This window comes from Juglans regia, chromosome 13 (genome assembly GCF_001411555.2).
Source record: "Juglans regia cultivar Chandler chromosome 13, Walnut 2.0, whole genome shotgun sequence".
NCBI classification, from domain to species: Eukaryota; Viridiplantae; Streptophyta; class Magnoliopsida; order Fagales; family Juglandaceae; genus Juglans; species Juglans regia.
The window spans coordinates 34,747,045-34,817,950 of NC_049913.1; the positions used below are offsets into that span (position 1 = coordinate 34,747,045).

General features: G+C 35.5%; 5 protein-coding genes across 8 annotated transcripts in view; 2 read left to right on the forward strand and 3 right to left on the reverse strand.

Annotated features, from left to right (window-relative positions):
- The window catches only part of LOC108988323 (long chain acyl-CoA synthetase 9, chloroplastic), a 12,134-nt gene extending 4,346 nt beyond the window's left edge, over positions 1–7,788 (reverse strand). The window contains exons 1-7 of the mRNA XM_018961558.2: positions 7,575–7,788; positions 5,565–6,053; positions 5,231–5,311; positions 2,395–2,664; positions 1,220–1,351; positions 871–1,044; positions 470–699 (exon numbers count right to left, since the gene is read on the reverse strand). Of these exons, the coding sequence (XP_018817103.1) occupies positions 470–699; positions 871–1,044; positions 1,220–1,351; positions 2,395–2,664; positions 5,231–5,311; positions 5,565–6,011 (1,334 nt within the window). The 5' untranslated portion in view covers positions 6,012–6,053; positions 7,575–7,788. The remainder of the gene's footprint in view (positions 1–469; positions 700–870; positions 1,045–1,219; positions 1,352–2,394; positions 2,665–5,230; positions 5,312–5,564; positions 6,054–7,574) is intronic.
- Positions 7,789–9,389: 1,601 nt separating this feature from the next.
- On the reverse strand, positions 9,390–39,534 carry LOC108988322 (sister chromatid cohesion protein PDS5 homolog A). 4 transcript variants are annotated; one of them, XM_035684681.1, is made up of 28 exons: positions 39,309–39,534; positions 37,194–37,424; positions 36,866–37,047; positions 36,266–36,386; positions 34,276–34,497; positions 33,926–34,142; positions 33,667–33,812; positions 33,432–33,589; positions 33,198–33,347; positions 32,893–32,941; positions 32,050–32,238; positions 26,460–26,639; positions 25,559–25,698; positions 25,227–25,353; positions 24,101–24,241; positions 23,931–23,999; positions 17,365–17,501; positions 16,513–16,630; positions 15,294–15,428; positions 15,021–15,217; positions 14,752–14,899; positions 14,448–14,558; positions 14,257–14,343; positions 13,669–14,133; positions 12,310–12,353; positions 11,271–11,380; positions 10,717–10,784; positions 9,390–9,785 (listed from the first exon to the last, which is right to left on the reverse strand). In XM_035684681.1, the coding sequence occupies exons 1-28, from the start codon at positions 39,402–39,404 to the stop codon at positions 9,756–9,758; spliced, it is 4,068 nt and encodes a 1,355-aa protein (XP_035540574.1). In that variant the 5' UTR covers positions 39,405–39,534; the 3' UTR covers positions 9,390–9,755. The 4 variants fall into 4 exon arrangements, with proteins under 4 accessions (XP_035540574.1, XP_018817099.1, XP_035540575.1 ...); XM_018961554.2 differs by having other exon boundaries at positions 9,391–9,785; positions 14,448–14,561; positions 39,309–39,533; XM_035684682.1 differs by lacking the exon at positions 26,460–26,639 and having other exon boundaries at positions 9,391–9,785; positions 14,448–14,561; positions 39,309–39,533.
- An 8,096-nt stretch (positions 39,535–47,630) lies between these two features.
- On the forward strand, positions 47,631–51,235 carry LOC108988297. The gene is made up of 2 exons (XM_018961527.2): positions 47,631–48,016; positions 50,939–51,235. Exons 1-2 carry the CDS (start codon positions 47,713–47,715, stop codon positions 50,989–50,991), a joined length of 357 nt encoding a protein of 118 aa, XP_018817072.1. The 5' UTR covers positions 47,631–47,712; the 3' UTR covers positions 50,992–51,235.
- An 8,427-nt stretch (positions 51,236–59,662) lies between these two features.
- LOC108988335 (UDP-galactose transporter 1) lies at positions 59,663–64,248 on the forward strand. Its single transcript, XM_018961572.2, has 5 exons — positions 59,663–60,179; positions 61,632–61,881; positions 61,990–62,197; positions 63,291–63,522; positions 63,794–64,248. The coding sequence occupies exons 1-5, from the start codon at positions 60,069–60,071 to the stop codon at positions 64,013–64,015; spliced, it is 1,023 nt and encodes a 340-aa protein (XP_018817117.1). The 5' UTR covers positions 59,663–60,068; the 3' UTR covers positions 64,016–64,248.
- A 501-nt stretch (positions 64,249–64,749) lies between these two features.
- Positions 64,750–66,732, reverse strand: LOC108988336. Its single transcript, XM_018961573.2, has 3 exons — positions 66,013–66,732; positions 65,312–65,433; positions 64,750–65,198 (listed from the first exon to the last, which is right to left on the reverse strand). The coding sequence occupies exons 1-3, from the start codon at positions 66,415–66,417 to the stop codon at positions 65,048–65,050; spliced, it is 678 nt and encodes a 225-aa protein (XP_018817118.2). The 5' UTR covers positions 66,418–66,732; the 3' UTR covers positions 64,750–65,047.
- Positions 66,733–70,906: the final 4,174 nt, after the last annotated feature.

The following is a 70,906-nucleotide window of genomic DNA, read 5'->3' on the forward strand; positions in this document are numbered from 1 at the left end:
TAATGAGAAAGTCTGTAAATACGCATTTATGATGTGTTTATAACCATCAGATAGAACATGTATTATCACATCCTCTTCTTAATCGAACCCAGAAATTAGTCCTGTTCCAAGATTTTCAAGTATTTTGGAGGATCAAATAGAAGCAAATGAGGGGCCCAAGATCTAAGCTGTGTGCAATAATCAACAATGTGGCCAACTAGAAATGAAGGTTTGACCAATTCTATGGTGATTTACTTATGTTTGTGAGATGTGCTCCTCTATGCCTATGTGTAGTGCATGAAAAAGAGAGTGCTTAGCCTGATACACTGGAAGGAAGTAGCAAGTCCTACAACTAAGTTGATATCAAAATTAGTTTTGTGCTTGTTAATTTGTGGCAAGTTTTAATATTAGCAGCATGATATAAAATTTATACAGAAGTTCATGACTTAAATTATATGTAATGATAACTTGACCTTGCCAGGATACTCACCCAAGACAAATGTTGATGAATCTCTGAGTATCACCAGAGAGAGGAGCACCTCCAGACAGCACAAAGCGGATACGACCTCCCAGAATTGCTCGGACCTTTCTGAACACAAGAAAATTCCAAAGAGCCTTTTCCAGGCCCCAAGCCCCAAACCAACTGCCATTAACCGCAGACAACCTACGAGCATATGCCAAGTCAAACAATTTCTTTGATAACCCGCCTTTTGTATTCACCTAAAGTATTGGGAAGATCAGTACTGTCAGAAGTCACCTAAAGTTTGCAAAGGTTTCACCAAATCTAACAAGCAGATATGCAGATGCATACAAACACACACAAGCACAAGTTTATTCTTTGTATATGTATATATTCATCTAGGTACCATACGCACGTCAAAATTGACAAACCTTCTTGAGCACCCCATCACGAACACGATCTAAAATTGCTGGGACAGCTGTCATTAAAGTTGGCAACAGCACCGTGGCATCCCCCTTTGTTCCCTTTTTTATCTTGCTTGATGTATCAGTAAGCGTCAAAGGTGACCCATATCCTATAGCACTTCCAACAGCAGCGATCACATTCTACACCAAAAAAAGCGAAGTAGTTGAAAGACACATTAGAAAAGAAAAGTAAGAATATAATAACCTTTGTTTTTTTGGTAAAGTAGAATGTGATAACCTATTGTAACAATTGGATATAAAATGCCCATTGAGCTACAGTAGTAATTAATAAAACCATTTTATAGAATCACTGAACCTCAGCTGCTAATTCAAGGATATGGGCCATGGGTAGGAATGCCATGTAAACATCCTTGCTTCCCAGGTCAGGAACAATTGTCATGACAGCGGAAACTGTAGCAAGTACATTGGCATGTGTCATCATTACACCCTATATAAAGTGAAAAGGCCAAGGTGAATTAGTACTACATAAAACTCTGATCTGGCTCGATTAACCACACTTAAAGTGTTGAGCTTCTAACCATCATGTAAATAGGAATTTCTGAACATGAGCAAGTTTAAGAAAACTATGCATCTATTGTAGATAGAATTCTTTAAAAGACAAGAATATATGTGACCAAAGCACACAAGAAGTACATGAGGAACACGATTTACAAAGACACAAAAAAAGGGAAACATGAAAGAAGAGAAAATTAGAAATGCAAGGCCTAAATAATATAAGGAGAGAAATCAACCCTACAAAGATGTATAATGGAGAATTCTCCAATCCAAACTAAGTTATATAAGGATCAGCAAAAATGTTCACCAGCAAGTTGTTTAGAACCACCACCACATTAAAAAATTAATAAAGACCACCATTGCCCTCTAATATCTTAAAACACATTTTCTGTGGACCAGCCACTTGAATTGTGAAAACCAGCAAACTGCCTCAGATTAACTGGTTTTACCACCAGTTATGTGGCATGTGTCTTTTACACTCCATTTAATAGAACACCTAAAACACTTTGATCGGTAATAGAACACCTAAAACTTATCAAGAATGTTCATTATTTTCTAGTTACAAACGTTTAATTCATTATCTACGTTCTATCTTAGGTTTTGAACTACTTCTATTCTATATTATACTGCTAGCACTAGCATGGTGGGCCATGCCACATTTATAATCAACCACTCAAACTCGCAAATACAGAACCGGCCCCACTTGTGAGGGGATTCTTATTGTATTGAATTTAACTATAAACCATACTGAGGAAAGTCATAATCCCCCATACGCCTGCAGATAGATGATATATGGAGAGAGAGAGAGGGGGAAAAGTGCAATAGACAGAACAATGTTGATATAAAATGCTACCTACGCCCAATGTCCTGCTGAAAATAAACCATTCAGAAACCGACTGGGATAATTAATGAGGTGTGGAGGTGAACAAACTTTCCAGAAACTACGAGAAGTATGACTCATCAGACACTTCTGACCTTAGGCAATCCAGTACTCCCACTTGTGTACATGATAACTGCAATATCAGCTGAAAGAGGTAAGTCGGCATCAACGGGTTTTTCACTGCCAAGTCTCTCCACATCCGCAAATGAGGTAATTGTCCAGCTTTTGCTATTCTCAACATATGAGGCATTAGAAGGGATCTCATCATCCATACATATTACACGTCGCACCGTGTCAAGTTGTCCACTTATCTCTATGATTTTCTTGAGTTCTTTGTGCCCACATATCACGGTAGTAACCTCTGTCTGGATCAAACGAATAAAAGATAAAATCAAAAACAGTATTGAGCGACAATGAGAGCAAGAGGCAAGAAACTGGAACTTAAACTAGCATATTAACTCCAGATATATTTTTTTCTAGTGAATACAATTTGCTTTAAAAAGCAGAGGGGCACAATCAAAGTATACAAAAGGAAAAGTTTAACAAGCAACAAGAAGAAAAAAAGAAAAAAGCAAAGTTATTCATTGTATCAGGTATGCAATAACCAACCATATAAAATTGGAACATAAACTAATTGATTAATAACTTGTTAATTGCCTAACCCATCTTCTAAGTTGTTGATCACCAATCTCCACTTTTTTTTTATCAGTAAGATAAAATTTTATTCATAGCAAATAAAAAGAAGCAAACACAACATCAGGGTATACAGGGAGTATATACCAACTCCGACATAGGGACACTACCTAGGACACCACTACAAAATAAAGTACTCAAACAATCATGAGACAGATGACCTTAAACCAGAAACAAGAATGCATGTGAAGCCAAAGGTCGCATTGCTTGTTCTGATTCCAATTGATCCTTTTGGAGCTTACATTTTCCTATTGAAGATTCATTTTATCAGGTTAGGTAATTTATCTAAGGCTCAAGGGCAAAAAATGACGCTACCTACTATACTAATGGAGCAAAGCCATTTCCATACACTATCATTTAACTCAGAATGGTTTTGGATTGAGTTCCACACGCACTTAGAACGAGTAATAGTCGACGTTCCTAACGAGAGCGGGAAAAGAGCTCGGAAAACTCCTGAATATTAAAGTTAGAAATGCAAAGGTGGGGCTACCATCCAATGGTAAAGGGTGGTAAAACTAAAGCCTCGAGCTCTTCCACTGTCCTCGAGTTATCTTAAAAGCTGCAATAATTTATTTCCCTGCATACACCAAATCACACAAATTGGGATCATTTTCCATAATGTTTCCTTGTGAGGATTCTCAATCAATCCGTCCTTTCCAGCACGTTAATAGATACACCACCAGTCGCGGCATCACTCACATTAGCCCATGTTGGTTAAGAACTGCTTGCCCCAAAGCAGTGGCTACCTCACAGTGAAGTAAGAGGTGATCCGCCGAATCCGCATCCCTCTTACACATACAGTAACATGTAACCACCATAATATGTCTCTTCCTCATATTGTTCATGGTAGGGATCTTCCCCAATGCAGCTTCCATAAAAAGAAAGCCGCTTTTGGGGGAGCCTTACTTCTCCAGATTGTCTTCCATGTAAAAGTCGTGATCACAGGGGATTTGCACTCTACAAAACGACTAGATATCAAACACCTCTTGTTTGGATAAGCTCCACCATAGTTTATTTGCACCATTCTGTCTCTTCAGGAACCCATATAGCTGAGCATAGAAAGAGGCAAAATTGTGATACCCCATATGATTAAGAGGATATGGTCGGCGGTGTGTGGGATCCCACATTACTTGGGAAGGAGAAGTTCTTCCTCTTTATAATGTTCCAACAATGCTCCAATTGTATTATTGACTAATCCTTTTGGAGTATAGGCCGTGTGGCTTGGGCCTTCCATTAAAGCATTACAACAATCCACCTCTGAATCTTGTGCCGTACGTGTAAACTCTTCTTCCCACTGGGAAGAATCATTTGGCTTTAATTTGCCTCTCAATGATGCTTCCTCCACCCTAGACACTCTTTAAGTAGGTATGCACAAAAGAAAGTACACTTAACAAAGGGATTTGCAGATTTCTACAAAAATGTTTGAAATGCATCTTTGTAATAAATTAGGTTGAAAAAACTTACCTATCTTCTTCATAACAACAGAACAGTACCACCTTCAGATATGTTGTCAGTAAGAAGTTATATGATGGTGTCTTTAGATGGAGAGAAATGGTTGGTGTTTAAAATACCCGGAGCGTTCCTTGGATGAGGTTAAGAGATTTTTTTTCAACACGCTATTATCTTGGGCTTCTGGCATTGATTGTAACAGGACTAGTTTTCATGATTTGCTTGTATCAATTTCTAGTTCCTGTTTACTTGGGCTACACCTACTTTTCTATCAATAAAACTTTATTTTACCTATAAAAATAAAACAAGTTTTATGACAATCGGTGCTCAGACACAGAAAAGAAAGTAATTTTTTTGCTTCTTCTGGGATGATTAATAAAGGAAAATCAAAAGTGAAAACATATAGCATCTCTATTAATCTGGGAGACATACTATGCACAAAGAGAAGTGCATAGGCTGTGAGATTAATTTTCAACTAAAGATCCACTTAGTTTACAATTAAACTCCTGAAATTCCCATAATCTTCTCAAGGAAGATCTACTCTTGTAAAATGCCAAAATATGAGACATAGTATTAGGAATATGAAGAAATCTAACATTTAAAATACATTTCTAATGGTAAAGTTAAAGTATTACACGAGGAATGAGACCACGAACAGGTTAGTCTTTTAAATAAACTAAAATTCTCTGATGGAAATACAAGCAGGGACTTAATGTGCCTAAAAAGGCATTCCACCTAGGTAACACAATATAATATACTAGCAGGATGAGAGAGAGAAAGAGAGAGAACCTCGTTTAATGAGTGACATAAAGCCTCCTCCCCCAAAGATGCATATATAGTCACAACAGTGACATTACGCCTAAAGCAGCCCTGATATAGAGAACTATATCAGTTATATCAAACAACTGCGAAAGCATAGGGACTCTAAAAAGTTAAAACTCAGATAAATTAAAACCCAATCATATGTGCAATAGAACATACTTTTCATTCCTACATCCAGAAAATATAGTCAGGAAGAGATACATAAATCATTGGAGAGAAGGGAAATACATTTTGAATGGTGAAAATAAGGACCATTAAGTTTGATCCGTTTTAAATGTTACCGGACACATAAGAAGAGTACCTGTAATGCAATGAACCATTCTTCTCTTGTGTCTGCAAAGATTGCAGCACGTTCTTCCTTTTTGTGCCCAAGTTGAGCCAATCCAGAAGCAAAGTTGCACACAGCTTCAAATGCTCTCCCATAGGTTAGCCACTCATAGTCTCCCAAATGAAGCTTCTCGAAAGACCTTCCATCTTCAGTCACTTCAATCTCCCTTGAAATCAACTTCCTAGTTCCAAGGAAGTTTCTATCTTGGTGCTGCTTGCATGAATGCTCAAAAAGTTCTGCAATAGTTGAGATGCCATCCCATGCTGTTTGCACTGGCGAAGTGAACCGACGATTCCGAATAGCATACCCTGGTTCCCCACCAACATCAACAAGCAACCCCCGTTTCTTTGAATTCTTGGAATTCCGAAGTAAAAGAGTAACAACAATAGGAACAAGTACACCAACAATATAGGCACTCATCTTCAACCACTATACGCCCCCAACAGACTATCAATTTAAATTCTGCAACACAGTTATATCCACTCAATGATAACTTCAACACAAAAAGCAAAGTCCAGGGCAGAAATAAAACCAAGTCTCACAAGTAGAGTACCTAACTGATCTGTGCAATCAGAAATTATATATGTGGCACACTATACAGCCTTTCATATGAACTAATGAGCATTTCCTTTCAAATATACTAAATCATGTCAAACTGTTTAGTCATAGAAAGAGAATATCTTAATTATGGAATTCGTAATTAAAGCTACTATTAGATTAAATCGAAAGTCATTTGGAGGAACAATGTGCTGTTAGGGGTAGCATTCTTCGTATATATGGCAGCCTTAGGGAAGATATTAATGGTGGATAAATTGAGGAAGAGAAAAGTCGTGGTATTACATTGGTGTTGTATGTGTAAGCACGATGGATGGAAAAGTGTGGATCATCTATTACTTCACTGTGAGATGGCTAAGGAGTTCTGGGCATTGGTATTTCATACCTTTGGGATTAAGTAGGTCATGTGCCAGCAGGTAATGGACTTGATGGTTTTTGGGCAAAATCCACTAGGTAATCATAGCAATTTAGAGGTTTGAATGATGGTTATTTGGTGGGAACATGATGCTCGTACCTTCAAAAGTGGGAGAGGACGGTGTTCAAATTACAAGTCATTATGATAAATTCTCTTCATGTTTGGATGACTACGTACAATACCGTTTCTCTACTTTTCTAGATATTGTGCAATTTTGTTCTTTCCCTTTTTCCCCTTAGTTGGGTTTTTTCTATCGTATACTCCCTATGTACTTGGGTTAAATCCTTCTACACTTTAATTAAGGTTGCCTTATCAAACTAATAATAATTGATAAGTCATGAATCAATGTTGAGAGGGAGACGTATTCAGATGTCACAATTAACTAATGAATGGTAAGTCAACTTTGGAAAATCAATATGCTTTGATGCACTCGTTATAGATATATACAAAGGTCCACATAAGGACAGAGGGACTGACGGAAAAGAAAATCAGTTGGACATTTGGTTAACTTAGACTCCACTTTTCTTTAGTTCAATGGTTTGCTGCTATTGTATTAAAGGGATGGAATGTTCATGAGTTCTTGCTTTCTTTTCAGCTTTCTAGAATGTAATTAGGTGTCTCTTTTGTATACTTTTTGTGTGCATGGGCAGTGCATAGTTTCATTCAATCAATAACGTTTCTTACTTATCAAAAAGAAAAAAAAAAAAACTTAGACTCCACAATATCAGGTGAAAATCACCAAGTACTCCAAGATTCCATTGGGTCCTGAATGAACTTAATAACAAAGAAAACGGATAATCATAGCAAGCAATACCATAGAAAAAAATCACATTTTCACACACTAATCAATTACAACATTAACTTGAAATTAAAAAACGATAATCAACTTCAATTCACGAAAATTAAATGTAACGCATAAAAAACAGCCAAAATTAAAGAAGCGCGAGTTACATGAAACGAAGAAAAAAATGACAAGCCCATTTCAGAAAATGGATTAGCTAACCAGAAAGTACCTTCGGTTTTCGGACTCTGAATTAAGCGGAAGAGTAGAAAACGAAAACGGATTTCAAGTGATCAGCATTGCGAGGATTTAAGCAATGAACCGGAAACCAGGACTTGGTTTAGAATTATAAAGGTCCGGAGAATAGAAAAAGGTGAGGTTCAGCTCTTGGACTTGGACTAGGGCTGGTAACGGGTAGCTGAGGCGGACAGATCAAGAGGAAGAAGGTTTGGAGTAGGGGTGTCAAATCGTGTTAACGGGTCGTGTTCGTGTCGTGTCAAGACATGTATATTATACTATATAGGTCAACCCTAACCCGACCCGTTAAGCTTATCGTGTCAAAATCTCAAACCCTAACACGACCCAATAACATAACGGGTCGTGTCGTGTCAACCCGTTTTGACCTATTTATGTAAATGGATTGAAACAAACCCAAAATTAACCTCCTTAATCTAGTTAAGTTTAGCATAATTTTATATAAATGTTAAAATCACAATATCTATACAAAATATAAAACTAACTACAAGTCCAAAATTACAATCTAAACAATAAAAATATCTAAATTAAAATCTCAACAATTTTATTTTTTAGGTATAAGGGTATAATTGTAATTTTAACTTTCTTAACGGGTCATAACAGGTTATAACGGGTCATAACGGGTTGACCCGTTATCAACCCGTTAAGCTATCGTGTCTTAACGGGTCAACCCGTTTTGACCCGAACCCGTTAAGAGTAAACCCTAACCCGCTTTTATCGTGTCGTGTTCGTGTTGGGTTAATGGGTCGTGTGACATATTGACACCCCTAGTTTGGAGTTTCAGAAGGCGTTTTGTGTTGACAGTTTTCGTTTCCAACATTCAGCACACGCATACGGCACATGCATTTGGATGCATGTAAGCTTGAGAGAAAGTGGCAAAAGTGTAAGAGAAATAATAGTTGGGTATAATTATTTTGAAAAAAAATGGAATAAATACGAAACTTTCAATACCATGGGGAAGAAATTTTCAAAGATGGCTCAGATAAAATAACGAAAGTACTTGAAAGAATGGATTATTTATTACTATAAAATATAAAGAGAAATACTTTAATAATAAAAAAATTACATAAAAAGAAATTCACAAATTGATGCAATACCTTAAATTGTAACGTTATTTTTATTGCAATGTAAATCTAAAGAATTATATAAAATCATGTTATGAATATATTTTTATGGAAAATGCTAGTCTTTTGCTGGGGCTGCTTGGATTTTTTTTTTTTTTTTAACTTTGTGATTAAGAAATTATTTTTTAATGAAGTTATAAATTTTTTTAAAAAAAAATTGAGTGTTAAAAAAACATGTGTGAGAAAAAAAAACACAAAATACACTGACAAGAGCTCCAAGCGCGGTGATTGTAAAGCCACCCTATTTTATATAAGGGTTGTGCTGCACATCAGCCGGAAGCCGCAGCACACCCTTCATAAATTTTTTTTTTTTTTTCACCCCCAGAACGTTAGGTGTGTGAAGAAGATTTATTCTTTATATAATATCTTTATATAAGGAGAACTTTTCAAAATATAAATGAAATAGGTAGTAGGTGGATGGTATGCGTTGAAATAGATAAAGCTGTTGAGCTAACTAACAATTGGCAACGGAGGAACGGAAACTTGAGATTCAAGAAACTTTCACAATATTGATATCTGAATTTCAAAAGTTTTGCAATTAACTATCATTTGGAAGAAAACTATAGAGAACCATTTGTATGAGGAGCTCTGCCATTGGCCAAATTTTATTTTTTTTAATGGTTTCTTGATTTTTCGTCTCTTCAAAGGCCTTTTCGAGCCATTCTGCTTCAAAAGGCTCTCCATTTTTTGCCTCCAAAATATTTCAGACCCCTTTCAACAAGACTGATAATAGTAATAACAATAATGCTGACTCAATCTTTCTTCATTTACCAGTAACTTTGTCATAAAACTCTTCCTATAATTCACAGCATTTTGTTCTCAAGTTGATGACTCAGACAATATACACATCAATATATATACATTTGAAGAGATTTCTTCTTCTTTTTCGCAACCGTTAGATCTTTCTAATCCGACGTACCGCAAGTGAGAGTCCTCGCGAGTAATTTTACTAAACTTGTCATTATCTCAAGTGACAGAATCCATTGTTTTCCAAACACTATCTATTATTTGCCTGAAACAAGTAGGAAAAGTTATCATTTCCGCCTCCTAGCTCCTTTGACAACCTGAAACAAGCAAAACCAACCATTCAAAGAACTAAGATCTACATCTGCAAAGGCACAATTAATGCATTCTTATACCCTTAAGAAAGAGAGGGAAAAAAAAAACAAGTAAATAACCTAAAAAGAAAGATTTCATATCCTTCTTTCATACCCTTAAGTCATTTGTGGCTCTTTCTAGATAATCATCCTTTTCTAACTTCAAATCCTGTATACTTGGAGTTCACCTATTTACTTGATTCAATAAATATTTATTTTACCTATCAAAAAATATTTATTCACAAATCGAAACCCACAGATGTACAAAACGCGATGTAGTAAAACATTAATGATTGAAAAATATAATGAATACAGTTCTTTCTAGCTTTGTTTTCTTGCAAAATAAAAGCAATACTTTTTTGTAAGTAATCAAAAGATTTTATCAATAACCGCTAAAAGCGTAGCCCAAACTCATGATAAGTACAAAAAAAATGCAATAATTATAATTGTTACAAAATCTAATTTAAATGATTAAATTCAAATTTTCTAATTAGCATAACCTTTTGAGATAAACGATGATTTAAAATGGTATCAGAGTGATTAACCTAAGTTCAAACCCTTTTGGAATGGTATCAGGTCCGGCAACCTCCTATGGATTTTTAGGACCTTGTTCCATTTCATTTTTGCAAAATTAAGCAGTGTAAATCTTGCTAGTGATATCCAATAATACCCAGCCAAGATTGCATATTAAGTTGCAACTTATTGTCGTTCAAGTAGCACCCCAATAAATCCAAAAATCCTTGGGACTTTTCAGATTAATGTGTTTGGGAAGAAATTCCCATTCTCATCAAGCTGCTCTTTAGATTATAAGCGGATATAGTAGCCATCTTGATTTTGTCATTGATTTCATTAATTAATAAGAGCACGATGTGAAGAGGAAAAGAGTAGTAAAGCTTACGGCATCCTCGTTCAGATTGGTAACTTCTGATGTATCTATAGAAGCTTTCTGTCCCTTCCTTGCCTTCACTGCATCCAGATTATACAAATTTTAATATTTGTAACAGGTGTGTATGAAGGATATAGAGTGCAACTTCCGATGCTCAAAACAAAAACAAAAAAGGAGGGGAGGGAGGGGGGGGGGCATCACAATTTCTGTCCTGCTAATAATTTCTATACAACTTAATATAAGCTAAATTGGTGGAGATTTAAACATATATATATAAAATGAAGTGATTATTAGAACGAGGGAAGAATATTTTAAACTAGAGTTGAAAAAGTGCAGCAAGTAAAACCAAAAAACAAGGGTGTTACTTCAACTTCCAACATAATCTCCACTCGACACCAATTGAATTTGCAAGCTAACAACATAGGATTCATTCACATACTACAGCAGTTTGAAATGTGGCACAATATATGTGATGATAAGTCGGAAGTGTGAAAAAAGAAAAGACAAACCAAAGGAAAGAAAAATTCAAGAACTTGCAACACTTGGACAAAATTATGGAACATTACCACCCGGGAGAGTAGTTCTCTTAGGAAACTTTTGACATTCCTCAATTGTTAGGACTTTTTGTTGTTGGGCAGCAACATCTCCAATTGTATCAACATTTCTCTTTAGATTGCTGTGAGAAGAATGAATGACATATAAGCTTCACAGATCTATATGGTCAAGTGCTAACTTTTATTCATGCGTTATATAACAGCATCATTCTGTTAGGTAAGAAACTATACCAAGCATGGCAAAAAAGACCCACAGTTTTTGTCAAGGCAAGAGAAGCGCTCCAGGCCAAGGGAACTTGTATGGCAAGAGGCACTAGTTTCCATTAAGTTATTGTGATAATTTATAGAAAAGCTACAGATGTCAACTGGTTATTGGTCTATAAGCTGACAATGCTCATTACTTCAAAAGTGTTAGGGGAGCTAATATTGCAATCTTGACAGTAACTGGTTGATTCCTTAATAGGCAGCTTTATCGTCCATGACATAAAGCATAAAGTTCTGCATTTCCACGTGTATCTAGATCGACTTGAAACCAATTGATATGTAAATGGTGAAATGCCGAAAACTATACCAACCACACATTACATATGCAACAACAAACATTATTCTTGTTTTTATAAGTAACAACAAACATTATCCTACATATGCAAGAACGGGCAATATCAACAAAAAGTATCCCACAAACATGGAAAGTGCTTTTTTATCTTTCATTTGGCAGATCATTCCATGAACGTATTGAAACTCCTTCCATTTTCCTTCATCATAAGTTAGATTCAAACCAATGATGCTCTCCATGGTGTTATATATGCAAGCTTTTTGTTTTATTTTTAAATCAAACTAAAATCTCACATATGTATAGACTTGAACAAAGTTAATGCTCACAATTAGTCAACAATAAAAAAAGAATGAATAAAAAGCTTAATTAAGAATCACACTGGATTCCTTGGAGGGTCACAGCTTGCATGAAAATATTCCCCCCTTAAGAATGCAATGACAATGTAAACTTTACTACCACACCAAACGCATAAATTTAAAATTATTAGCAACTCACTTGTGCTGCAGCTGAAAGGTGTTTGACTCCTCAGGCAAGACAACCTCGTTGTAGGGAAAAGTCAACATAATAAATCCATAAGGAACATAATTAACAAGGAAAAAATAAATCAGGATAAGTAGCAATATCAGACATTGTGAAAGAAAAAGGGACATTGTCAAAACAGTATACTCCGTGGGCATATGTTAAAACAAAGGACTTGGGTTAAAAATAAATGACTGACTTAATGAAGGATTTTTGTAATTATACAGAATGGTGTACTGCCATCTTTAACTTTTAGCAGATTGAAGTTTAGGGAAAATCTAAATTTCATTCATAGTCCATAGGATAAAAGGATATCAAACAAAAGGACACGGTTCATAGAAGTCGAAATATGAAGAAATAAGTATGCCTATATCTTTAATCGATGGATAAAGAAAGGATCTAAATTGATAGAATAGGCATCATAAATATCAATTAGTGAGGTTTTGGGCGACTCAAGTCCAAACCATTGGGACCCCCTAGGGGTTCTAACCAAGTAGCACGCAAATCCCAAAAACTCATAGTTTCTCCCCAAAAGATGACTTCTCCAGTTGGTGAACACATTAGATATTTACCCAAACTGGTAGGTCCTTGGGCGGATCCCACGTTATTTCTAGATACTTGCACCAGATCATTTTTATTACATAGAAACGGTATTGCACTCTCCAGCTTCTAGCAGATTGAATTTCAGCAAGGGCCACAAGGCCATGTCCAAATACAGTCATCCAAAAATTAAGAATAGGCTTTCCAATCAAACAATTTTCATTTTCCTTCAACCTTCAAAACAAACATGTCATCACCCTAAAGTACCTTTTCATCTCCAACTAAAATAATCTAATCATTAGTGAACCCCACCACATTCACGAAAAATCAAAACCACTTTTACAAAAAAGTAAACACTCACAACTTTTATACTTTCAAGTGGACCCCACCACTTTCACAAACACCAAAAACATACATCTCAATCATTTTCTTCCCAAATATCTTTTCGACGGACACCACCCGTCTCACAAATGCAAACAAACACACCAAAACTTTTTAAATTCTCTCTTTTTTTTTTAAACAGAATATAAGCATCAATTCACCTTATGAATAAAGTTTTGAGAACCATGATTCATAACCGTCCACCAAGCAAGGATAGGAACTGACAAATAAAAGACCAATATTGCAATAAAGAGCTACAAAAGAAACACCGCAATTTATCTACTTTAAGTGAAATCCTCATTGTCTACTGATTGATTTGATTACTTAGAATATTTATCATGAGTAAGAATGAGGCTGAAGTGAAGATGAGTTAAACAACATCAAGGTACATTCTCACTTTCGTTTCATACTTACATTTAAGTTGCACGGGTCTTTGAGCTTGGCTCTGGAATATTTGGAATGTTCAGCAGTAATTGTGCCACCAGCTCTGACATTTTCTTTAAAAGACGAGGAATTGCTTTCTGGAATTTGAATCGAAACATGTGATTCAGCCAGAGAGGATCTCAGAGTAACAGAATCACAAGAAGATGAAAGTTGTTTATTCTCTAGAATTTTTTCAGACTTTTTAGATGCCCCGTGTTGGTTATTGATAGTTGAACACTCATGCAATCCAACTGATTCAGAAGCAGGTGATACTGCCTGTCTTCGTCTCTGTCCCACACTAATATCCTGCCTCACATTTGTTTGAGTTTCTGTTCCAGTTCTAGAAAAATCAACTTTCTTATGAGGTGCCAAGATCAATGTGTGGTTCTTAATAATATCCGACTGCGTGTTATCCTCTTGGCACTTCCGACCACGTTTTGGAAGAGAGGTAACAGGCTGAACACGATTAGGAAAGTTCCAACCCAAAAAATACATAAACAAGAAAACTCGTTAAGATAATAAACAAATGAAGCACATCATCAAAAGAAAAACAGTGAAAGGCACCCTTTAGACTCGTACCACACAGATCTGAGATTTAAATGCATAAACAATCCTACTAACAAAAGAGTCATCAGCAGAGGAGCAAGTAAGACATTGTGAATTTGCCTGCACATAACAAAGATATTAGAACTGATACAATGATTTGCATGTTTTTAAGACCTTAAAACAACTTAAGAACTGCTCCTCTTGCTCTCCCCAACAAAACTTACTCTATATAATGATGATGGTAACAAGACCAATGCAGGGGCATGTGACGAGGAGACACCATTATAATTTAATGCAGCAACAAAGGAGAATCCAATGTCTGCTATTATGTGCAGCTTCTGCATTTAAAACAACACCATCTATCAATTGTAAGTATAACATAAAGCAAAGATCGAAAAGGAAATATATCCTCCAAGGTACATAATTATTTTTATTGATATAGGTAAAAAAAAAAATATATAGTAGAAAAACTTGAAAGTCACCCAAGTAATAGAGGTATAGAAGAGACTATGCAAACACAATTCTTACTGGAGTATTCTGAGCATCAGCAGCATCCTCAGCTTTCTTAACAGCACGAAAAATACTGAGTAGAAGCAAACGTGCATCATTAACAAGATCCATGTCCCCATCAACAATTGTAGCATTGACTAATGCCTCCAATAAATTAAAAAGCGGACTGCAAAGAGGATATGTATCAAGCAACATCGCCATAATTCAATTTGCTTAAACTGTACTGCAAGAAATATTAGATTCAATCACAACCTTTTTTAAATATGTATGGGCAGGAAAACAATTACCTGCAAAATTGGGCATATATTTGTTCATCCCGACAGTTTTCATGAGGGAAGCCTGTATCGTGAGCAAGAAGATATATCAAGAAGACCACTATGTATGCCGGATAATCAGTGACTGATCCTCCTTGCCCAGCAGAAGCTTGACAGATTCGGGCTTCTCTACTATACTCCTTGATAAATTCTGCCATATATTTAAATGACTAAAACAAACTGAGTCAGAAGATATACAGCAAATCAGAATTATAACAAGTACATGGATGCAAAAAATTAACATACGTCATCCTGCAGATCTTTGAGGCAGTCTGAAGTTGCTAAGGCAAAAACACTCGCATATCTAATAGGTATAGCATGTTCCTTCAATAAGTTGTGTGTTTTATTCAAAAATAATCTCCGAACAAGAGAAGAAGAGTCCTGGAACGTGATAGAAGAAAACAGAACTCAGCAAAAGGAGTATAACAAAGATCAAATTAAAGGGTAATAATCAAATTAGGTAGAAATAAGCTGGAGCTACTATGATTCATAAAAGGTGCAATTTTTTCTTTTTTCAGGGAAGAACTACCAGTGTATTCTGATTAGTAGCTTCACCTGATGGATGATGGCTGTTAATTGCATATTTTGGTCCCATTCAGAAAATAATTACTTTTAGTAGGGGTCTTGATGCTTCAATGTATTTTTCTACAATACTTACAAGAAAATGAATGTAATTTTTGAGATGATGGGATAACAATGATAACTAAAAAATGCATAACTAATGACTGACAACAATAAGTAACAACAAAATTGAATTGGTCATTGCAACCCTTCTTGCCAGTTGCAAACGGAGAACCAGATACCATCGCACTTTTCTCCAAATAATATCTAGCATAATATTTAATTGCTGTCTATTTCCTTCTCAACTGGTAAAAATCTCATGCCCAAACATCTATTTGTCATTTATTATTTCCATTTGTAAAAATAACATTTCCCCTTCTACATGGAAATAATTCATATCAGATGTATCAGACAAAATACAGTTGAAACTATAGAATTACCATTTAAACATCCAAGATATGGTGGTGAGCATTTTCTTCATCTCCCATGATGAGAGTGGGTGAGTCTCCAACTAAAGTATGTGTCATGCATAATCCTAAAATAGGCAAATCTAGGAAGACTACAAAAATGATAATTAAATAAACTAATTGTGCCATTCAAATAAGCACATTTTCATATAAGATGTCAAAAGGAAAATAAACAGATTAAATTTGAGTGATGTAGAAAATAAATAACAAAACCAGAGCAACTGGAAGCTATTTCAAAAAACCAACTCAGGTTGATTTCATTTCTTTGATCTGTTATCCTCTTATCTTGAAAAGCTTAAGATTACAATTTCATTTCTTCAAACAAAAAGTAGAGTTATAGACTCACCTTCAACTGTTAATCCATTCTGGAAACAATTTATCAAAAAGCCCTTGAAAACTATGTTTTCTGTTTTCAGTATCTGTTGAGGCCAGCATACCTTTGCCATAAAAAGTGTAAAGCAAAAAATCTCTGGTGAAATATGCAAATCCCATCTTCTAGAAAGCTGAAGAACAGACTTTGCAGCAGCTAATCTGATGTGAGCCCTATCACTTTCACTGCATAACCCAATAACCACAAGAAAATAATAATTAACAAAGCCCACTGGCATATATATGAGGAGCGTACAGAAGATTCTAACCCAGCAAAGGAAATACCGATGTTACACAAAATAAATATGGGAACTGCAGCTTAGTTAGAAAAACCATCAATATTCTAAATTAACATGCACAGTGATAGTTGCTGGTCAAACAGATCATATTTTTGTCCTATGCTCCCAGAGCAATATAATATGTGTTCATATCTTTTATGCATGTATGAATGTGTATATATTTATATATTCACATGGACGCTTCTATATTTGTATGGGTATGCTTGGAAAGTCTAAGAAAAAAACTTCATGATTCGTGAAAAAGGGCAAAAATAACTCCGCAGTGAAGGTTCTTAATTCAATTTCTCTTTCGAACCTTTTTATTGTGAACAGTTTTGATATGGTATGAATACCGACAAAAGATTTTCATATCTTGGCAACGAAAGAGTTCATGTGATATTACATAATTTGAAGATAAGGGTTTATTATATTTTTGCCCACCAAACAACCACCCCATTGTTGCTTTAACTTCTTAAACTTTGACTTGGTGCAACACAGATGATATGGCTATAATGCTATATATATAGCTATATGAATCTATGATATATGGTTTTTTTTTTTTTTAACTTATCAAAGAAAAAAGAGGGAAAACTTAAATTAAGTAATGGCATCCAAAATCACCAATAATTTTATGTCTCATACCATGAGATGATACCATCAAAAACATCACCCTTTTGCAGCATTTTTGACAAAATGTCCAACACTTCATTAATTTGTCGTCTGACATGAGTTCCTCGATGTGGCAAAAAACTCTTGACAAGTGTTTTCAGCCCATAGATCTGCAAAGGACAGGAGAAGTAAACATGAGTAATTTACAGGGATGGTTGCATACAGGTAATCAGAAATTTCAAGCAGCTACCACCGCCTCTCATAAGGGTCAGGCCTGAGATTTTTAATTTTGTATGAACAAAACATTTTCTGGGAGAATTTTTTATTAGTATTTTTGTTCTTTAGTGGGCTTGTTAAACTACCTATCAATCAACATTCCTACAAAAAACAAAACTTTTTTTTTTATAAGTATGTCAATTACAAAGTCAGAATATGCCCTATTTATGTAGGAGCATTAGAAACTAAGAAGTCATGAAAATCCATGCCATTAAAGTCCACAGCAATGACCCAAGTACAAAGAGTCCTAAAAAATAACATTTTTAACTCCGCCATAGATCTCTTTGTCTTCAAAAATCCTCTCATTGCGTTCCTGCCACAAGCACCACATAATACAGAAATGAATCATCTTTCAAACCGCTTTGATTTGTCGCACACCTCGAATTGAGGCCCTGCAAGCCAAAACATCCAACACGGTTTTCGGCATAACCCACGCCATGTCCAATCTATTAAACACCTCATCCCATATAGTCCTGGCTATCTCGCAATGTAAAAGTAAATGATTCATCGACTCACCCCCTCTTTTACACATGCAACACCAATCTGCAATAATTATCTTTCTCTTTCTCAGATTATCCGTAGTGAGAATCTTACCTAAAGACACTGTCCACACAAAGAAATAAGCTTTGGGAGGAGCCTTATTGCGCCAAAGCTTTCTCCAGGAAAACTGTATCTCAGGAACTTATGTGAGTACCTTGTAGAAGAAACGAACAGTGAACACCCCTTTCCTTGCTGGACTTTACCACAAATCATCTTCATGCTAGATATTTGGACGACAAGAATACAAAAGACTATAAAAATCTACAAAACTCTTCATCTCCCAATCCTGTGCCGCTCGATTGAAGTTGATATTCCAGTGAATGTTCCTTCCTGTGACTTCCATAACCTCCACCATCATAGCATCTTGAGCATTTGCAATCCAAAATAGTGTAGGAAACAAGTCTTGTAGAGCACTATTGGTACACCATACATCCTTTCAAAATTTGATCTTGGAACTTGTACCCAATTGCAGTCTAGTGTGTTGATGGAAGACCTCCCACCCTTTTCTAATGTGTTTCCATAGCCCCATTCCAGAGGTCCCTCTAACTTCTTTAGTATACCATCCCTCCCCTAAATCACCGTATTTATTCTGGATCACAGTCTTCCATAAGGCTTCTGGTTCTTTGATATATCGCCACAACCATTTGCCAAGTAATGCACGATTGAACAACCTCAAATTTCTGATACCCAAACCACCATTAGAGATAGGACGGCACACCATCTCCCACTTGACTAGATGGAATTTAAACGCTTCTCCTAAACCCCCCACATAAAATCTCTCTGTAGCTTCTCAAATCGACCCACTACACTTGCAGGTATATGGAATAAGGATAAGAAGTACGTGGGTAGATTAGAAAGTGTACTTTTAATTAGCATAATCCGGCCGCCTTTTGACAAATACATTCTCTTCCAACCTGCCAGTCTCCTCTCCACTTTTTCAATCACTGTATCCCAATAGAGAGCGCCCTCAAGGCTATACCCAGTAGTAATCCCATATAACCCATAGAGAGAGACGCTATCTTACAACCCAGTGTGCCAGCCAACTCCCTTATACTCTAAACTTCTCCAATAGGCACCAACTCGGATTTATCATAATGCATTTTTAAACCAAACACTGCTTCAAAACAAAGCAACAACGCCTTCACAACCCTCAACTGATCTTGATCGGCTTCGCACATAATAAGTGTATCGTCTGCAAACAGCAAATGCGAAATAGTAATAATACCCCTACTCGACGATCCAATCTGGAAACCACTAATAAAACCATTAGTCACTAACACGGAAATCATCCTGCTTAGTGCCTCCATAACAATAACTAAAAATTGTGAATGGGGGCTTATGGGGAAGGAAAAGAAATTCCATCTGGTAAGATGGAAAGACTGTATGTGCTCAATTGTGAATGGGGGGTTAGGAGTGTATAACTTGAGAACTTTTAATAAAACTTTATTGGGAAAATGGCTTTGGAGATATTATTTGGAGGGGGGAGCATTGTGGAAGGATATTATTGATGCTAGATATGGTGTCGCTTGGGGTGGCTGGTGCTCTAAGGAAGTGAGAGTGGGGTATGGTGTGAGCTTATGGAAGTATATAAGGAAGGGGTGGCCATGTTTTGCAAATCAAATCCGTTTTGTAGTTGGTGAGGGCATCCGTATCAGATTTTGGCGGGATGTGTGGTGTGGAGATCACGCATTGGAAAGGACTGTTCCGGCCTTATACCATATTGCAGTTAATAAGGAGGCATCAGTAGCGGATGTGCGTTTATTCTCTCATGGTGCGTACCAGTAGAATATTCTTTTTAATAGGGATTTCCATAACTAGGAATTACCTATTGTTACAGAATTTTTCAACTTACTATATTCCACAGAGACTACTATGACACAACGAGATAGCTTGAAGTGGCGGTCTAATAGTCACAAGATGTGTACAGTTAAGGCATATTATAGCATCTTGACAACAAAATTTGATATTACTCTGTTTCCTTGGAAGACAAAAAGTAAAGAAGATAACGAATCCCCTTATCTCAAACCACGAGAGCTCGGGAAGAAACCCTCTGGACTGCCGTTGATTAACACAGAGAATCTTACCGTAGATATACACCAACTGATCCAAGACCTCCACTTTTCTCCAAAACCGCATCTACCCAGTAGATATAGAAGAAAATCCCAATTAACATGATCAAACGCCTTTTCCATATCTAACTTGCACATAAGCCCTGAGCTGCCAGCCTTTAATCTACTGTCCAGACATTCATTAGCAATTAGAGCCGCATCAAGGATCTGTCTACCCTTCACAAAAGCATTTTGAGGCTTAGTAACAATCTTCCCCAAGACCCCACTTAAACGATTAGCAAGCACTTTTGCAATAATCTTGTATGTACCATTCACTAGGCTAATAGGCCGAAAGTCTGTAATCTCAATGGCCCCTACCTTTTTGGGATTAGAGGAAGAAAAGTGGTGTAAAGGCTTTTCTCAAATTTTCCAAACGAGAAAAACTCTTGAAACACTTTCAGAATATCTTCTTTAATCACCTCCCAACATTCTTGGAAAAAACCCGTAGAGAACCCATCAGGGCTGAGGGCCTTATCTTTTATCATTTTCCTTACTACATCATAAACATCTTCCTCTTCGAAAGCCCTCTCCATGCTAGCAACATCCACCGGCTCAATAGTGTCAAAAACCAATCCATTCAGAGTAGGTCTCCACCCCACCTGCTCAATGAGGAGCTTTCCAAAGAAATCGACCACGTGATCTTGTATTACCTCTTCTTCTCTGCACTCGACCCCTTCAATTTTCAGCACCTCAATGGTATTATTTCTTCTATGAGAGTTTACAATTTTATGGAAAAACTTCGTGCTCCGGTCCCCTTCCTTTAACCAAAGAGCTCTCGATTTCTGGTGCCTTAACGTTTCTTCTTGTAGAATTATCCTCTCAAGATCTGCAACTAGCAAAGTTTTATGTGCTTGCTCCTCCTCAGTAATGGTCTCCCTTCTTGTATTCTTTCTAAATCCTGTATTTCCCTCCACTTAGTATTTTTGTTTTCCTCTACATTGCCAAAAGACTGCTGATTCCACTCCTTTAAGTCTCTTTTTAAGGCTTTCAGTTTATTTGCAAAAATGAAACTGGGGGTACCCTCAAAATGATACGAAATCCACCATTATTTGACCCTTTCTACAAAACCTTCAAACTTCAACCACATGTTCTTAAACTTAAAATACCTTCTACCGCTACGAATACCTCCACAATCAAGCAAAATAGGCCAATGATCCGAGGCTAGGCGTACCAAACGCGTTTGCCAGACGTCCGAAAAATGGCTTTCCAACTCAGGTGAAATTAGGAAACGATCTAAGCGGGACCAGGTCTGATTATTCGACCATGTGGCTAAACCCCCTGCAAGTGGAAGGTCGATCAAGTTCAAGTCAAAAATACACTCTGAGAACTCCAAACTTGCTAGCCTCAATCTTCTACTTCCAAAACATTCACTTTGGAAACAAACGACATTGAAATCCCCCCCAATACACCAAGGGAGCTCCCACTAGCTATGTACCCCTACAAGCTCATCCCACAGCAATCTTCTGTCGACATCTTGATTAGGCCCATACACACTTGCAAATGCTCACAAAAAACCATCTGATACACATTTAAACAAACATGCTATCATATATCTCCCTATGTATTCCTCCACTTTCTCCACCACTCGCCTATCCCACATCACCACAATTCCTCCCGATGCCCCCGAAGAGGCTAAGTATACCCAATGTACATAATTACTGTTCCATAAACTCCGCACAGTCTTCCTACTGATCATCTTCAGCTTCGTCTCCTATAAGCAAACAATGTCCGCTTTCCACTCACGAATTAAATGCCAAATCTAAAGACGCTTTTCTACCTCATTTAGACCCTCGACATTCCAAGATACAATCTTGGATTTCATTGGGAAAAATTCAGCCCCTTTCCTTTTGCCCTATTCCTACTAGAGCTATCCTCCGAGTTCATCGACCACATCAATCTTTTTAGTTCCCAACTTTTCTTTGAGTCCCCCTTCTTTTTTTGACGATGTCCAGCTTCCATAGCAGTTAACAAAGCTATGAACTGCTCCTCATACCCATCATATTCAATCCCCACCACATGTTGAATTTCTTTTGCTTTATGTATTACCCAATCTGAGGCTTGATCTGAGAAATAGTAGTTCAAAAGGATAGGATTCCCCATCTTGTTATTTAAGTTCTGAAAACCTCCCCTCACTAAAAGCTCCTCCAAACCGCAAGCCTCAAGGATGAAAAGTTCATCCTCCACTAAGTGCATCAAATCATCCGAGTCATCCTCTTCCTCAACCACCTCAAATTCCTCAAAATGTTTCACAGACAAGTCCGTCGGAGCCAAGAAATACCCATCACCCTTCATCGGCGAGTTCTGCACCTCCTTAGGCGGAGAAAACTGAGTATCTAAACCCACCAAAGCCTATTGCACACAGAACGCCAACGACACCTCATTGGCATCCTCCTCTACCACCGTCGGAGTCGTCTGTGCCACCATCGGCTGACCATTCGCCCTCGGGTGGGAAACGGGCGTAACGGGCTGGGCTTCCCCATGCTCTTTCCTGCCACTTTGGGCCCTGGCCTAAGACGGCCAACCCCATTTGAGTTCTACATGTTGGGCCTAGACGGGCCAGCCCCACCAGACAGATGCCCTTTTTAAATTTCTGATGGGCCCCATTCTGGGCTTTCCAACGTGCCTTCCCGATGCCACTACCCTTGCCCTCTGTCAGTGACTCTCGCGCCACCATCACGCAAGTTTTCTTTCTGCATCAACGTAGACAGGGCCTCCTTGTACGACCGAGCATGGTGCCTCAATGCCCCTTTACCATGATTCCGATAACCTCCACCAGTCAAACCACCCACTTTAGTGACCTCCTTCCCTTGCTTCAACAGCACCTCCCTCATCTTCCTCCATCCCCATCCATTTTCTCCTTCAGGAATACATAAAACATTCCTCCTTCCCCCTTGTTATACTCTGAAATTTCAAGATATCTCCCTCTCCTATTTGAACAGCGTTGAGCAATAATACTACCGAAACCATCTCGCGATGCCTACTACACCTTCTTCCCCCTGCTTAGGCTCTCCTCTAATACCTTCCCAAGCCACTGGGTTGAAGAGTGCCCCAGCATCACCGTTTGCTCTGTATTCCAGCTTCTCTCAGTGACTCGCAAACCATCAGCACCAAGTTTTGACAAAATAAAGCATTTGGATTCAATCACCACTTCTATAGAACGACCCATCATAATAATCAAAACTTCATAAACAATTAACGAAACATTGACGATGAAGAAAATGTTACAGGAAGCAACGAGAAGAAAAAAGTGTGCATGTGTATGGAGAGAATTTTTAGGAGAGAGAAACCCTCTAATCTGGAAGCAAAAGCCTTAGACCAAAGCCTTAATCTGAATACCAGCATAAGGTCACAAAAAAATTAAAAAGATGCCCACTGAATATCCAACAGAGTTTTAATTTTAACCAGCTACTAATGCTTCGCAGACAGAAAATTTCAACACAATGACCACTTATGATTAAAGCCTCCAATCTTTTCTTGCGACCACTTTTGCAAGTCTGAGATAGGTCTATATTGTCATAATGCACATTCCAAAAATTTCACTCATGTAACCACTAAACACTTAATGTCCTGTGTCATTGACTGGGAAAAGCAAATCAGAATTGAAAGAAATTGTTATATTAACAGCTGAAACTGAGCTTATTGATTCAAATGAAACTTCACCAATCCAAAACCTACCTTTAATTGGCAAGAATTACAACAACCAGAAGTAGCATCAGGTGAATTCAGATCATCTGTAGCACCTGCCTACACACAACAAAGTTCACACAGCTCAGCAAATAGTTTCTTATGAGCAAGTGAAGTAGAAATAACAAATAAGAAAAACACATTACAGCTCAATATATTACTTGAAATATATTCTCCTTAATAAATGACACTATCTCTCTATTTTGAGCCTCAAATGTTGAAAGAGAGTATTGAGCAACACAACCCAAAGACTGCAAGATTGTTGGAATGTTCCGCCTACTATGAAGAGAATCCACAAGTTCCTGGACAGATGCATAGAACGAAGTTTTGATTGTCACGAGAAAGAAGCTGTCACTATTACAAGGATAAATCAAATCCAAATGAGCTATAATATAAATATTAACATGCAGACAACATAACTTATGATTTCTGTTAGAACTAACAAGCAGAAACTTCAAACTCAAAAAAATATCCAGGAACTTTAAAAGGTGAGTGCATAAGGTGAGTAAAATTAATCAGTTCGCAGGTAAAGTTTTGATTGATCTTTACTAGGATTAAAAGGTGAGTGCATAAGCACCTCTACCATAGCAGGAGGTCAACATTATCTGAGCACAAATCCAAAAAATAAATAATCACACCTCTACCATCCTCAAAGCTTGATGCAGGAAGAGTTGACAAAAAGTACGTGATAAATGAATTCATAAGAAGAATGGAGATTTGATGCACTAGTGCAGAACCAGATATGAACATTATCACCTTTTCATTCAAAAATATGAAAATAAAGCAAAAAGAACAAATGAGGTAGTCACAACGCTGGAGATGAAAGTCCACTCAACTCACATTTCTTTAAAGTTCAAGTGAGGAGTTGTGTAGAATGCTAGAAGTAGAGAATTGTAACTCAAAAGTTGCCTGGGGGTCAAGAAATTAACCTTGGTTAAATATAGATCATGAGTTACCACCCTATACGAGTTTTTTTTAAGGGGGGAGGAGGACCACAAACGAAGGTTCGCCCATGTCTAGGGCTACTAATTCAAGAAACAAAGTTGGGTCTAAAAAAAACTGATTACTTATAATTATGCCTTATTAAGGATGGCTTAAGAAATTTGGGGCATAACATGATCATTGGGACAAAATAGAAAGAGGGTTGTAAGTCATCACACTTCTGCAGTAGTAATGGGGTCACAAGAATCAGATTTGTGGAAGTGCTCAAATGCGGTTGGGACCTCTTTTCATACTTCATGGAGTATACAGAACTTGTAACACTAACTCCAAAATAGACAAGCGTACCTTGCATAATTCTGAAAAGAAGAATTGCTCAGAAGCACCGGCTAATGCAGCAATTGCAGCAACAGCAAATTTGGCCTGAGTGCGACTTCCCTCAAGACATACTCTCTGCAAGATTGGGTATATATCACTACAGAAAAAGGCAATAACATTGTGATATGCCTGTTAGCAAAGCGAAAGAATCCAATACAATTAAGACAAATCCATTTTTAGGCATGCCTCAATTCAATGAACCTATTTAAGCATAGAAAAAAATCCTCCCCCCATCTCCTTTTAATCATGTATATTACTGTCTATCAATATGACCACCAGTATAAAACAGACTGCAGAATTACCTGAGTTGTACACATATATGAGGACCTGCTTTTGCCAACACTTCAATCAGCCTATCATTGATTTGATGATTCTCCTCTATCAACATTTGAAGTTGTACTTCTGAACCTCTCAGGAGTGAGGGGAAAATGCTAATGATAGCCTAAGTCAAGTGAGATAGCAGTAATTTAAGTAAATGGAATATATAATAAGCAATTCTTAAACTTACAATTATGTGTGGAAATTTGCAATTGGTCAAGATAGTAAACTATCCTATTAAAAAATGAAAAACAAGCCAGCGAAAAGATTCTGTTACAAAACTGCTTCTCCATCCACTAACTCATTTCCTTTTTGTCCATTGTTCTCCTCTTTTAAATTCAAAGCATTAAAAAAGAAATAAGATCAAATTAAACTAATATTCCAAATTGATTGACTTCCTCACCATCTTCTTAGAGGTTGTTTAATCAGCAGTACGAGAAATCAGTTTAGGTTGATTCAGTTAATTCCGCCGAAAGGTAACAGAAGCTGTGCTGACAACTATCTTAATGTGAAGCACAAGGATAATTGCCTGAAGTCAGCCTCAAGTGATAAGGCCAACATCAATTGTGAGACACATAAATCATACATTTGACACAGTTGATCCCTCTGCAGCCAGCTATCATTCATACCTTATCTCTCTTCTGAATCAGTGTGTAGACTGTAGTTGAACTGTCTACTTACCAGGCATAGAAGTAATCAAGTACATGCCCACTAAATGTTGTAACTGAATCGATATGTGGATTGTAGCTAAATCAGTGTGTGGAGTGTAGCTGAGTCTTCTCAAAGAGTTTATTCTCTCATTAGTTGAATATTTCAATATGCCATCCCGTGCAGTCAGATAGAAACGGATTATTTCATACCCATGTAGCAGCAATATTTTCTTACCAGAAGAAGTTTGGCAGAAGAAGCCTCCAAGAGTCTATTTCCAGATCTGTTACAGGAAAGATGATCTAAAATGCATTGGACGTGCTCTGAACCAAATATGTTATACGAGCTTTTTGAGGAGAGTGAGCGCAGAAACTCAAATAGTGGGTGCCTATCACCTAGGGTTTTCAAAAATTTATCCTGGAAAAAAATGTAACATCATGAAATCCATGGATACACTTGCTCAGTCTATTTGGAATAAAGTACAGATTAATTAAATAAAAAAACAATTCCAGAATAGCATATTGCCTCTCCAAAGTACGGAGATTTCAGCAACTTTAAATGCACATTTTGAAACATACAGATAAAAATTCTTTTCTTTCCACTTATCACAGCCAGAAACAGAAGAAAATTTACCAACAAAGAGGCCAACCATGGAGGTAAATCAGATCTCAAGAATGAAAAGCCTTATCAATTATCATGGCTCTGACCTAAGGGAGCTAAGGGAAAGAGGAAGCATGGGATGCTACGTGGCAAATGAATAAACTAACTCCATTAACATCCAAGCAGAAGAAAATTCAGTGCCAAATATGATGACATGAAATATACAGCTAGAAAAACTTCCAGACACTGAATGTTTTGGCTTCCCAGAACTCACGCTAAATGTGAAAATCTCATGTGATTCCTTCTCTTTCAGAACATAATTAGCTTCCCATTAACTCACGTAAGAATAGATATGCCAATAAAAGGCCACATACGATAGATGTCAATGAACTTCTATGAGGTAAGAAGAAAAATAAAATAAGGATCAATGTCAAATTTCTGAAGTCTTTTTGCAAAGCCAATCCATATTATGTGAGGAAGTTAACTCCAGCTCCTCCACTGCTAGCCAATACTTTGTTTGTCTGCAACCAATTTAAAAATCAGAGCGTTCGTTCCCTATGAATCTTTCTAATAACTCCAAGTCTGATGTCATGGTGTAGGTAGGAAATTTATTTGCTTCCCAAATCACATAGGCAAAGTAACAAATTAGTGGTAATCCAAAAGTTTTTCTTGTTTCATTATTATGATTCGCATAAGTATTCCAATCAAATTAGAAAGATTTGATTACCCTATTCTTTCCTAAAAATATTAGGCAACCAACAGAAACAAGTTCAATCAGAGACTCTTGCTCAATATCTTGCTTAAATGATATAATGAAAGCCAGATAGAATGTGATCTTCAGATCATCAAGCTTGACCAGCAGCCTAAAACAGGTAGTCAAGCCACAAAACCCATGCTGTTGAAAACAATGTCCAAACCCACTCAACCAGAGGTCCAACAGCGCCACTGGTTGGACTGTTGGCAGTTCGCATGATTTTGACAAGCTTAGGCTCCTCTTAAACACGCTGAATAAAACCCAACCCCTCCCTCCTTTTGCAGTCATGTACGCAGGCCCTCTCACTTCGAAGACCCAAGTCCCCTCCACCTCACATATAAATGATCGAAGATGAGATTCTGCTGCCAACCACAACCCAAAGGTAAGGCAGATAAATCAAGGCCACCACCACCAAAAGCAGATCAATCTAAAGGCTGGTTTGGATTCAGAAATGAAATGAGATAGTTTTAAATGAAAGTTGAAAAACGTATTGTTAGAATATTATTTTTTAATATTATTATTGTTTTGGGATTTGAAAATTTTGAATTGTTTATTATATTTTGTGTGAAAATTTGAAAAAGTTGTAATGATAAGATGAGATGAAACACTTTTTTTTTTATCAGTAAAAGATAAATATTATATATATATGAATGAAATAGGCATAGTCCTTGTACACAGGAAGTATACATAAGTACTCCTAACTACATTCTAAAGACGATAAAATAAAGACAAGAATTCCTGGATATTATCCCCATCTAATACAATAGTAGAAAACCAACACATTAAAGTATGGAGAAAAAAATTCTTCAACTCGGTCATTGAGCGTTCCTTATCTTCAAAGCAACGTGCGTTCCTTTCTGTCCAAATACACCACATAATACACAACGGAATCATCTTCCATACTGCTACCACTTGATGACTACCTTGCATATTTGGCCAACACCCCAACAAATCCACCACCCTCATAGGCATAACCCAAGCAACATCAACCCTTAAAAAGATTTCATCTCACAACAGCCTTGCTAACTCACAGTGTAATAATAGATGATCCACAGATTTTCCATTCTTTTTGCACATGAAACACCAATCCAACACTACACAACCTCTCTTTCTCAGATTTTCTATGGTCAATATCTTTCCAAGAGCAGCACTCCAAACAAAAAAAGAAACTTTCGAAGGCACACGAGATCTCCAGATACTCCTCCAGGGAAACTGAATACTACCTCGTTGTGTTGTTAAGATACTGTAATACGCCTTCACTGTACATATCTTGTGGTTATTAGTCCGCCACTTCAAACTATCTCGTTGTGCAGTAGGAGTCTCCATCGAGTATAATAGGCTGAAAAATTCTAAAACTATAGGTAATTCCCAATCATGGAAATCCCTAATAAAAAGAACATTCCATTGCTGCACACCATGAGCGTATACACGCACATCTGCCACTAAAGCTTTCCCGTTAACTGCAATACGATATAAGGCCGGAAAAGCCCTTTCCAAAGCATAATCTCCATACCACACGTCCCGCCAAAATCTAATACAAGCGCCCTCACCAACTACAAAGCGTATTTGATTTACAAAACCTGGCCATCCCTTCCTTATGTACATCCATAAACCCACACCATACCTCCCTCCCACTTCTTTAGAGCACCAACCACCCCAATCGGCCCCATATCTAGCATCAATAGTTTCCTTCCACAATGATCCCCTCTCCAGATGATATCTCCATAACCATTTTCCCAATAATACTTTATTAAAAATTCTCAAGTTACACACTCTCAACCCCCCATTCACAACTGAGGCACATATAGTTTTCCATCTAACAAGATGGAACTTCTTTTCCTCCCCCATACCTCCCCATAAAAAAGCCCTGAAGAGTTTCTCCATTCTGTTCACCACCCCTACAGGCATAAGAAACAAAGATAAAGCATATGTAGGGAGGTTAGTGAGTGTACTCTTGATAAGAGTGAGGCGACCCCCTTTTGATAAATACACCCGTTTCAAACCAGCAAGCTTTTTTTCTATCTTCTCCACTACTCCATCCCATATAGCTCTATTCTTGAAAGTTGCCCCCAGCGGGAGGCCCAGATATTTCATTGGGAGCAAGGACACCTTACAATTCAAGAGGCTTGCCAAATCTAGGATATTAGAGACCTCACCCACAGGAACCATCTCAGACTTGCCCAAGTTCACTTTTAACCTTGACACTGCTTCAAAGCAAAGTAACAAAGCTCGTAAAGTTTGGATCTTGCTACTAGTCGCTTCACAAAATACTAACGTGTCATCTGCAAATAGAAGATGTGAAATGATAATGGAACCACTAGAACCATTGCCCACTTGAAATCCTGATAAGAAACCTCCCCCAACAACAGCCTGCATCATCCTACTTAAAGCCTCCATAACCATAACAAAAAGAAGAGGAGATAGAGGATCTCCCTGCCGCAATCCCCTCGAACTGTCAAAAAAACCAACAAGTGTGCCATTAACTAGGACCGAGAACCGAGCGGTTGAAACACAATGCCGCATCCATGCAATCCACCTATCCCCAAATCCAGTTCTCTCAAGCAAGTATAAGAGAAATTCTCAATTCACATGATCATATGCATTCTCCATGTCAAGCTTGCACATAACACCTGAACCTCCCTCCCGTAATCTGTAGTCCAAACACTCATTTACAATGAGTACTGAATCAAGAATTTCTCCCTCGAATGAAGGCATTCTGAGACTTGGAGATAATATGTTCCAACACCGGACTAAGCCGGTTAGCAAGCACCTTCGAAATAATCTTATCAACGCTACTAACCAGAATTATAGGCCGAAAGTTTTCAATAGAAGCTGCCCCATGTTTCTTGGGAATGAGAGCAATAAAGATCGCATTCAGTGACTTTTCAAACTTTTGGAAAGAATGAAATTCATTGAAAACCTGCAAAACATCACCTTTTACTATGTCCCAGCAAGTTTGAAAGAAACCCATTGTAAACCCATCCGGACCCGGCGCTTTATCCTTTGCCATACCCGAAATGACCTTATAAATCTCTTCTTCGCCAAAAGGTCTCTCCTACACATTTGCACTCTGCGGGTCAATAGCCTCAAAATGCAAAGCATCAAGCTTTGGCCTCCAAAGAACCGATTCTGAAAGCAGGGTCTCATAATACTGAACTATATGATTTTCTAGCTCGGATGGGGAAACTAGTACCTGGGACCCTGAATTAAGAGACTCAATAGCATTGTTACGCCTATGTGAATTGACCATTTTGTGAAAGAACTTTGTACACCTATCACCTTCTTTCAACCAAAGAGCCCTGGATTTTTGCCGCCATGAAATCTCCTCTGACAACAAAACCCTCTCCAAATTTGCCATAACCATGCCCTTCCTCAATGCCACATCTTCCGAATTATCTCCCAAGAACTCTTTCTCTTCTAAGTCTTGCAGTTCCTCCATCAGTGTACCCTTCTGACTGTCGATGTGACCAAACACCTCCAAATTCCACTTCCTCAAATCTTGTTTAAGAGCCTTCAATTTGCCTGCAAGAATGTAACTAGGGGTACCAATAAACTGATACGAAGCCCACCAAGCACGTACCATCTCTACAAACCCATCCGCTATAAGCCACATGTTTTCAAACTTGAAATATTTGTGCCCCCTGTGTATACCCCCACAATCCAAAAGGATAGGAAAATGATCTAAACTGACTCGAGCTAGTCGTTTCTAACTTACTTCCGGATATTTAGCTTCCCACGAGGGAGATACCAAACGGGGCCTAAAGATTCTGCAAGTAATACCCTTTCGTTCTAAGCTATTATTGTGGTGCTGTTCAGATACCAGTAGAAGAGGGGCTGTGAATGATGGAGACACTACTGTTTCTATTAATGTGCAGGAGAAACATTGCAATGCAGTACTGCTTCTGACTTTGTGTTCTTTGTCAAAGCAGCACATCTCTGTTTCTTCTCTTTCTTTCTTTCTTCTCTTCTTCCACTTTTTCTATCTCAGCACCTTTGTTGTTTTCTTCTTACCACATTTGTTGGATTTTTACTGCATCAAGGGTTCCAAATACATACAATCATGTGCTTCATGAATTTTTAATTTTTACAAACTTCCATGACTTTGTCACCTTTTAATTTTTTAATTAACTTCTGGTCATTTTTAAAGCAATCAAATTCTTGAATTGTTTATGATTTCACAATCTAAGTCTGGTCCAATATGCAGTCAGAACCCTAATCATTAAATATTTCACTTTTCTGTTCCCTTCATCACTTTTCTGATTTTAAAACATTGTAAAAGACCCAAGATATGATAGAAGCCTACTAACCAGCTGCAAATTTTCATTAATTTAGCAAATCTCACAAAAGCATTTGTAACCGATAATCCAATGTGACAATCTTAATGCACTCTAAAGCCAATAGAGCTCTCTAAGGAGGCAAAATGGGGGAAACGTGAAATCTTTGGTTAAAAGTAAGAAAGAAAAAGTAACTTACTCTGTTGTTCAGAGCATCTCTGAATTTCATATCATCCAATAATAGTGCCAATGAGTTGAAAATGCTATTATCTTTCATTTGGCTCAATTTATTAAAGGAGTCTTCTGCTTTGGAAGGATCTGGAAAAAATGCCACCATTTTTATAATTGAAGTTTTCATTCTCTTCTGCATCTCTTCTGAGCTATTCTCCTGCACAATATCTCCAATGTTTCAGTAATTCAAAGCTTTCAAATTATAACCAAGAACACGTAGCCGAGTCTCCAACATGCTGACACCACACTGACTCTTACACAATTGCAACAGCTTTTAAGAAAAGAAGGAATAGTAAATATATAAAATAAGGCTCATATGCAATGTCTTGCATGTCTGAAACCAAGGCCCATATGCATATGATTAATTATAAGATCTATTGGAAAAACTAGAAACTTCAAAATTAGATATTGCCAGATAATTTAATTCTACAAAATCACACGACCTAAAGATATAATATCATATACAAATCTACTCAAAAAAGCTAACGTATGTATGCCTTGAGATGCTTATTAAAGCATGGTTCTACAAATGATGAACCATGCACATGGGCTATTGACTAATTCTGATTAACGCCTCGTTTGCTTATACAAATTATCTCATCTCATCTCATCTTATCTCATCTAATAATTACAATTTTACCAAACTCCCACACAAAATACAATAAGCAATTCAACTTTTTCAAATCTCAAAACAAAAATAATTAAAAATTATATTCTAACAATATTTTATTCAACTTTTATCTTATCTCTTCTCATCTTTGTAACCAAACGAGGCCTAATAGTTCGCAACTAGTATGCTCATGAACAGTACCTTCTCTTTCTTTCGTAGGGCTAAATAGATCTGCATCTCTTTTTGCAACCTGAAAACATACAGAACTTGTCAGTATTTCCTTTTAGAGTAATGTTACAAATTACACTCCTATCCCCCGTTTATCCCATTATATAAAATATGGCACTTTTATCTCCATTAAATCTTCCGTTATATTTTTAGAAGAAAATTTTAAAGGTTGATGGGCTACGCCACCTCATCATAATGGGATAGGAGTAGGATGAAAGTGTAGTTTCTAGACTTTCCCTTCCTTTTATCACTCAGAATCATCAAGTTAGTAGTGATACCTTCGTTTCTGGGATAAGATAGAGTTCAATGCCTTTATGTGAAGAGGGGTAAAAATAGAAAACAAATGGATCCAGTGCCTTGTTCTCTCCTCAACTGAAAGGTGAGCTGGAAACAAATCCTCTGCAAGCACAATCTCCATATTTTGGGACCTGAGGAATGTTGATAATTGTTACAATTGATAGTGTAATTACAACATTTTGGTTCGAAAAACCATGTGGTCCAAAAAAGCATACCTGAACTCCTTGCAATCTTTATCATAGCACAGCATCAAAACTTTACACAAAATCTGTTCAAAGTGATCACTTATTGCCATGTGGCCTTCAGAACATTTCTTACAATAATCTTGATAAACTTCCATCAACTTGTGCAAGGCTTTCTTTCTAACAGATATCTACATTAAGATAAAAGTATTATCTGAGTGTCGGTAACGGTATTCAGGCACAGAAAAGAAAATTACCATAGAAGTACCTTCTTATCCCTAAGTCTTTCTGTAGCTTGAGATATTAATTTGGGGGGGACAGATTTCAAATTAGATTGGGCAAGATCGCAGGCAACAATCACCGCTTGCATTCTCACTCTATCATCAAAGTCTAACAATCGATCTTCCAGGGCAGCTGCTCATAAAATAAGCATTCAACAAATGAGGTGTAGACTAGATTTAAAATACTGTAAAACATTCAGGAGACATGCCACAATGGAAGTACAAGTTTGATTGCTCATAACTTACTGAGAACTTCATGCAACGCTGTCCCAGAGGGATTGGCCAGGTAGAAAGCCTTAACACATTGTAGAGCACTAACTCTAACTTCCACAGATTTATCTGAGAATCTTTTCAAGAACTCTAAGAAAAGATCACGATAGTGTTTTGCAACATGCTGTTCGGGAAGTCCAAAAAGTTTTCCAATTAAATTAACAGCTTTTATTCGAACATCAACCTGATCAGTCTACAAATAGAACCCTGTGGTTAATAAGTGGGGTACAAGGTGCATTAAAGAGTAGAAACATGGTAATATGATAAACTGACCAACTGCACAAAAAAAAGAACAGTGGCCCAGCGCACACACACACAGTTTGTACCAGCAACTCATGAGTCAAGTTTGGAATGACAGCAAGAAGCATCTGAGGAGCACACTGGAAAAGTTTAAAAATAATTTCATGGTAAAATTCTTTGAGTTCATTCTCTACAGCATCTCTATCCAGAATACAAGCGGTTAGAAACCCACGGACAAAGGGCTCAAGCTTTTCTGCACAATGTTGGCTGATGGAAACAGCAAGCTGGTAAGAGGCAGAAGGGGCACCCTGTAAAACATACATGAAATATAAAAGCATTTAGGTGGAAGTGAAGGAAAAGAGAAATCCGGTGTGGCTAGTGAAAAAGCATCAAAGTGAAAACATAACAACCCAAACCATTGCACAATATGTTAAAGTTCAATTTTAAAAATTTTCCTGGTATTCCTGTTCTCTAGGAAATTTTAAACTTTTATTTGAAATTTTTCTTGGGGGATAACTTTTATTTAAAACTCTTTACCCCCAAATTACACTTAGAAAAAATCTACTTCCTGGTTTCATGCATGCAGATGCTGCGGAATTAAAGGCAACCTAGATAATAATTGAGAAGGCATGCAGGATTTTATAATTAGCTCGGTTTGGATTGAGAGGGGCTCTCAACCCATCTCATCTCATCTCATCATTACAACTTTCACAAATTCCCATACAAAATACAATAAACAATTCCACTATTTCAAATCCAAAAACAATAATAATATTAAAAAATAATATTCTAACAATATTTAATTCAACTTTCATCTCAGTTCATCTCATCTCAACTCACTATCCAAACCTAACCTTAAAGGAAACATTTAAGTTTAACAAGACTGTAGCTCATGGATTTTCTCCTTGGAAATGATGCAGAAACTCATCAATAAGTAGGGTAAGATGCAGAGTATGTTGAAAACATGAACCAAAAAATGTGAAGCAGAACCAGAAAAGTTAATATAAACAGGATACAGGAGACTCTAGACTAAAGAATAAGAAGAACCAGATAGGTAATTAAAAACAAAACTGGCATATGACGTCTCTAATGGGGTCAATGATTCAACATATCTTGTCCAGCTAATAGGAGAAGGATAAACATAACTGGGAGCAGAATGACAAAATCAGGGAGAAAAAGAAACAAGAAGGGCCATTGCTATATTTTTGTAAAATAATCCCTTGAAAATGAAAAACTGATGGACCACTCTCCAACCAGAAATCCCCCCAAAAACCTTTACAGTGGAAGAAAAAAACTGACATCCTGAAAAAAAAAATGCATTTCTCAGAGGGAATGAAAAATTATTATTCCTGTCTGCCACTGTACAGTGTTTCCTTCCTGGAGTAATAGAAAAACAATATATGAACCCTTTTTCAACTCTCCAGAAACCAAAATGAGGTTAATCAAGTGATTAATGTGGCCAAACTCATGCGTAATATAAGAAGAACAGCCAAATTTTAGTTATCATCATCTTTTAGTTCCCTGTCTTTGAGTTCAAAACTTTGTGGATGTGTAGGCCCAAAACACACTCAAATATGGTTCTTAATTAGTTTATACTGAGTATATATGTACGTGCTCATATTGCATGGTGTTTCCCTGTCATTACAATGCTTTAACTGGAATCCTGCAATATTACCCTTTCCAAGCAAAGAAAAGAAACACCATTTATTTGACAAGAAAAACCACACATCAGACTCTCTTATAGCTAGAAAAGATTAAATAATGTAAAAAAAAAAAAAGAAAAGAAAGAAAAGAAAAGTAAAGTAAAACCTTTTTCCACCTTGACTGAACCTGACAATAAAATGTATCATTGAGACTTGACAAGAAAAGAAACAAATATGCATTGCACAGAGCACATTTTGCTTCCATCCAGTGACATACTACTACGGAACAACTTTTCGACTTGAACCATGCGACAGATATTACTTCTAAATTGAGCTGTGTAAAGTATAATAATATTAAATAAAAGCAGTCTATTCTGCAAAACAATATATAACAATGACCAACATAAAGCCGATACCAACACAATCCACTTACCTTTCCCTCATTTACAAGATTTCGCAAAATCACATCCACGACTGTCTGAGAAGTTTCCTCGGTTAGAATATGTGTCATTATAGACACAATGTGATTAATCAAACTCTGCTGGTGATTTTCTCTATATTAAAAACAAAAAACAATTAATGGAATCACCGTTGATATCATCAAAATTAAGCCAATAAAATATGCTCAAAGCCAAAACAATTAACTAGCATTTAACTATTCTTTTATAAGCTAGAATTTATCAATAAAAATTAAATTACTAAAAAGTACATGAATATACATGGTGAATTCAAAGATGTATCATTTTGAACATATAAACCATAAAAATTGCAAATAATGCAACTAGGCAGGTTCTTTATATTTGAGCTGTCTGACAATAATCTTAATGAGTGTTATTTTTTTGGAGACTCATACTTTGTCATATATATTGTATTTAAAGTTATCAATGGTGAAAAAAACGTATTCATCAAAAGGCACAATACTTTTCAAGAGGGGCAAAATTTGAAAAAAAAAATAATAATTTCAAAGGGGACAAAATTTCAATACAAGAGGTAGACACAGAGCGAGAGAGAGAGAGAGAGAGAAGATCTTGACCTCACAACTAAGAAAAATATACTGAACATCTCAAGAACTAGGTCATTGCAGTCAATATCCAGCATTATAACACAGCATTTACATCGTGCAACAGTCTCTAATATTTTAACTCTTCTTGAAAAGAATGGGCTCGTGGTATCAGCTAGCTCGGCAAAGGTGCTGATGACAAGCTTAAAAATCTCCTGAAATGAAGGAATTGGATTAACTTGCCTTAACCAGTATACAGAAGAGAAATCTGGCAGAAGTACCAAGATATGTACACAAATACACACAGAGAGACGTACAAAGAAATAAAAATCAAGCTCTACATTTATAGACTACTCATTACCCTAAGATATTTGTCCTCAAAAGGTGGTTCAGGTGCCATGACCCGAAAAATTTCACTGAGACATATGGCCACTAGAAGTCTAACTTCCTTATCTTTATGCTGAATAAGGCCATTTACAATTGCTTTCCTCAGAGGATTTATGGCAACTTCAATCTTTTTAGCAGCTCCTAACTTTTTGGCAGCTTCCTGGGATGAAGGCTGTTCTATTTCTGACAAAGCATTTGCAGCTTGCTGCAAAAAAAAATATACCAAGCGAAAAAAGGAAATGGTGTAATATAATTCTGCCTGTACACATTCAGAAATAGTTAATTATAAAATGAACTTAATTTATTCAAAACTGGCATAATAAGAAAAGCAAAACCACTGAACGTTAAGTCCTAAACCAAAATGTAATGCATACAGCTTAAGGGCTCGTTTGGGAAGCGAGATGAGATGAGAATTCTATAAATAGTAGTGAAATGGTTTGAGTTAAAATGTTTTATTGAGTTTCGGGAAAGAAGAGAGAAAAAGTTGAACAAAAATATTATAAAGTTAAAATATTGTAAAAATATAATTTTTTAATATTACTTTTGTTTTGAAATTTGAAAAAGTAGTATTATTTTTTGTATTTTGTTTGTCAGATTGGGAAAGTTGTAATAATTAGGTAATAATTCGATGAAAAAGTTAGAGATAGGAAATTAAAAAGTGTTTGTGTTTAAGTGATGTTTGGGAAGGAAATTATGAGATGAGATGAAATGATATGGCTTCCCATACAAGCCCTAAGTGTATAGAAGGATCCTGGACACCACCAGTCTTCCCAAACTCCAAATGTTTTTAAGGAAATAAAGAAAACATAGAAATAAACCCAGTTTGTCCTTCAAATATATATTCTGAGAAACTACGCACGTCTATATATAGATGATTGAACTAAAATAACCTCCCGGATCAGCCAATGGCTATGTTGCTACAGGGATGCACCCACGTTTAATACACATGAGAATACCAACAGGTTAAATATAGAGCAAAACCAAAGGGTGGTTACATGGATATCTTAATACTCTATCCATCTTCATGTTCTCAATAGCCAGAAAGAATCAACACCAATGACCATATTCAGCAACATATTTATCTTAATCGCAGATTAACCAGAAATATATAGGAATAACTTTCCCAAACCTTAATTACAGAAAACCAAAAGAAATTCAGTTGATTTCACAGCACCGTTTACTTGGAACCTGGGAAGTAACTTCTCAATTTTCAAACTTCAAAAAGCAGGACCGATTATGCTTTCAAAAGCAAGAAAAAGTATGTTAGGAACCCAGCTAGGGAAGGGATCGTGCGAAGTGAAGTGAAGATAAGTTGAACAAGAAACGGCGCCATCTAATCCAGTGAAGGGGCTAAGCGAAATGGGGACGTTTGAGGAACTGAAGATTGAAGAAGCTGTGCAACTGGGAGCAATACGCAGCGTTTTATAATTAAGTCTGGAGTCAATAAGGGTCTATGTAATGCGCAACGTTTGGGAATTAAAGACACCAAAAAGTGCGTTTAGTGTTAGTGAGGGTCAATAGTTATGATGTGTTAAATGCAACGTTTGGAAGTTAAACAGCAAACGGTTCGTCTTGATGACGGTGAGTTTTCTTCTAGTTAGTCTGGATCAGTTTAGCAAAAGTTAGAGTTAGTTACAAATTTGTAGTGGAGGTCTCGAGTATAGTGGGGATGCAGAATCAGAAATGGGGTATCTGAAGAATACTGTCGAAGACTGAATTTCGTGGAGGTTTAGGGATCCCTCGAAGAACCCTATTATCAATACAAGTTATGACTCTTTGAGTCTTTTTCACAAACACCTTGCGTTCATCTCAGATTCCCATTTATGTGTTCACCATTACAATTTCAACCCAATCCCTTGTTTACAATCTCAACCAAGAACAGGAACATAACAAAGTACTTCCGAAAGGTTAGCAAGAAAATGCCTCAGAAGAAAACGCAAAAAGAAAAGAAAAATCAAATATCATCAATTAAATAAAGACGTGGTTAATCCAACGCCTGCACGGAACAATTCATTGCATATACAATGAATATACGTATACATACGTGAATAACATATTTATAAATAATAACAGTAATAATAATGCTTACTTTGAGCGATTTGAGTATGGAATCTTTGCCGGAGCGAGTTTGGCGGCCGAGTTGGGCGCCGATTTCGGAGATGAGTTGCAAAGATGACTCGGCCATTGCTGAGAAGGCTGTTGAAACCCTAGATCTATGGTGGAGTAAGAGTGGGAGTAAGGGTTTTGGTGGTTTGGAACGGGCATTCGCTCCAACGCGAGAATTGCGCTGCTTTAAAACGTTTGGGAGTGGTAGTTGTTTTCAAGGGAGAGCAGCTCCCGCTCTTGAAGCGCGTGTATACAGTCGCCGATTTTGAACGCTGTAACGCGGTGATGGAGATCCAACGGTAAAAAATGAAGAGTAAGAGCATTCCAAGAGCATTTGCATTAGATTGATTATTTTATTTTTTAAATTTTAATTAATATGTAACTTTTTTTAACTAATTATTTAAAATTTAAAGTCTACATTAGATTAGTTATCATATTCTCTATAATAATAAAATATTATTATTTTTTATTTTTATATTTTTATAATTAATTTTTATTTTTTAATTAATTCTATTTTCATAACCTCCTATAATCTCCAACAATTATATTCATTTTTACTTTCACAATCTAATAAACAAAATTTCATCACACGATATCAATATTATCAAAACAATTTCATCCATCTTCAATGCAACCAAGCCAATTCTCACAAACATCATCACTCAATGTAAAGAAGATTATGCTCACAAACAGGTTGCAAGCAAATCCCATTGCCGGTTGCTCACAAATCTCAAAGAAACTCAGTACCTTAAACCAGATTTTGGGATTTCTATAGAAACATTACAGCACTTTCCACCATTATTTATCTCCACCTCAATCTCATTGATTCGAATCAAGGCTAGGGTTTCGAATCAAACCCAAACAACATCAACAAAATCAAACTCAAACAATAAAAATCAAGAGTAAAATCAACGCTAGGGTTTCGAATCTTACCGTGTGCTTGTCGTACTGGAGAGAAGTTGCCGCAGTGCCGTGCTGGAGAGTGCTATTGCGGGAGAGAATGGTTGCGGGAGAGATAGAGGGAAGAAGAGAAAAAAAAACTAGAAGAAGAGAAAGAAAGAATAGACGCGAGAGAGGGAAGAAGAGAAAAAAAATAAAAAATAGAAGAATGAACTGAGGAAGAGACGCGAGAGAGAAAGAGGGAAGAAGAGAAGAAGAAACGTGGGAGAGAAAGATGGAAGAAGAAAGAGAAAGAAATCGCGGGAGAGAGAGAGCCGAAATTAATAAACAATGTATTTGGAGGTGAAACAGTTTTTTTCACATTTGAAGAAAATGATGAAATTACTGTATATAATATTTAAGATGAAAAGTGTTTGGCTAATTTAATGTGGGCCAACTATTGATAAAATTAGTTAAATTTAGAGATGAAATATTATTTGAAGAAGCCAATGTGGATGCTCTAATGCTACTCATCATCTCAACTTCCATCATTCTTTCATCATTCTATGATGTGGCATTAGGTGATTAGAAATTATTTATTACATTTCACTTATAAACTTATCATTTAATGCCATATCATGGGATGATGGGAGGATAATGGGAGTTGGGATGATGAATAGATTTTTTCAAAAAAGAAACATAAACAACTTAACGCGAGTTATCAGTAACAAAAATTCTATGTGCAGTTACTTTTGCGTACTCATTACGCACTCTACTTATGTGATTGGCTGCATCACATTTTTTTAATATAAAATAACTGTTTTGACCAATCACATCAGTAGAGTGCACAAGGAGTACGCAGAAATGATTGTATGTAGCACAACTCGATCGGTAATGATACGCTTAGGTACTGTTTGTGATTGCGGTATGAGTTTTTTTTTATAAACAATCAATTTCATTTGAGATCAACAATTACAAACATTTATAAAATCAAATGGCTTGAGAAAGAAAGTCTTAAATACAATCCCGCCACATTTCTAAATTATCTACTCTCCAAGCATTTCTTTCAAGCTGATGAGCTATCATATTCTCTTCCCTATACACATGATGAAAAGATCAGCTCCCAAAACAAACTTTTAGCCTCTGAACTTCTACAAATAGGATTCCATGAATGGAATTCCCCATATAATTTTGATGTAAGGAATCCACTAGTAATAGACTATCACTCAACCGATAGACTCGAGATACCCAATGTAGAACACAACTGAAGACCTCTAGAAACTGCCAACAACTCAATAGCTTATGGTCTTCAACTTCATTTTCAATACAACTTGCAGCCATTACCACATTTCCTGAAGCATCTCTCAAAATTACACAAATCCTAGCTTTTTTGAGATCCCCAAACATAACCCTATCTGTGTTAAGCTTTAGTACACCTGCTGGGGGAGGCTTCCATATTACGTGTTTTCTTATCTGAACCTGTGACTTGACAGAAACTGCTTTGAAGTTATGTAGCAATCCCACCCCATGATTAGCCACTTGTTTAGGATTCAATCTAATCTTCTAAAATTCTAACTTATTTCTCCTAAACCAAAATCCACATGCTAAGCAGAAAAACTGGGCCAGCTTGTCATGATCCTACTCCTCAATCAATTGCAAAGCCAGTTTAGAAACATTCTAAAAAGTCTTATGAATTAATGAAGGAAAAAATTGCTTCCATAAATCTATGAGATGACTGCAGTAGAAAATAGCATGGATTGCATCTTCCAATGGATGACAACAGAACCTGCACTGAGCTTCAGTACTCACATGTTTCCTTAACAAATTATCTTTTGAAGGAAGGATATCTAAGCATGCACGCCATGCAAATTCTCTAATCTTGTAAGGCACCTGCATCTTCCACAATACCTTCCATAACCTTTGTTGCCTACCGCTTGAGGATGATTATGCTATAACTGTACTTTTTTTAGAATCAATAAATTTATAGCAATTTTTAACAGAAAATATACCATTCCTTTCATGATTATGCACCCATTTATCTACTCCTGCTTCAGAATAGATCCTGATTTTCATAATATTAGCTACTATACTCGAATTGAAGAGAGTTCTGAGCTTTTGAAAATTCCACCATCCTGTTTCTTCATCAAAAAGAGAAGCCACCACATCACCTCTGTTTTCTATCTATAAACCAGATTCATTTTCCAGAGGTTTATGGCCAAAGATCCATTGATCAATCCACAGTTGTGTTGTTTTCCCATCCCAATCCTCCATCTACATCCATACCTTAAACTCTTCTCAGTCTCCCATATGCTCCTCCATGTATATGATGGACAGAATTCCAAACTAGAATACATAAAATCAGTCTTGGAAAAATATCTAGTTTTAAGGATCTTACGTAACATTGAGTTTTCATTCTATAATAGCCTCCAACCTTGCTTAGCAAGAAGGGCAATGTTAAAAGTTCGAATATCCTTAAAACCCATACCTCCTCTAGCCTTCCTTTCGCACAGGTTCCTCCAACTAACCCAATAAATCATTATTTCTTTCCCTTTTTGCCCCACCAAAATTTGGACATTAATCCCTCTAATTCTAAACAAAACCCAGCAGGCTATAAAAAACAATTCATAAAGTAAGTTGGGATAGAAAGGGCCACGGCTTTCAATAAAATCTTCTTTCCCCCTTGAGATAACAACTTTTCCTTCCAACTTTGTAATTTTTGCCAAACCCTTTGCTTAATAGATTGGAAAGACTGTAACTTAGATCTACCTACTATTGGAGGTAGTCCCAAGTACTTCTCATATTGTTGTATCTCACTATTTCTCCATAACAATCTTATTTCATCTCTAACCTCCATACCCACATTGCTACTAAAGACCATTGATTTTTTTTCTTTATTAATTTTCTGCCCTGATACACTCTTATAAACATCCAAAACAGCCTAAAGTCTTTTGTTTTCCTCCACATCCGCTTTACAAAAAATGACATTATCATCCGCAAACAGCAGATGATTTATATTTGGAGCACCCTTACAAATTTTGATCCCGCAAAATTCAAGCATAATATTCCTGCTTCATTTAATAATGCAATGAGCCCTTCAGTGCATAAGTCAAAAAGTATGTTTGAGGAAAGAGTTCTTCTACCGCCACCACTTAATCCTCTCCCTCGCCCCACCTGCTTGACGTGGCATGCCCCGTGTTGTTGTCCTTCAGAAAAAAGAAAGGTAGGAAAGGAACAAAATCGTAAATGGAGACTCTTTCATTGCATCGGGAGACTCATTTCTGTGTGAGTTCCCTAGTCCAACATCAGCCTCCAAGCGTAGCGATCTTCTAACACGCAGCTGCAATCTGCAACTCCATTTCCGGCGTCCGCAGCTGCCACAAATCCAAGGCTCCCCAGCTATTATTTATGTGGATATTTCCATTAACATTCCATCATTTCCTTTTACATTAGGGTTTTGTGTATATGATTATCTTGTCAAATTTGACTGTATATTGGGTTTAATTTAATAGCTAAATACTCAATAGATTTAGCTTTTGACTAATCCATTGATTTGGAATTTATTAGAGTATTTAGCTAAATACTCTAATAAATAATTAATAGCTAAATATTCATTGAGTATTTAGCTATTAAAGAGCAAAATATGCTCACAATGGATTACCTAATTTTTAAATATTTTGAATTTAGTTATAGTAACTTTCAAAAGTTTTTCCACATTTGAAGGTTACTGTATATACATCAAATACATATTTTATTAATTATTTATTTCTTCATTTCTTTCTATCACATATTTTATCACAATTGGTATATTAATTTGATTAGTGATATATTAATTTAATAAGAATATGATTATTAATTAATATATAATAGGTAGAATAATAAAATATGATAAAATTAAATAAATTAATAATTAAAAAAATTAAATATTTTTGAAATTATTAGTTTAAATGTATAATCTAATGTGGAGATTTGATGTGAATAATTAAAATTAAATTTATTTTATATTATTTTATTGTTATATAATAAAAAATAGTTATTTCAATATAGAGATTTATGTGAATATAATAGTCAAAAATTAAATTTCTTAAGAGCACTAGCATTAGACTCATCAAATTTATCTTTAAATTTTGATGAAAAGTACATATTTTTCATATATCTAAAACTTCCTTATCCATAACTCTATATTGAATTAGCTATTGAATTAATCAAAATAATAATATTTTATTTTTTAATAATAATATTTTATTTTTTTTTATATTTTATAATTACACTAATCATATATTAATTAATAATTTAATCTGATTCTCACATTATTATTATAAGACAATTGGAAATTAAACGTGAATAAAAAATACCATTGGAGATTAAAAGTAAATAAAAAATAGATTTGATGAGTGAACAGTAGCTCTTAAAATTTGAAAAAATCTATACATTTACTGTAACTTAAAGTTTTACATTTATCTCTTTGACTAATCTAATGTAGCTCTTTTTTGATAAAATCTATCATATTTTACATTTAATTAGATTTTTTATGAAGCCAATGCCAATGCTCTATTTACAAAAAAAAAATATCATTTTAACTTTGACTATGAGTGCTTAAGAGCATTGGAATTAGATTAGCTATTTTATTCTTCAAATTTTGAAGAATATGTAACTTTTTCATTTTCAGCTAATCATTCAAAACTTAAAGTCTACATTAGATTAGTCATCACACTCTCTATAATAATAAAATATTATTATTTTTTATTTTTATATTTTTATAATTATTTTATATTTTTTAATTAATTCTATTTTCATAACCTCCTATAATCACCAACAATCATATTCATTTTCATTTTCACAATCCAATAAACAAAATTTCATCACACGATATCAATATTATCAAAATAATTTAATCGATCTTCAATACAATCAAGCCAATTCTCACAAACATCATCACCAACTAATGCAAAATTTACAAAAAAAATTGCCACTATAAAGACTTCCATCTCAAGAAGATCCCCACAGATTTTTTTTATTAAGTTAAACAAACCCACATACCTGATACCACTACCAGTAGGTCTTGAATACACGACCTCACATTCTATCCCATTCTTGTGAAAGAGAAAATCAAAATCATTTATGCCATAGTTCACTAGCACAATATAATTTTTCTCTCAACTCAGTGATGCATGACTCAACAAGCCACCAGGCACCTCCACCATCATTTATCTCCAACAAGCCCAATACATTCATCTCTCAATCCTTGACACATGGTGATGATGTTGTGTTTAAGAAAGGAAGAGCACACCCATGATCTTCTTTTTCATTCTATATCGTTCATGTAATATCCTCAGACTTACTGGGTCGCTATATTGGATCTTCCCAATTAGTCTTTTTCTTTTGTTCATCTTCAGTATAATAGGCTGCCATCCTAGTTACTGCCCACATTCTCAACTACTAAAACAACGAAACAATGCTACTGAAACATACAAATGCTTGTCAAGTCAAAGCTATTGAAACAATGCTACTGAAACAGCTTAAACAAGCAGGAGCTATTGGAAAATTTAATAATCCAAAACAAGCTTAAACAAGCATGGCATTTCTACTAAATTGCTTAATTATGTTCTAAACTTTTTTGCAGTTTGTTTTCAAAACCTATCACGAGCTAGTTTTTTTCTCTTGCGCACTAACAACGTCAGAGTTGGAATAATGGCAAGCCCAAATTGCAGTTGAGAAAAATAATGAAAGGAAATGAACAGATACATTTAAGAGAGAATGTATCCCTTTCTTTTCTTCAAGTGTGGAAGGTTTGAACATTAAGCATCTCTCTCTCTCTCTCTCTCTCTCTCTCTCTCTCTCTCTCTCTCTCTCTCTCTCTCCTCTTTTAAAAAGTCTTCATCTAATCTCTCCTCCTTAGTATTCCATTCCAGAACAAAACCACTCCCAAAAAGCGAGTCTTTTTGTAATTCTTTCTCCCTTTATTACTTCTTTTACTCAAGGAATAGAAAGAAAGACAAATGTGGCAGAAACAGTCCAAAAGATCTTGTTTAAGAGAATCTCTCAAAGCTCTTGAAACCGATATACAACATGCCAACACCCTGTAAGTTTATACCACTGCTAGTCTGCTACTACATACAAAATGCCCAGACTTTTTTTTTCTTTTTTGTCAAAACACAACACACGAGTTCAAAACAACACTCACAGCAGTTTACAGAAGCTGCTGAAAACAAGCAATATAACTAGAAACTCAGCCCACGCTCTAAATAATTCAATTGACAGTTCAGGGAACTCAAACAACATCAACAAAATCAAACCCAAATATTAACAAAATCAAACCCAAACAATAAAATCAAGAGTAGAATCAAGGCTAGGGTTTCGAATCAAACCCAAAACACATTAACAAAATCAAACCCAAATAATAAAAATCAAGAGTGAAATTTCGGCTAGGGTTTTGAATCTTATCGTGTGCTTGTCGTGCTGGAGAAAAGCTGCCGTTGTGCCGTGCTGGAGAGTGTCGTCGCAGGAGAGAATGGTTGCCAGAGAGAATGGTTGCGTGAGAAGAGAAATGGGGAAGAAGAGAAAGAGGGAAGAAGAGAAAGAAGGAACAGACGCGGGAGTGGGAAGAAGAGAAGAAGAGAAAAAAAAAATAGAAGAAGAGAACGGAATGCGAGAGAGAAATAGGGAAGAAGAGAAGAAGAAACGCAGGAGAGGAAGAGGGAAGAAGAAAGAGAAAGAATCGTGGGAGAGATGATTGAAATTAATAAATAATTCGTTTATACTTCAAACAATTCTTTTCATCTTTGAAAATAAAGATGAAATTACTGTATATTAAAATTCATTTGAAAAGGCCTTGGCTAATTCAATGCTGGTCAAATTTCTATAAAGTTTTTTAAATTTGAAGACGAAAGACACTTTAAAGAAACTGATGCGGATGCTCTTAGAGCATTGGTATTGGATTAGCCAAATAGCTTTTTATCTTTAAATTTAGCAAATATCATCTATATTTGCTCCATATTGAATTAACTAAATTATTTTTATCCAAACTATAAGTTACAATAAATCTATTTTTCTTTTCAAATATGAAAAGTATTATACCAAGTTTAAAAGTATATTTTTAGATTATTATATTATAGATATGAGATTTTTATTTATATGAGATTTTACCATCTATATACACATAAGATTATTATATTATAAATTGTTGAATTGTGAAAATAAAAATGAATATGATTTGTTGGAAGTTATTAAAGATTATGAAAATAAAAATTAATTAATTAAATAATATAAATAATAAGAAATAATAATATTTTATTATTATAAAAAATATAATGACTAATTTAATATAAATTTTAAATTTTAAATAATTAATTAAATATGAAAGAGTTACGTATTAATCAATTTAAATTTAAAGGATAGAATGACAATTCAATGCTAGTGCTATTAGCAGTGCTAACGGTGAACTTCTTTCAAACGGAGCAAGCAAGGGAGCCGAAGAAATTAACCCCTCGCAAAAGCGAAGAAGCAACAAAATGGAGTTTGCGAACAAAGCGGTGAACGCGGCAGTGAAAGCGGCGAACAACAACACGGTGATAAACGTATGTTTGGTGGGGTTTTTCGCAGCGTTGAGCGTGAGATCGGTGAGCCAGCAGAGGGACATCGAAGCCCTGGAGGCCCACAAGGACTCGCTTGCTCAGTCCAACAAGGCAATGAAGAGGACCATGTGGGAGTGGAAGCAACAGCTTTTCGCTGAAGCATCCTCCAATGACTCTCCCCTGGTTCCACTCTCCAGGCTCAAAGCCATCTACGGCGAAGCCCCTGTTTCTCCCCAAATTGGTACTCTTCCCCCTCTCTACCTTCTCTCTCTCTCTCTCTTTTTTATGCATAATGTGTATGTATATCCATGTATGCTTAAGTGTTTTCTTTATGCTTAAACCATGTGAAGGGTTTATGAAAAATAATATCAGATAGAGCCCCTGAGCTCTATCTGAGAATGGCGTTGAAAGTAATTTTCCTAACGAAACTAAGATGGACGCCTCCTGGCAATCATGCCTAGATGGTTTATATGACAAGCTATGTTTTACGAAGACAAATAGTCCCAGAAAAATAGAGGACAAAGATCTTTCTATACTTTTGTGACATAATTACACATGACGGTGTGGGAAAAGATCTGTGTTGAAGAAGGTCTTCTCTGGTGATGACAATCTTGTTGCTACAATTTTAGGGCCTTTTTATTTTATTTTTTTTTATTGGCACCGGGTGTCCGTGACAGTGTCCTGACTAATCCCAATCCGAGGGTGAAAGTCCTTTTTATTCGTTAAGGCTGGTTTAGATTCAGAGATGAGATGACATGGTTTTAGATGAAAGATGAAAGTTGAAAAAAATATTGTTAGAATATTATTTTTTAATATTATTATTGTTTTAGAATTTGAAAAAGTTAAATTGAGATTTGAAAAAGTTGAATTGTTTATTATATTTTGTGTGAGAATTTGAGAAAGTTGTAATGATGAGATGAAACACTTTCCGAATCCAAACGGGGCCTTAGAGTGATTGAATACATATGAATCTAGTGCTACTTGGTCGTTCGTTTGGCTTCTCATGACTTAACAGAAATTTGCCCCTAGGGTTTGCCTCTTGATCAAGGGATGGTTTGGACTGGAGTGATATAAGGAGGTTAGTGGGATGGTAGATTTGTGCTTGCTTGGTGGAGGGAAGATAACCTTGATTCACACATGCTTGGCATATAAGAGGTTTGCTATCCCATTTAAGTAGAAGGATTGGAGATTAGGAGACTTCCAATTCTCATCTTTGGCTGGATGATGTAATGAGGAAGTATATGGTATGGCATAGATTGGGTCAATGGTGTTGTGTGAAGGAGGGATCGTCATGGGATTGGGTTATGGAGTATTAAGCGTAAGTGTGCAGAATTTTGAAAATGAGTTGCTGCTGATTTTTAGTGATGTTCAACAAGTTTGGTACCAGCATGAGGTTTAGTAAGGCAGTGAAGGACTGTTAATTGGGATCTTTTGGTTTATTTTCTAAATGTTTTTTTTTTATAAGTAAACGGTAGTATAAATAAGAATAGGCAAAGCCCAGGTATACAAGGCGGTATACAAGAGGTAAAACCTATCTAGTTGCTAGAAAAGAAAGAAGAAAATCATGTACATTTAGGCCATTAAAATCATGTACATTTGCTCCTTATCTTCAAATGTCCGCTCATTATGCTCCCGCCATATACACCACATAATACAAATAGGAACCATTTTCCACACAGCTTTGATTTGTGGAGCACCACCCTGCAATACCCAGCTAGCCAATAACTCTACCACTGTAGCAGGCATCACCCAATTTTCTAAATGTTCTATGCTTCACAAGTGTTAGTAGGAGATTATGTCTTCCCAAGGTTCTGATCAGCAGTCTTGAGCAAGATTTTCTGATATTGTAGGCACTAGTCATTGGCAAGACAGTGGATTATGTTTAACGTTACATGACTTGCTGAGTTTTTTTTCATATTCTCCCTTTTGGGATTAGATGGGGTTATGCCCAGGATGGTGGTTGAGATGTTTTATTGTAGTAGAGGATGGACCGATCAAAGAATTGTGGTAGAGGATGGGTTCAGGAAGTATTGCTGTGGGGTATGTTCGAATGCTGTTTCATTATGTGTTCTATGATCAATTTGGAGGGAATGAAAGGCATAGACGTCAAGTGGTGCTGAGCTCTTTCTATTTGAGTTGAACCTTTTTGGTTTTGAGGTTGCTTTGTAAAGCTTGTGGTGGCAGCCAACCATTTTGCTTTCTCATATGTTTTTGAGTTCTTAAGCTTTAAAACTTTAGGAATTGTTAATTTTTATTGTCTATTTAATAGAGTGGCGCTGTAATTACTATATATTGCCGTGAAATTTGGAAGGATACAGTGGTCCATTTATTATTATTTTTATTTGCACTGGGTGTCTGGGAACAGCGTCCCGACTAATTCCCAGGGGTTGCACCGGCCCTCGGCAAGGAGTTTCCTGCAAGTTCACCTAGGGTAATTCGGAAAAATCTCCCAATCCGATGGCCCCTAGAAATTGTTTGCACCCAGTGGGATTTGAACCTTGGATCTTGGAGGGGAGCTTGCCACCAAAACCAAGGCCTTTACCACTTGTGCCAACCCCTAGGGGTCCATTTATATAACCACTTTATGGATCATTTGAATACTAATGATCCACAAAGTTCTGATCAGCAGTGTTGAGCAAGATCTTCTGATATTGTACGCACAAGTCATTGGCAAGACGGTGGATTATGTTTTTTGTTGCATGACTTGCTGGGATTTTTCATATTCTCCCTTTTGGGATTAGAAGGGGTTATGCCCAAAAAGGTGGTTGAGATGTTTTATTGTGGTAGAGGATGGGTTCAGGAAGTATTGTGCTGTGGGGTATGTTGGAATGCTGTTTCATTATGTGTTCTATATGATGCAATTTGGAGCGAATGCAAGGCATAGACGTCTAGTGGTACTGAGCTCTTTCTATTTGAGTTGAACCGTTTGGTTTTGAGGTTGCTTTGTAAAGCTTGTGGTGGCAGCGAACGCCATTTTGCTTTCTCATATGTTTTTGAGTTCTTCGAGCTTTAAAACTTTAGGAATTGTTATTGTCTATTTAATAGTGATGCGCTGTAACTACTGTATATTGCCATGACATTTGGAAGGATACGGTGGTACATTTATACAGCCACTTGATGGATCATTTGCCTTATAAATGCGTGCACTTTATGGATGTTCCAGGGGATGCACTTAAGGAAGATGCAAGCTCATCTGCCTCTAAATTTGTAGTCTGAAGTCATATTTGCCAATTTTTGGAGATGCAAGGAATTCAGGCACATTGGATCGTTGACAGGCACCCGGAACTTGGAAGATGAAAGGTCAATTGGATTTGTATTATTACACTTTTGTATTATTCCTAGTTAAAAAATTACTCCAAAAAATCTTGGATTAGTTCTATAAAGTCGCTGGGTTTTGTTCTTTTTGTAAACCTCATTTTGTTATAAGAGTTGATGTGAGAAGTCATGTTTATTGTTGTTATTGTTAAGCTACATGCACATCCAATAGCTCTTCTAAATCAGTCATTTAAGTTGGAGCATTTTGGCAATCATATCCACGTCTACAAAAGAAAATTCTAAACATGGACACTTTGAAACGAGAAGCACATCATGGCAAGCTCTTGAATATACAATGCTTTCCGAAGTAAGGCGGGCTTTAGGTCTGCTGCAGCCTCACTTTGAACTGTGGTACTACTTTTCAGAAAGGGGAGAGAGAGAGGAGCCAAGCTTCTCCACCTCTCCCAGACGATTTTGGTTTTGGAGAAGGACTTGGGTATTGTGAATGGGGGAGACGTTGAGAGAGAATAACGGACTCTTTAGCTATCTATTAATTTCATAATGTAGGATTTTATATGGCCTATTTAATTAAACTGGTCGAAGTTAAATCATGTTACAAGTTATGATAAAAATTATCAGCACCTAATATTGTTGTCGGTGTCAGGGTTGTGTCAAATAAATAAAATGAATTAGACCCCTCAATCCAAACATGCTAATTTTGGGTTAAAATAGTGTAAAAAACCATCAACTCATGAGTTCAATTCATTTAATGTTTCATTTACTTTTGTAAAGATTAGAGCAAAGACCAAGTCGTTTTCCGTAATAAATTCAGAAGATAAAATTCAATACGCCATCCACTAGACTCTGATGTTCGTTCTTCTTCCACTTATGCGATCAACCTTGTGTTGATTATTCAACGAAAGTCTCAAAAGTTACTTATAGTGGAGATCCATGGTTCCATGTGCAATGTGGCCTAAACTTACGTTCCGAGATAAGTGCTCTATGTATTAAAAAAATGAAAATTCTATACATCATACTACCATTCCACTTCGATCATACTAAATCAGACCCCGTTTGGATTCAGTTTAATTTTAAGTTGAGTCTAACATTTAAACACTCAACTGTCAAATTAATAAACTTATTTCAACTCAAAACCTCTTTACACATGAGACTCATAATTTTTTTCAACTTCTCATAAATATATCTAAAACTCATTTTAACATCTAAACACATCTAAACTAATCTTAAGTGGGTCTCACAAAACTCAGTTCATCATTTTGACTCACTACTATTTATAAAGAATTCAACTCATCTTAACTCAGCTCAAAATTCAAACGGAGCCGAAACTTTTTGGAGGTTCAAACGATAGAATACTCAAAATATTGAGCCAAAAATTATAAAAAGTCAAGACCTCGTGGTTTTGTTTCATTAAGCCCATATTATCATTGGTAATACAAATCAATACTTTAGGAATTATAAAGAATATTGACCCTAATTTGCTAGCATGCAAGCACTATAACCATTTTATTGAGCTAACTATGCACAATTTGCCTATATATATGAGTAACTCCATCCCCATAAGGGAATTGTACCAGGTGCTCAGTTTTAATGCTAGTTTAGTGGGCCATAAGAAAAGGAATGTATTTTTCTAAGAATTGGATTGGTGACATTTGGAAGGTTTCGGAAGTCACTAAAAAGGAAGAATAGCACAGAATTATTGAGAGAGAGAGAGACTAAAATGCACTATAAAAACCATTTAGTATGCTTTCCAATGTTCTAATGGTTTCTTGGTTTTGGTTTTTGGTCGGCTTAAGTCATGTGAATAAGACAGTTTTGTTTTGTTTTTTTTTTTTGAACTGGACAGTATTGTTTTCATTATAAATGAATGGAAAACCAAGAGAGTCTCTTATGTTATATTTATTATTGAGTAATATTAGATATAATTTTAAGGTATGCAAATTACACAATTTCTCACTCAAGGACATCCTATACTACTTTTACGGAGTTATGATATGTATGCCTCGTCCTCGGGCTAATAGGAGCTAGTCACAATTTTGCCACTTTCCTCTTGCACACAAGTCAATCAATTGAAGGTAAAGTTGTAAAATTATGAGGTTGAAGTTTTTCGCTCGAGAGCATCCTGTACTCATTTCACGATCTTATGGTATGTATTCCCCATCTCCGGAATTGAAACTGGTCACAATTTTGTCATTTTGCTCTTGCATATAAGCCAACTAATTGAAGCTAAAGTTGTAAAATTATGAGGCTGAAATTTTTCCCTCGTGCGCTTCCTATCTACCTTGAGAGTCACGTTTCATTAGTCAAAAGCCAATAATTTATGAGATTCATACGATGGAAATGAGTTACTTATACGAGTCCAAGTCCATGAAAAGATATGTCGTTATATACTTTTATGCAAGAAAAAATCTATTTATTATTATTATTATCTCATCATTTTATAATGTGACATTAAATAATAAATTCACAAGTAAAATATAATAAATATTTTTCAATCATGTAATATCATATCACGAAATGATGAGAGGACGATGAGAGATTAAAATGATGAGCAGCATTACTCTTTATGCAATATCTAATGATCAATTACTTTTGTAACACTTGATTTATTACTTGTTTTGAATCTATTTTAATTTGCGTCAATCTCTCAAAAGAAATCTTACAAAATTCTTATGAACCTTAAAGCAAGACAAAGTGGCACGGCAATTGAACATGTGGGCTTAAAGATTTTTGCATCATTTTGGCAATCCCATTCAAAATTTCCATGTACAACTTCGTTTGCTGTCCACTAGTATAGTCAAACCTTCTCTTTATTATTCCCTAGCTAGTGTAATTAATTAAGGACTATAAATAAGATCATACCAAATATGCCTTTAATAAAACCAGCACACCATTGTCTTATAAATTAGTTGCATGACTTTGAAGATTATAAAAAATAAGTAGCAAAACTTTAGAAAAGACATGATAAATACACATAGGAAGTGAGTATAACATTTATTTATTTGTTAGAGGAATGAAATTCTCAAATAGCATTAAATGCTTAATAAACTTGTAAAACCCACTTCGTTTGTATATCTTTATAACGTTAAATCTTGGAGTCCGTCTAGAAATTTCGAGAATCCAAATCCTCATCTTAAGTCTAAGTTATCTATTTTTTAAAAATAAAAATAAAATAAAGGACATGAAATTTCATGAAATTAAAATTAGTTAGAAACTGAACCGATTTTAGTGAAAATTTTTAATCATTCATTAAACAGCTTCAATCGACTGATTAATTTAGATGATCAAACCTATTCTAGCATATTTTAGACCGATTCCAACACATTCATCATTGTATTCAATAAAAATCGTAGAAGAATTGAATGATAAAACATGTACTTCTTTATTTTATTTAATTGAACAAAAAAATTTAAGAGATGAATAAGTATTTAGTATTAAATTTATGGTTGTGCATAAAATAGTACATTTGTCATGTATTTATAACTTAGTAGGTTTTATCTTCTTTGTATACGAGGTAAAAAATGTTGACAATTGAGATTAAATACATAAATTATATGTTTATTGATACTATTTATATTCATATAATTTTTTTATTAAAGCTAGTGAATGAATTTATATTTTATTATCTTTGATACACGATGTTAAATGTTTGAATTGCATTATATACGATTTTTAATATTTTTTATTAATAATGAAATAATCGATTAAAATTGACATGATCTAATCGTTCCTTATCTGATTTTAAACCCAATTTCAATTTTTCGAGCCTTGCTACAAAGATTCGATTATAGTGAAAAAAATCAAAAGAAAGATGCATATCTAGCCTCATGTTCTTAGTGAAGCCAAGGAGGAGATCATCGATAAAGCAATTTGCATGTAGTCTATATATAGTGGATTATCCAGTCTTGGTGTAATTGGGTTTTGCTAGATACAAGCGAGTTCGTACACCATATCGTGTACCGATAATCTTTAATTAAGGAAAGGACAAGATTGCCTAGATAATTAGGATTTTACAACTACGTTTGTATGTTGAGTTAAATTGAGATGAGTTAATTTTTTTTTATGAATAATAATGAATTGAGATGGTGAAGTGAGTTTTGTGAGGCTCACCTAAGATGTGTTTAGATGTATTTGAATGTTACTATGAGTTTAGATGTAATTATGGGAAATTAAAAAAGGTTGTGGATCTTGCGTGTAAAAAGCTCTTAAGTTGAGTGATGTTTAATGATTTGGGAATTGTGTGTTTAGATGTTGGGTTAGGCTTAAATTTAAACTCAACTCAGATGAGTACAGCTGCTTCCATGTTCTAAACATAGCCTAAGAACTCAAATTGGAAACGACTAATTTAGCCGTACAATAATTTTACAAAATAAATTTATAAATTGATGTGTCTTGAGTATTCGAGATTTTGAAGATACCTAAAGGGCTTTACACTCTAAGCTTGCTTGGCATCTTATTAAGGGTCAATCCTTATGGGCGGATTTTTTCCAGGGCAAATTTGTTCGGGGTAATCATTTCTCCCTTTTGGAGTCTAATAAGGGTACTCGGTTTTGGAAATCTATTGTTCATTGTATTCCTGACGTTTTATCTAACTCTAAGTGGATTGTTAGAGAATGAAATATTTCCTTCTGGTTGGATAATTGGGATGAGAGGGGGCCTCTGAGTAATCAATATCCTGTAATTGATAATCCTTTGTTAAAAATTAAAAACTGTCGTTTTGGTAATGGGTGGAATTTCACATTAATGGAAAGGCTTGAAGGTCACCAAAAAGCTTTTGAATTATGTCAATTTTTGGCAAGGAGGAAAGACATAACGGATGCTTTTAATTTGGTTGAAGGAAAATGATGAGAAATTTTCTACCAAAAGTGCTTGAGATAGTACTCAGCTTAGGGCTCCCCCTCTAACTTGGGTTTAGTGGATTTGGCATACCAACATTCCTAAGAAAATTTCTATTATAATGTGGAAGGCTATTTGTGATACCCCATATGATATGGATAAGGGTAGATGGTGTATGAGATCCCACATTGCTTGGGAAGGAGAAGTTCTTGCTCTTTATAAAGTTTCAATGGGGCTCCAATTATATCATTGACTAGTTCTTTTGGAGTATAGGCCATGTGGTTTGGGTCTTCCATTGGGGCATTACAAATGGTATCAGAGCCTATCCCAACCAGAAATGTGGGACTTGAGCCGTGCCACCTATAATGGACAGGCCCGACGAGGATGTCGGGAATTTAAGGGGGGTAGATTGTGATACCCCATATGATATGGATAAGGGTAGGTGGTGTATGGGATCCCACATTGCTTGGGAAGAAGAAGTTCTTGCTCTTTATAAGGTTCCAATGAGGCTCCAATTGTATCATTGACTAGTCCTTTTGGAATATAGGTCATGTGGTTTGGGTCTTCCATTAGGGCGTTACACTATTAATAACTAGTTGAGTGTTGATGAGAATATTAGAAATGTTGGTATCCCGATGGTTTCTAAATGCAATTATTGTTCATTGGGTCATGCAGAAGATTTAAACCATGTGCTTTGCACTGGTGAGTTTGCTAGGAAAATTTAGCATATGGCTGCTATTCACTTAGGTATATGCACATGGGGGTTCTTCATACTTGGAACGAGCAAATTAACTTTTGGTTTCATCGAGCGGGTAAGTCTTCTCAGATTCGCATTATTTGTGAGATTCTCCCTTCTATTGTTTCTTGGAAAATTTGGGATTGGAAATGTAAAGCTCGGTATGAGAATAAGGTTGATACGGTTGAGTCGGTTTGAAAAATTATTAAGTTTTGGATCTGTAGGATTATGCTTCTGATCATGAAAGTTGCCCGGATTTCTCATAAGGATGTTGCTATTTTAAATAGGATGGATATCCCAAACCTATTACCTAAGCCTAAGCTGGCTCGTGTGGTGAGATGAGCTAGACCTCAACTAGGATGGGTGAAGCTTAACACTGATGATTGTAGTTTGGGTAATCTTGAGCCGGCCGGTGCTAGGGGTGTTGTTCGTGATAATTGTGGTAGGCTTCGGGTGGCTTACTCTGCTCATTTAGGTCATAGTTCAAATAATTTTGTTGAAATGAGAAGTATTCTGGAGGGGATCAAGAGGTGCTACCAACTTGGATTTTCTAGGGTTGAGATTGAGATGGACTCTCAGCTTCTTGTTAACTAGATTATTAAATGTGAATGTAATATTTGGTACCTGGAGGAGTATTGGGATGGATTATTCTCCTACCTCGCCTGCATGGAATATTGTGTAAGCTATGTTTATCGTGAAGAGAATGTTATGGCTGATTTTCTTGCTAAGAGGGGTGTTGGAGATTTAGATATGGATTGGTCTGCTGACTGTGATACTTTGTCTAGCTAGTTAAGAGGTTTTCTCAAGATAGACAAAATTGATCTTCTGTATCTGCATTGTGATTAGGATGTATGGTTTCATTGTTCTGTTTTACATGCATTTGGTTCTTTGTTTTATTTTTCTTGTAGGTTTGGATCCTGGTTGTGGTCCTTGGTTCTAAACTTTATGCCTATTTTGTATTTTGGTTGGAATTTTGGATTTGTAACCACTACTTTATTCTCGTCTACTTGAGTTATTTTTAATTCCTTAATTGTAACGTCCAAGTGTCTAATTATAATTACGATTTTTCTCCGTCACAAATAATAATAATTAATAAAATTGAATACCATCCTCTTCTAAGAAAAGTGTCTTGAAATATTATATCAAACTATAAAATTATTATTATTATAAAATAAATGATCGTATAATTTTATTTTTATAAAATCTTTTTAGATAATTCTCCGCCAAGGTCAATCAAAAGACATTATCAACAGGTAAAGTCTACGCCAAGAAAAAAAAAAACAACAGGTAAAGTATACGCGTTGGCTACGGTGGGGGCGCGTGACTTTCAGATCTATAGACTCGTTGACTCTTAAAAGTTAACAAGAGCTGTCCTTTTTACGTGCGTACTTAATGCGTAAGTTAATGTATTATTATAGGATGGTTTATGCCATTATGGACAACTTAAGACGGTCGGTACCATCGAAAAGGATCTTTTTCGCATATGCTTGGTAGTTGCTTGGTTTTTGAAACATGTATATCATTTTTTAATAATATTATTCATCATCTCAATTTTTATTATATTTTTATCATTTTATGATGTGACATTAAATGATTAGAAATTATTTATTATATTTCATTTATAAATTTATCATCTAATACCACATCATGAGATAATGAGAGAATGATGAATAAATTTTTTTATCATTTTTTACAATTGAAATAATACTTTCCATATTGGTTTTGTTCATTCAAAATTGTGTTAACTTGGCCAACCTTAATACCATGATCTAATAGACCTCAATTTAATACAAATAAATGAAAACTATAAAAATATGACATAAAATATCTGTACATTTTCTTAAAATTTATAGTCTATAGTGAGAGATAATATAGATAAAATAATAAATACCATTAGATCCGTATTTATCTCTAATTTATTTTAGACTCTGAAATTTGAATAAAAATTTTACGAGATTTTTGTGACATCTTAATAATGGAACAAATTTATAAAAAGTAAAGTAAAAAAGAAAAGAGAAATATTTTCTCTATAAAGAGATCTCACAAATTTATATGATTTGATCTAATTTATTAATTTGTAAATCTTATAAAATAAAGCTACTTTTCTTCTAAAATAAATCTATCGATTATATAAAATCATGTGAGTTTATAAATTTATTTTAATAAGTTATCTTTACGAGTATAACCTTTTTCAAAGGAGAATATTGGATTTAAATTGTAATTAAGGGCTTGTTTGGTGAGTGAGATGAGATAAGAATTTTGTAAATAATAATCAGATAATTTGTGAATAATAGTAATATAGTTTGAATTAGATATTTTTTAAATTTTGAGAAAGAAGAGAGAAAAAATGAAATAAAAAATATTATAATGTTAAAATATTATAATAATATAGTTTTATAATATTATTTTTATTGAGAGATTTGAAAAAGTTAGATTTATTTTTTATTTGAAATTTTAAAAAATTTATAATTATTAATTCAAAAAATTTGTAATGATTAATTTAAAATTTTATATTTGAATTATATTTAAAAATAAAATAAAATGAGATAATTTTGTGTCTCACTAAGGAGACGTTTGTATTATAACTCATCCCAGCTCATCTCAATTCATCTCAACTCATCTCACTATTATTCATTACTATTCAACAATTTTAACTCATAAATTTCACTATTATTCATAACTAATCTCATTACTATTCACAATCTATCTCAATTCATTTTAAATTATCTTCGAATTCAAACGTCTACTAAATCTGCCGTAAGATTATGCCGAAATTAATTGGGGCCATGAATGATGATGATGGTCATTGGTCGCCGTTTCCTATTAAATTTAATCCCATTTTAAGACCAATTAACTGTAACCGAAGGATTAGAGTCAAAGTCCAAGTGTCGCCCCCATACGCGATTTTAATCAAGCATTGAATTTCGGTCTTCAAAGGTCTTCGAGCCGAGCCGAGCCATCGAAAAGGTTGAAAATTCATGTTGGTCAATCCCGACCTTCCTCAGAAAAGTATATACACTGAATGGCTGCGATTTTCTGACCACCTACGAAGTGGGCCCCACGGTGCCATGGAGATGGAGTGGGACCCTTTACCACACAAAAAGGCCGCACACATTATTTCCATGCCGTGAGTGAGTGCGACACACGGCCCGGAAAAACGTTTAGAATTTTCAATACAGAGAGAGAGAGAGAGAGAGAGCGAGCTATAAACACAAATCTCACATGGGAGACTGCAATAGCCAAGTTCATCTGTACACCCTCCTTCACGTTTCTAAACTATAAAAAGAGTCGACCCAATTTCCCATTTCTCTTGTCTCTCGCTCTGTTTGGCCATTTCCGTTCCCAGGGGCTAGAGGGGCTTTGGGATTTGGGAACTTGAGGTGCGTTTTTGGGATTTTCTCTAGTGATTTGGGAGAAAGAGACGGGGGAGGGAGAAAGAAAGTGTGTGATGGAGGAGACTAAGTTGTTGCAGTGGACCGTGTTTAGATCTCTGTTAGCAATTCTACAATGGTGGGGTTTCAACGTCACTGTTATCATCATGAACAAGTGGATCTTTCAGGTCCATTTCCCATTTCCCTTAATTTAGTTTGCTTTTTCGTTTTCATGTTCTGGATTCAATTTTCATTTCTGGATTTGGGTTTTTGATTTTTTTCAATTCAATCTTATTGTAGAATTCAGATGTGTTCCTTATCAAAAAAGAAATCAGATGAGTTCGTTTGTATTTTGGTTCCAAAACAATGATATTTTTGTTTTGGTAGGGAAAATTACAGTACTCTTACTGTTTTTTCTTTTACTTTTCACCAATTTCTGAATTTTGAAGTTTCGTAGAATTTTCTATGCGGGCAGTTCCATATAGAAAAAGAAGAATTTTTTATGCGGGCAACCACTAGGTTGATTGAATTTTATGGAAGTACGTGGGGTACAAAATACACGTCTTCGATTTTCAAAGAGAGCATTCCTGCGGCAGGGGGAGGAGAATTGCCAAGATTTTTTTTTTTTTGGGGTGAAGTATTGGAAAGGAGAGATATATGAATAGATCTGTGGATGTAAAATTATTGGAATTAATGATCATATTTATTTATTTTTTCTGTTCACGCTCTAGTACGTGATTATTGAGGAAAAATCATGAGGGAGGATGGTAACTGGAGACTTCACGTGCTTAGGATATGTCTCTTTAGATTTCTCCTTCATACTCGAATATTTTGCAACAGTTCTGTTTCAATTCCCATTATATATTATTTATGCAGCTTGGAAACCTTTAAAATCTCAATTCTGATTTTTTGATTGGTTGTTGGTTCACACCTTCATAGTGGAACATGATAAGAATCGTAATCTAAGGTTGTTGGACATAGTGGATCGTATACAATACTTTGTGATTCCAAATCATGTTATTTTGTTTTCTTTGTACCCTTATTTTTTTCTCTAACTTTATATGTCCAAGGGATACTTTCCAAAAGTTGTGCAGAGTAACTTGCTGAGGGGCCAATTAGGTCTTGGTTGGGGGAGAACCTTCTGTCATGATAACCCTGTTATAGCGTGGGTGTACATGTTTCACAATTCCTTCCTTTAAATTTGGCACATGCAATAAGGTTCTGTCTCGCAAACGTTGCAGGATGAAGTTTGTTACTGGGTTTTGTTAATTTCAGATTTAAGTTCAACTATCTTGTGGATTTGATAATTTCATTTGTTTTGAGGAGTGGGATGCTTATATGCTCTCCTGACCACTTGCTGTTTTATTTGGCTCAAAACCTGATAATGAGTCGTTCTCTTTTTTCAATGGAAGAGTTCAACTTTACTTTAACTGGTTTCGTCACTATATTCATCGATCCAAATAGCTTTTGACAATTGGATGCCAAGTTATCCAAATTCAATCATTCCCTTAATTACTAAGTAGTTATTTTTCCCTATCATTGCAACCAACAATAGTTGAAGATGTATTTTGCTTGATCCTTGCCATTTTTGTGGTGACCACCATAGTTTATGTGATATCTGAACTAATTTCTTCTTACAGAAACTGGATTTTAAGTTTCCTCTATCAGTATCGTGTATTCATTTCATCTGCTCGGCCATTGGAGCATACCTCGTGATTAAGGTGCTGAAGCTTAAACCACTGATAGTGGTTGACCCTGAAGATCGCTGGAGGAGAATATTTCCCATGTCATTTGTGTTCTGTATTAACATTGTGCTGGGGAATGTGAGCTTACGTTACATCCCAGTTTCATTTATGCAAACAATTAAGTCATTCACTCCTGCTACTACAGGTCTGGTTCAAGTGTTGATAACCTAATATTATTTCTATGTCCTTGCCTTTAAGAATAATTCTTAAGCTAAGCCATGATTGGATCTGATATAGATGAATATATGAACAGTTGTTTTGCAGTGGCTTGTTTGGAAAAAATACTTTGACTGGAGAATTTGGGCTTCTTTGATTCCCATTGTTGGAGGAATTCTTCTCACATCAGTAACGGAGCTTAGTTTTAATATGTTTGGATTCTGTGCTGCCTTATTTGGCTGTCTTGCTACTTCCACAAAAACTATCCTTGCAGAATCACTGTTACATGGATACAAATTTGACAGGTAGTGTCTTTGTTCCTATTGCATTTTAATCAATGCACGATAGTCTTTGGTTTATTATTTTCCAATCCATAGACCATCTATGCAATATCTGATGTGTGACTCACCTCGTGTTGCATTATGAAGTTGAATGTCTTTAGATTGATTCCATCAATGTCAGTGCTTCCATTTGCATTGGATGGTGAAAAGTATGTGGGGTCTTTTTTTGGTCATTGTCTTCAAACCTAGGTGTGGCCTCATGTAGTACACCACCTATTGCCTGCCTCCTAATCAGGCAATGACAGCCTAAAGTAGATTCTGTTAGATGCTGGAGAAGCTTCGGCAGTACCGGCAATAAATAAGTTTGAAAATTACTGTAGAAATATATAGTTTGTTTTGCCGATACTTTTCATTGTCCGTGAATGAAATTTTGTATTTTTTTTTTATGTCGGGGAACCTCTCCAAGGCAGGGCCCTTTGGACCTACCCCTGCAGAATAAACCCTGGTCCCGTGCACCGCACCCTCAGAAGTTTCCCTACGCGGAACTAGTTAAATCACTGGCTTTTCATCAGGGGGTGTGGCCCCAAATGATTGTTTAAACCCATGAGGTGTTGAACCTTGGACCTTGAAGGGAGTGATACCCCAAGACCAAGGCCTTCACCACTTGGGCCAACCCCTTGGGGTTTTTTGTAATTTAATGGATAACATCTCACATGATTTGTGCTCTAGACTCTTCCTAGGCCGTGACTTGTGAGTGGTGTTTCAAACTGATCTAGTTGTTCTATCCAATACAGCTTGATAACTAAAAGATAAACTGTTCATGAATTATGGTAATGCCGCTTTTCATATTTTAGCATTAGGAACTTGTGCATCTCATTCTTTCATTTTCTTAATCTCCCATAAATACCTTCTTTTTGGTGCTCTACAGCAGCATCTCCGGCATTTAAAAGCTGTGGAAACAGATTCTTCCCATTACCACAGTAGATTGACTTCCATGTTAACAATAATAGTTTTATAATTGACAACTCCATATCCATCATTCATTGTGATGTTGAAAGAACACTGGCAGTTGGTTTTATTTATTAGTTAAATTGATTTTTATTTTTGGTTGGATTAGCATCAACACAGTGTACTATATGGCACCTTTTGCAACCATGATACTGGCAGTACCTGCAATGCTACTCGAAGGTAATGGGGTCTTGGAATGGTTTCAAACCCACCAGTCTGTTTCTTCGTCCCTCGTCATTATCTTCAGCTCTGGGGTGATGGCTTTCTGTCTCAACTTCTCCATCTTTTACGTGATTCACTCCACAACTGCTGTCACATTTAACGTTGCTGGAAACTTGAAGGTGAGATCAATTTAGCACCCAGATAATTTGAGCTGTCTTATGTATATTCTCACTATTATCAATGTTATCGTAATATCTTCACATGTTGACGCCTAGCTGTGGTGGTTCTTGACTTGAATCCTGGAATGTTTATAAATGGTTCCAACTAAGAATTCTTTAGTGTATGCCCCAACGTTGCATGCACTCCATTGATTGGTTGACTGGATTTATGCAACCAATATCTTCCTTGTTCAACTTTAACAATTTATGTTGTCATGTTGGTTATGTACAGGTTGCAGTCGCTGTCCTTGTTTCATGGCTGATATTCCGAAACCCAATTTCGGGTTTAAATGCTGTTGGATGTGCCATTACCCTTGTTGGATGTACGTTCTATGGGTATGTGAGGCACATCCTCTCACAACAGCCGCCAGGGACTCCTCGAACACCCCGAACACCGCGGAATCTGATGGAGCTGCTTCCGCTTGTAAATGATAAAATAGATGACAAAGTTTGACTTTGAGATGAAGTTGAATGTGAGGACATTGACGGAGGATCTTATAGGGATTTGGATATAAAAGGTACAAAGAAGAGAGACTTCACTCTTTGTCGTGTAAACGTGCATTAGTTCACTTGAAATTTTTAATATAATCTTTTTTCATCTAAGAACTAGAAACCTTTTACAGCTTATCATAGGTTGTCATATATAATTTTTACTTGAATGCAATTGGATCATGGTTTGCCATTGAATTCACATATGCTTTTAGCCTCTCACCTTGTAGGACCTTTGGGGCTATGGTGTCAAATAAAAAAATAATAATAAGACAATGCTTGTATCCATACCCGTAACATTTACTAGCATTGACAAGTGCTTGATACATTGTTGAAGCCGGAGCAGTCCTAATTGAACTATCGGATTAGGATACAAGAATCGTCCAAATAGGGGTTTGCCCTGGAGGGTGATTTGGAACATGCCCTTGAGTGTTAACAAGCATGATAGGCAACCTGTTAACACAAAGTTTCCAGGAGTGAATCGTAGTTCAATTGGCTGCTTGTAATATTGTTGTTTTGACTCAAAGCCCCATCCCCTGCCAGCCTCTCTGATTCTTGTGTGTCCAGGCTTCAGCCCATCTATTCTGATCAAGACTCAAAGACTCAGATGCATTCCTTTTGAATGCATGCAAATCGATGCTAGAATACACTTTGGTTGACATGACAAAGTTTAATTTGCAAGTAAAGTTAAAAATTAAATTTGAGAGCTTGTCAATATAATAATTCTTGCTTCTCTGTCGAAATGATCCTTTTAGTTAACTGCATTCCCCAGCAATTATGGAAAACTTGAAGAAAAACAGCGAAAGGCATGATTAAGTTGGTCATCTAGTATGAGAAAGACAGAAAGGGGAGGGGGTCAGTTTCAATTAATTATTACAAAGAGAGATCTAGTTAGTAGTTACATGGCCTTAAGCTTAGAAGCTAATAACATTAGATGCTGCCTTCCCGTGTATATTTCTTTTTTGACATTGATAACTGATTAAGGAGTCTCTGAAGATCAAGCCAAGAGCCAGAAATTCTTCTGCCATCTGGTGCTGATTAGGTAGCCGCCCATGCCTCTGCTCTGCTTCCTCACTCCTATAGTCAAGCAGTCCCCATTGTTAATGCACTGCTCCACAAACTCTTCTGTGCTGCTGGTCCCACAAAAACTGCTCAAACCACACAATTAGTAAATGATGATAGGATAATCAAAAGATCAAAAGATTCAAGACATCAAAGGTGGGGGGGAAGAGGAAGATCAGACGGTTTAGATTTGACCCACCAACTGATAATTGAAGATGGCTTCTTCTGGCCCAGCACCAGCACAGACACTTCCAGTTTCTTCACTTGGCTCATCACTGTTGCCAGTTTTGGCCCTTGAATAACCAGCGCCTCTATTTCCACCTGAATATTACACCCAGTCAAGCATGTAAATGCAGATTCTAGTTGGAGGAGACAGAAACTCTATGCCCTCTCTCTCTCTCTCTCTCTCTCTCTCTCTGGAAAAGAAAAAAGACTACTGATAGGAAAACTGAAAAGCATCTGGAAAAAAAAATATGCATAATCCCATTCTGCAAAGAAAAAAGAAAAAGAAAAAGATGAAAGTAAACTGAAGCTGACAAAATTATTCCTCTTCTTCTCCATCTAAAGAAGAGAAAAGAGGCTTCGTTATTAAAAAGGGGTAAAACAAAAAGAAAAAACAAATTAAAAAGTCGAAAATACTTCCCTCTTTCGAAAAGATTTGGAAGGTAAGAGAGGAAAACCAAGTAGGATTTTCAAATACAGTAAGAATGCTAGCCTCTTTTCTCAACATATGGGATCTATCAAAGACAGAAAGTAGAGTCATGATGGAAACGAGAATGCAATACCCATACGAGCTAGCTAGCTCTGTATTTTATTGACACTCAAAAGATTCAAAAAGATCAGGAAACATTGAATATTCTCACTCGAACTTGACCTTTAAAAAATTGGACAAATACACACCTCAGGTCTACAAGCCTTGCAAAGAGAGCCAAGAGAGTTGGCCAGGTAAGGAGAACAAGAAGACTCGGAAGCCCTTTCAGAACCCTTACTTGAAGGAGGAATGATGTGAAGAAGAGTGAACAAATCACCCTTGTTGGCTACATAGTTGAGTGCCCACATCATTGCATTCTTCGATTGTGAGGTCTGATCCACCACCACCATCACTCTTTTCCTCATAACAGTCCCACCATTCTCAACTCCATACATGTTGAGCCCTTCCATTTGCTTCAAACTTCCCTCACACCCGCTATTTCCACTCCCAACACCACCACCACTAAACTTTCTAACACCACCCCACCTGCTGGACGTTGATTTCCAAGCCTCCCTTCCACTTAACTGCCTCAAAAATGAAACTGAACCTGGCATTTTCTCGAACACCGATTACCCAACTTAGTAGTATAAGTCTGCCAGGAATAGTGACGAGCTCTACACAGTACACAGAGAGAAAGAGGAGGGAGAAGGCTGAAGTGCAATGGTGAGTGCGCCCGTGATTATTATTATAGCTAGAAAACTGATCAGGGGAGTGGGAGAGAGAGAAAGGGAGACGAAAGATGCCAAGATGGGTGAGGAGGGCTAGAGAGCGGTGGGAAGCTGAGGATGCAAAGCCATGATTTTTTTTTTTTCTTTACACAGGTTAAAGTGTCACGGGAAACCTTGCCCCAGTCGTGGCTTTACTCGGCAGAGATACGGTAAAACAATCACTACGGTCGCTTTATGATGATGAAACGAAGGGATTATGTGTACGATCTCTTACGTCCCTTTCAGTTTCAGATTCTTTTGTGCATTTTCCAATGTGTTCTTAAGATCTGCTGTGATTAATGGGATATATTTTCTAAACGAAATTAAACATTGAATAATCCATATCTTCACAGAAATTGAAAGATATCTTATCTGGATCTATATTTGGAGGAGACTTAATCGTATTATTTACTATAATCATGTGCAACATCTCGTGAATCTCGTTGGCTACTGAAGTATATAACCTTCAGGAGAATGACCTGCCTTACAGTCTCGTCTATACAAAGATTCCAATTTTCCAAGCTTTGCAATTTGGATGCAAAATTTCCCAATTATCATAACCATACTTTATTGTCTTTTGAATGAGATTTGGTAACAATCAGAAATGGTTAGCATCACACACCTCACACTACAGATTTTTCATACCGTGAAATGCTTTTCATAAGATGTATGAATATTTTTCATAAGATATGAAGTGTTTTTCATAGCATGTTAGAGTGTTTTTCATAAGGTATGGATTGTGAGATAATGAATAGTAATTTATGAGAATAATTTTTTTTATGAAAAACACCTCACACTTTATAGAAAAGTAATAAGTGTGGAATGTAAGATGTGAATAGTAATTGATTTATAATTTTTCTCTAATAAAAATATGGTTATGATCAAAGCAAGTAACTGTTATATACAATCATTTCTTCTGGAAAGGTCTCCTATAGGCAAACTAAAGAAATACTTTAGATACGACAATAATAAGCTTATAAATTGATTTATACTAGATTGTAAAATTACTTTTACTTTTAAATAGATCTAATATATTATATAAAATCATATTAATTTGTTGATTTATTTTTATAAAATTTTGTTGTGTTTATAACATTTATCAAAGAATCAAAACTATAAAAAAAATTGACAGCCTTATATATATATATAACTATAATAAAATATAATATAATAAAAATAATTATAATTGTATCATTACTCTTATATATATATATATATATATATAATGAGGTTGATAGGGGACTTTAGGATGAGTTTAGATGTTGAAGTGAGTTGAGTTGAGTTGAGTTGAGATGATAAAATATTATTAGAATATTATTGTTTATTATTATTATTATTTTAAGATTTGAAAAAATTGAATTGTTTATTATATTTTATGTTGAGATTAGAAAAAGTTGTAATGATGAGTTGAGATGAGCTCAACTTCCAAACGAAACCTTAGGTTGTGTTTGGATGTTGAAGTGCGTTGAGTTGAGATGATAAAATATTGTTAGAATATTATTTTTTAATATTATTATTATTTTGAGATTTGAAAAAGTTGAATTGTTTATTATATTTTATATCAGGATTTAAAAAAATTATAATGATGAGTTGAGATGAGTTTGGAATCCAAACGAAGCCTTAGGTTATGTTTGGATGTTGAAGTGAGTTGAGTTGAGTTGAGTTGAGATGATAAAATATTATTATAATATTATTTTTTAATATTATTATTATTTTAAGATTTAAAAAGTTGAATTATTTATTATATTTTATATTAAAATTTAAAAAAATTATAATAATGAGTTGAGATGAGTTTAAAATCCAAACGAAGCCTTAGTGTTTACGAGATGTAGGGTTGGGTTTTGTAGTTATAGTTGGGGCCCTGAGGGCAAAGTAATAGCGTCTTTGCTTCTGATTCACTTGTGGTGCTGCTCTCAGTTGCAGATAAATAACACTCGTAGTAACACTCACCTGACAGCTTTATAGTATGATATTTCTTCATTTATTTATTTCGATAAATACAATAATTAAATTGTACAACAAATGCCAATTCAACTATAATGTTTCAGTTTATAAAAAAAATAAATACATATTATTTTTTATAATATTTTATATAATAATATTTTAAAAAAAGGTTATTTTTATAAATTAATTTGTAAAAATAACATCATTTTATCAAAATATTTTTATTTTATAATATTTATTATAAAATATATTATGAAATGTGTTGTATGAATATGATTATTTAAAAAATATATATAATGTTTCAGAAGTGGGCCCCCTAGGAAATTGAGTTTTTATTTATTTATTTAAAGGATTTTAATCACTCAGTCTCCTTGTCGTTGGTAGACACAGAACTGAAGACGGTCGTACTTCTTCCAAATTATTGCTCCCGCTTACCTCGCTGCAGCTTTTCGACCTGTGGTCCCCCTTTTACGATAATACCCTCCCACTTCCTTTTCTCTTCTTTTATCCATAATTTATTACCCCTTTTCAGTACAAATTGAATCCAAGCAAGGATTTCTTTCGTTACAAAATAAATAATTTAATTTTTTTAAATTTTAAAATAAAAATAATATTTAATTTTCATAACTTAATAAGAATTATGAATTGTCCATCTTCACGTTGAGGCAGCCAAGCCTCCTCATTTATTAAATAGAGGAGAAATACTAATATATCTCTTAATTTATAGCATCTTGCTACATGACTTGTTAAAAAAAAATTAGAAAAATTTAAAAATCCAACTATAAAAGGATAGAAGAAATTTAGAATTTTTAGTTTTTTCTTTTTTTATTTTTTGATGTCAATTTATTTTGAATATATATATATATATTAATTTTTTTTAATGAGTCACGTGACACCACATTGTAATTCCACGTTAAGGGACAAAATGAGTGATATAAATTAATAGTCATAATAACATTACTCTATATATATGTTACCTTGTATACAAGTCCATAGTAACAAGAAATTAAGTACCCCAAAACAAAAATGGCTTCTCTGAAATTGGTCGCATTCATCACAGGATCTTGCCTAGCTCGCAAATAAATAAATCTGAGTGCATGCCAATGAGAGAATGACGTGACCACATGATTATTATGATCTTAATAATTAAAGATTTAACTAAATCAGTATTCAATAATTTTAGGACTGTCATATCAATTGATAACGGTGATCCAATCATTATTTACAAATTCCAATATTATTGGATATGAATTTGGTTAAGCTTTTGACGCTTAAGATCATGATACCGCATACACATGTTTGAGTGATTTATGTGCTGGTATATAAATTGATCAAGCTAAAGTCACATGATCATGTATTAATTTGTTGTTATAAAGTATATGGGAGATGCATGGATTTAGTAATTACTTAATTTATGAGAAATTCACCATATTTTAGCCATCATGTCTTGATCAAGTGAAGAAGAAAGAGAGCTTGTTAGTAGTGTAATGGTGGCAAAATTGTTCATGTGCATCACACGCGCGGGGACATTAATGGAATATGAAAAGGAAATGCGCGCGAGAAACTTTAAGGTCTCTCTTGGATATACAAATTATTTCATCTCATATAATTGTTACAATTTTTTCAAATTCTTACATAAAATATAATAAAAAATTCAATATTTTCAAATATCAAAATAAAAATTATATTAAAAAATTATATTCTGATAATATTTTATTCAACTTTTAACATATCTCATCTGTGTAACTAAACGAGGCCTAATTTATTTTTACACATGATTATATGTTAGCTACGAATATGGACATGAATTAAATAGAAAACTAATAATTTCTAGTTATTGTAGTGTCTTATAATGCACAGACCTTTTAGATGGTTGGAAGTTATTATATTATAAACATCATAATAGGATTTTGCGATTATTAATTGGATTGATTGACTCTTGTATAATACATTCTACCTAATAATATATATTATGGCTTGCCTTGCAGCTAGCTATTATAATCTATCGATACTTTAGTTATAAAAGAATTATATAAAAATAAATTTATAAATTAATGTGATTTTATATGATACATCAAATTTTAAAGATATTTTTATTATAAAATAGATCTAATAAATAATACGAAATTATACTAATTTATTAATTTATTTTTATATAATCTATTTGATTAAGAAACATATATAGTACTTCTCATTGCCTAATAAATGAGTGTAGTCCTTCATGAGGTCATGTGTTCATTCATGCGTGCGTTGTGTATCAAGATTCCAATTTTAGGTGTAGAGTGCATATAATGCGGCTCACCGATTTCAAATTACTCTGCCGAGATATTGGGTTTTGACTACGATCATCATTGCGTTGAATCATAATGTAAAGTAGCTAGCTAGCTAGGAC

Coding starts and splice junctions, on each gene's coding strand:
- LOC108988322 (XM_018961554.2), bottom strand. CDS start 39,404: ATGGCCGAGTCATCTTTGCAACTCATCTCCGAAATCGGCGCCCAACTC. Junction 34,498..36,265: donor ATCTTGTAAATGAGGGAAAG/GTAAGTGGATTG, acceptor TATGTTTTACAG/GGTGCCCCTTCTGCCTCTTA. Junction 11,381..12,309: donor ACCTTTCAGCTGCAGCACAA/GTGAGTTGCTAA, acceptor TTCTTCTCACAG/CAATCTAAAGAGAAATGTTG.
- LOC108988297 (XM_018961527.2), top strand. CDS start 47,713: ATGGAGTTTGCGAACAAAGCGGTGAACGCGGCAGTGAAAGCGGCGAAC. Junction 48,017..50,938: donor CCCTGTTTCTCCCCAAATTG/GTACTCTTCCCC, acceptor TGGATGTTCCAG/GGGATGCACTTAAGGAAGAT.
- LOC108988335 (XM_018961572.2), top strand. CDS start 60,069: ATGGAGGAGACTAAGTTGTTGCAGTGGACCGTGTTTAGATCTCTGTTA. Junction 61,882..61,989: donor ATTCACTCCTGCTACTACAG/GTCTGGTTCAAG, acceptor ATATATGAACAG/TTGTTTTGCAGTGGCTTGTT. Junction 63,523..63,793: donor ACGTTGCTGGAAACTTGAAG/GTGAGATCAATT, acceptor GGTTATGTACAG/GTTGCAGTCGCTGTCCTTGT.
- LOC108988336 (XM_018961573.2), bottom strand. CDS start 66,417: ATGCCAGGTTCAGTTTCATTTTTGAGGCAGTTAAGTGGAAGGGAGGCT. Junction 65,434..66,012: donor GCAAGGCTTGTAGACCTGAG/GTGTGTATTTGT, acceptor TGTAATATTCAG/GTGGAAATAGAGGCGCTGGT. Junction 65,199..65,311: donor CCATCTTCAATTATCAGTTG/GTGGGTCAAATC, acceptor TGGTTTGAGCAG/TTTTTGTGGGACCAGCAGCA.